Source organism: Ammospiza caudacuta, chromosome 11, assembly GCF_027887145.1.
Source record: "Ammospiza caudacuta isolate bAmmCau1 chromosome 11, bAmmCau1.pri, whole genome shotgun sequence".
Classification (NCBI taxonomy): Eukaryota; Metazoa; Chordata; class Aves; order Passeriformes; family Passerellidae; genus Ammospiza; species Ammospiza caudacuta.
Genome location: NC_080603.1, coordinates 11,064,414 through 11,134,491, shown reverse-complemented (window position 1 = coordinate 11,134,491; position 70,078 = coordinate 11,064,414). Strand labels below are relative to the sequence as shown.

Sequence of the window (70,078 nt, the reverse complement as noted above, 5' to 3'; positions counted from 1 at the left end):
TAACAGTGTCTTAGAACAAGCCTAGTGATCACAAAAAGAGACCAGCAAGGTTCTGTGCATCTTGAATACAGTGTATGGATACTGGGCTCTGACTCTCTGTCTTTGATGTTGGGTAATTATTTATTTCTATGCAGACTGGACTCTCAATGCTGCTGAACTGGAATTCAGTTGTCCTGTGTTGCTCTGCAAGTGTGAACAGACCACTCCTGAAAGGTGAGGGAGATCTGTGGTGTTTGGTGGCTGTCTCACACTGGTTCTACACAGGTGTGAAAAGCTGGGGTCAGACTTGCTGTATTTGAAACAGGCTTAATAAAAATGTCTTTGTTTTGCCTCTGAAAGGAAATAATATCCAGTAGGCAGTTCTCTGTTCTTGATGACAGTGAACACTCAGTACAAATGATGTAATATTAGATTGCTCAACACTTAACATGGAGAAAAAGCTTATAAAAATTGGATATGTGAAGATTTATTGAGAGAAACCATGGCAAGCTACCAGGTTGACAGAAATAGCCACCCTAAGAAAGCAAAGTCCAGAGCACCTCTGGGGCCAGGGCTGTCCAGACAGTGAGATAGTGAGAAATGGTTTCTCTAGAAGCACAGGGAATTGGAGTGCTCTTGGAAGAATTGGATGGATGAGACATGCTGGTGCTCTGAGCTCTCTCAAAGCTACTTTAGGCCTAATACCCAGCCTTTCTCCTACAGGTTACTAAACCCTTGCTTTGAAATGTGCCATTTATTTAACACAAATGATTTTTCAGCCTGAACAAATACCACTCACAAGGGGCAGGCATCAAGGCACCAGGTAGGAACACTACCTTTGGTCCAGTGTATTAAACAAGTGGGAAATTCCTCAGAAAAGCTGAATTTACTTTACACAGCTCATTGCCATCTGGATTACCTTCCTAGACCTTCCTGATGATATGGTTGCCAAAAATAGGTTCCTCTGATGCCACAGGACATGAGAATGATAACATAAGGCCAGGGCAGCATAAGGTGTCTGACTCCTGTTGCTTCACACACCATGTGCCTCCTGCCCCTCCAGGCACAGTTAGAAGAACCCTGTGAGGGGGCTTATCTGCAGTTATTTGACCTGGGCAGATGTTTTACATGGCCCTCCCTGATCTCTGAACCACAGGCTGCACCAAATGAGCTGCAGATATTGGCTGCTTCATGGCATTGCTACCTGGGGAGGCACATCCACGTTCCACTGGAGAAATGCAGCTCTCAGTGTCAATTACCCAGGAACTCATGAAGGTAGAAATCCCAATTCATGTATTTATGATCCTTGGGTAAGTGGCTCTGCAGACAAGCTGAAATGAGCCATCATTCCTGGGGTGATCCTCTCTCCTCGAGCACTGACAGCTTTCCTGAGTGCTGCATCCCAAGGGAGGGCACTGGGGCTGCACATCAATCACTCCTGAAGGGCTGTCAGGCCTGATGGGGCAAGAGCAAGGCTGAGCCAAGGATGCTGCTGCCTGTGTGGGAGCTTTCTGACTGCACAGCTTATCCACTGGGCCCAAATGGTGCAACTGGAAAGCAAAGCAGCAAAATCCTCGCTGACAAAAGTGCATGGAGGCAAGCCAGGACTAGAGCAAAACAAAAGCTGCAAATAAAATATAGATCATCTCAGTTTGAAAAAAAAAAAGGATTCTTGTGTGGCCAGGGTAGTCCACACAGTGATGGGCACAGAGAAGGCTTGGGACTTTGGACATTGATTTATGTCCCCTCTTATGACACTGGAACACAGTGGGGAAGGCAGAACTGTCAATCCAGCACAACAAAAATAGAAAAAAGTCATGTTTTTCTTTTAGAAGGACGGGATGTGGGACAGCCTCTGGTTCACTGTGTCCTGTCTTGGTTAAAGGGTAGCTTTAATCTCTGGTCTGCTGGGCTGTGTGTGTTTGGGGTGAAAAGGTGCTGACCCAGGGAGGACCCTGAGAGAGACTTTGGTGCAGAGCTGAAGTTTTCTGAGACTGGTCCATGATCCCACCAGCTTCTATGTGGTTTCAGAGTGCAGACAGCACACACAGCCTGGAGACTGGAGCACACCCCAAGAACTGTTATATAGCTGTGGAAGTGGCAGCCACTCTCTGTGGAGCCACAGCAAGATGGATCACTGTGGTACCATCCTCTGTTCAAGGAGGGACACTCCTGGTGCTTGGGCCCCAGTCAGAGGTTCAGACCTGGGAGGGAAATGTGCCCCTCCAGAGCTGTCCAGCCTCACTCCATGATTTCAGTGTGCCTAATTAATTCCTAATTGCTGGGGAACCACTGGCTGGGGCAACTGTCCAGCCTTCTAGCTTCTGGCATGGTGAAAGGTGACCAGCCTGGGACAGGCTGAGCATCCTCCCTCCTTCCCTGGTGGTGCTAGGATCCATGATGGGGGCATCTGCTGCAGCCTCAGAAAGAGAAGGAGTCTGTGCTGGTGCAGCAGGGAAGGGACAGCAGAGACAATCTCTGTGTGGCAGGGGCTGGCCTCGGCCATCTGGACAGAGTTTGAGCTGGCACTGCCAGCCAAAGGGACAGAAATAAATGAGGTGGGTGGGAAGCTGTGGAGGATAACCACAGGGCAAGAGCATGGGCTGCATCTGTCCACAACACCCACACACCCTGGGAATGGCAGTGCTGAGCCTGGGAACACTGCAGCATCCTGTGTGTTCCCTGCTTCCTTTGTTTTTCCCTTGTGGGATCATCCCCTGTGAGCACTGACCTGAGCAGATGTAATGCATTTAAGCTTCAGTCCAGCTGTTTGTACTGAAGAAATATCTTTTGTGATTAAAGGTGCTCATTCTGTTTTTGGTAGTTGTAAACAAATTTTCTGAACCTTTCTGTTTCTCTGTTTTTTAAGAGTATCTGTCTCCCATAGTGCTGCTTGGTTTTACCTTTTAATTACACAAAACCAAACAAACCAATCCCTAAACAATATTGATATCATATGTTTTTATATATTGACCATGTATTATAATATATTAAACCTTTCTTACAGACTGACTGATAGTGGGTAGTTGGTCTTATAGTCTTAAAACACAGTAGAAACTAAACTTAAAGAATTATATTTGACCTCATCTTTTTTTTTTTTTTTTTTGTTACATACATACCACTCCTCTGAAGCAGACTGTCTTTGTACCTCAGAAAATGGAGACATTAATTCACAAATTAGTGTGGCATTACTAAAACAAACTCCACCCTCTTCTGAAAGAATGAGTTTGAATTGTGAACCATTCAGTCTACTTCTGCCTTCAGGAAATGAAACATCACAAACTTCAGAAACTTAAGAACTTGTTAGCTTGAACTCCATCTCTAAGAAGGGGACATGGGAAAGGATCTTTCCCATCAAGTCTTAAATTAATTCTTTAAGCTTTGAACCAGTTAATCCTGTCTTTATTATTGTTGTAGCACAAACTGACTCAATGGGATGTCTGGATTGAACCAGAGGCAAGAACCTCTCCTCCCAAGCAGAGAGGATTCCTGGGAGAAGCTCATGCTGGAATGCAGAGGGGAGTGGGCAAACCCAAGACACTGAGGCATCAAACACACCAGAAGTGGTGAGTGGAGAAATAAATAGGTGAAAATAGAAAAAGAATGTTTATCAATATGATGGTAGGTGCTTTATACATATGAAACTTTTATATCTATCTATCTATCTATCTATCTGTCTATCTATCTATCTATCTAATCTATCATCTATCAATGTAAAAAACCTCACCTTACCCAGAGTTGAGTTTTTAATTGCCAAGCCCTAGAGAGGTCACAAAAAAACCTGTCAGAAGGCACAGAAGATGAAGATCATTAGCATGATTAGAGTTCAAGTGCAGGCAGGAAAATAAAGAGACCAGAAATATCTTGCTAAGACATAACAAGGTTTTCAAAGCAAGCCTTGAAGGATGTTTGTTAGTGGAAAGGCAAGAAACCTTTTTTAGCCAGACACTTGTGTAAGTGTCTGGCTAAATAATGTGTAAGATGGCAGCCTGATCTGCCATCTTACACATTATTTTGAACACTACCAAAGCAAGATTTCCTGTGTGGCACCTCAGCTTGCAAACTCAGAAGCTGCGTTTGTTTTGGGAAGAGGCAGGCCAAGGTGAGATGCTGAGGTTTGGCTGGGGTGTCAGCTCTGGCAGCCCTGTGATGGGGAAGATTGTGCCAACAGAGAGTGGAAGTGCCACGCCTGGGGCAAGCCTTGGTGCACAAATGCAGCCAGGTTGGCAGCAGGGGAGGTTTGCATGGTGCCCTGGTGCTGTTGGGCTTCCTTCTTGCCCCGGGGGCCAGTGATTACAGGCTGCAGCTGCTAATTACCCAGAGGGCGGCTCAAGCCATGGGGAATCACAGCCATGGTATTTCTCTGGGCTCTCTGTCCCTCAGGTGCTCACTGCTGCCTGAGCAGGCCCATGGCTTGCTGTCCCCAGCAGGCTGTTGCATCCAAGCAGGTTGGAATCAAAACCCTGAACGTTGTTTGTCTCTACAGGCCTCTGAAAGAGAACAAGAATCAAAATTGATTTCATATTCTTGGCCTGAATGTCAGAACTAATCCTCTGAGGATACAATGTACTCGTTAGACCCAAAAGCCACTTGAATGGGTGCGTAAAACACAACAAAGCCACCCCAAACCAAAAACCTGAATGCCTAATCTGTAAATCTCTGGAGAGAATATTAGCTTTTTATTGTTTCCCTATCAATAAAATGCAGGAAGTAGTCTAAATGCCTCACCTCTACAACTTCCCATTATTTATCATATCAAATGTCCTTTCTTCCAGGCTTTTTGGTTCACTCCTGCAGATAGATTATGCAGACATGTTCAGCATATGGAGCAGAACAGATCCAAACTCTGTTCAATCAAATGCAAAGTGCCTTCATGTGCTGCTGCTTCAGTGTGAGGTCCCAGAGAAGGCAATGCATTGAAGTGTATTATGAACTGAGAGCATGAAAACACCCAGGTAGTCTTGGAAAAATGGTTAATCAGTAAGTATTCACTGGAGTTGGCAGGCAAGCACATTTTACAAATGCTTGTTTCATAAATATTTATTTTAAGAATTGAATTTGGGGAGTTTTTAGACAAAAGAAGCCATAAAACAGTGAAGAGAAACTTCAAGATTGAAATTCTTATGTGTGTGATTTTTTTTTTTCTTTATATTTCTTATCATTTCTTTTCTTCTTTTTCAAAGAACTGAAGAAACTAAAATCTACAAAAACCAGTGTCAGGCAGAACACAGAGCCAGCACCAGGTACCCAGAAGAATGAGTCAGTAATAGAGAAACCTACAGCTTGTAACCAAAATGCCTGGAGCTGTTTGCACTAAGTTATCTTGAATAAACTATGTGTTGTGTATTTCCTGAAGAGCATGACCAAAAACTCACTGAGACGGTGGATCTCCAAGTAGGTTATGGCTAAAAGCCTGACTAATCCTTTTGGTGCATGTCCAAAAGGATGTTTGTTTGTTTTTACTCATTTCGTACTCATGAAAAAAAAAACCAAAACCAACAACCCAGTGAACTTAAGTGGGGTTTACAATACAGGATTCATTTTTCATTTGTTAGAGAGCATTTCCTCTAGACTGTAGACAGATTGTTTCCTGGCAGAGAAGATCTGTATTGATGTGGTCAAGATTTAAAATTTAGCAATGAACTTCCTCTACTGGGGATGTTCTGAATTTCTTCAGTGCAGTGAATCATTCTGGTGGTGGAACCAAACTCAACTTCCTTATGTTGAATGGCAAAAGAACAACAAAAACTTTCCCAAATTTGAAAATATCACTGAAAAAGAATAAAAGCACAATTGTCTTCAGCCATTATGGGCTGCCCTAATTTGATTCACATGGGAAAATGCTTTGTTAATGGCTTTCTTCCTTTACTCTTCATTGGCAACAAACCAGACCAAACCAAACCCTTTTCTTTGTTCTTTTCCTTTCTGCATTGCCTTTCCATCTGGTTTTAGAAGAAGCTGGTCCTGTGGGCTAGCAAGGATTTTGAAGTACAAGAGATCTGGGGTCATTTCTGCAGACATCCACAACAGCCATGGACTGACCACATCCATTACTGTGCTGTAAAATGGGAATATTCCACTTTACCTCAGGAGGCTGTTGCTAGAAAATCTATTTATTGCTGTAAGATGTCCAGCTGGTATTAAATAATACCACAGGACTATTTAAGGCAAATATATAGTTTGTATTTTTCCTTACAAGTGTGTGCTGTGTAGAGTTTAAGCTAATAAGTCTCAATGATGATTTATGATGAGGAATTCACTCTTAAGAGGAACAAATTTAAATAGATTTAAATACATACACGTAATAGAAATATGTGCAGCCTCCCAGAACTCTTTGAAATATAAATGTGAGAATTCCTTTAGGTACAGTGCTGGAAGCCTTCACGTCAGACCATATTGCCAGGTGCCAGGCAGAAGGAGCCAGCCAGACTCGCTGATTTATGCAGCTTTCTGCTGGAGGACCCAAAGACTGCAACCCTCCACTGCTCTCAGCTGTGGGGCAGGAGGTGGGATGAGCTCCATTAATGCCTCCTTCAGCTTTTAAACTCAACTAGAAGGTTTATTCCCGTGTGCTCTGGACCTACAGTCTTTTGTCTGCTTTTCTATACCAGCTTCCCCATGTTTGATATTCATTTTATTCCCTTCCTTAGGGTATTATTTACAACTGAAGAGCAGAATGTTATAGGCTGAGCTGACAGAGCACTAAATATAGCAAAAGCAGGGCAGTTCCCCACTCTAATCATCTCCTTCTGCTTTTATGTAGATAGTAAATGATGGGCCACAGAGGGAATTGCCATTTGTCTCTAGGAAATACATGTCAAAGGAGTTTAAGCTCTGCATCCTGCCCACACGGGGAAGTTAATTTAGGCTTGACGCAGCAGCGCTGGCTTTTCCTAGCACTGAGCAGTTGCAGATGAGCTCTTTAGTCCTTCAGCTGAGTGCCATAGAGACTGAGGTTTTGAATAGGGTACTTACAATGGCAAATGGCACCATTTCTAGCCTGAAGGAACAGGCAAATTTCAGCCAAATCCCGGTGCCATTCATTCACATCAGCGCCCTGGCCGTCTGTCTGTCCCGGCCTTGGGAAGCAGCCCTGCCTCGGCCGAGGCTGGGCTCTGCCCCACAGGACCAGGGCCAGCCTGAGGCTGCTATTGGCTTTGTTTGTGCGTTGGACTCGTTCCCCTGACTTGCCTCCCCTGAGCCAGCTCACTTGCCTGTGCTTTTTTCCCTGTGCCAAGTCTGCTTTGCTGCCTCCTTTCAAGGTCTGGAGCTGTTCTGCTGCCTGCTCTTTTAACAGCTGTCCAAGTGCGCAGGAAGAGTCGAACCAACACTAAAACCTGGCCAGCTCTGCTCACTTGGGTCCTACAACCTAAACACAGTGCACTGAAGTTTAAGCAGCAGCCTCGCTGATGGGGCTTAGCCCTAAATCCACACAAATCCAAGGTAATCTGGAAGCAGCTCAGGCTGCTGCTTTAATATCAGCCTGAGACGGGGGCTGAAGGAGCTGGGAGATGTGTGCGTGCCTTGACAAAGAAAGTTTGTGATCTAAAGGTTTCAAAATCTGCATAATGAAAGCTGCCAGAAAGTTTAGTGCAGCAGTTCTGCTTTTCCCCGTGCAGAGCTGCAGGGCACAGGTTAAGGCTCAGCTCCAAGAAGAGTGAGGTATTGCAATGCAAAGGAGCAGAGGAGATGCTGAGTACGAGGATATCAGTTAAACTTTCTGACCAGCCTAAGGGTTCTTCAAGTATTTTATCCACTGGCTGACTAATGTAAAATACAAAAGTATTCTGCCTGGCAAGCCAGGCGCAGAACTGCAGTCTCCACCCTCCCAAAGGATGATTTAAATATGAAGCTACAATGCCGTGGTCTTCCTTTCTTTCTGCCCGCTTAAATGCATTTTCAATTCTTTAATGCAAAGTAGGAAGGCACCAAAATCTCTCTTTCTCCAGAAAAGCCTCAGTTAGGGTAGACAGAGACTTCTCTAGGGAATACCAGCAACTCTCCTCCTGCCTTCACTGGAATTAAAATCACACTCCCTGTGCTCTCAGTGACCACCTAACCCTGAGGCACAGCAAGAACGGGGTGCTACCTCCTCCCTAGCTGTGAGCTGAGCACAGCACCAGGTCCTGTCGTGTTTTTTACCTAGGCAGTGTCAGCAGTGACCAGAGTCACCAGTGAGCCAAATCACCAGCCTGATTGTGCAGGAGTGTGGGCAAGAGCAGAAGCTCAGGCTCAGTCCCCCAAGGAATATGAGCTCTTCATGGTCCACTGTGGATTTAGATTCTTTGTGAAGTCACCATTCAGAAGCATTCTCTTTTACCCTCATGAATGTACAAAATACAGATGATTATAGGGGTCTATAAAACCCAAAAACTGGACACACTGTTTACTTCAGTAATTATTTGCTCATTACAGGGAAAGCATTTCCGAGTTGCTCCTCCTGAGGTGCTAAGGTCACCTGCTTTGGTGATTGTGCTGTAAGCCTGCTGTGTCCCAAGGCACCAATACTTCCCAGTTAAAACACTGCAGAAGAACACAATGAAAGCCAATAAAAAATCCTCCAATTCCAAAGCATTGTTGGTGGAAATGTTTCCTTATTTCTGACACCAGTGAAGGCAGCCTGCTAGTTTGCAGGGTGAAACAGAGCACAAACTTTTTAATTGTCAATCCCAAATTCACATAAATGATTTAGGGCCAAATATTCCTCTTATTTACACCAGTGTAAATTTAGGGAAATTTCATCCAACTTAATGTACTGCCAGGTGGTGGATTTTGCCTCAGATCTCATTATTTTTGGGGTTTTATTTATATTCAGCCACTGTGTGTATACACAGATACAAAGCAGTAATTTTTGCCAGCAAGAAGAGAGTGGAGTTTGCTATATAAATCGGTATTTCTCAGTCAATATGTTGCAACCCCTGAAGGGGTTATAAAAACCATCTGGGGGCTTGTAAAAAACTGAAAATTTTATAACAATCTAAAGCAAAGAAAATGTCATTTCTTCTACTCTCCATAGAGCAGCACCATTCTCTTGGCAACCTGTCAAAACCATACATGAAACAATAAATTCTTTAGGCTTATCACTTTTACCTTTTTTTTTTCTTTAGCTTTATAAAACATGGATGAGAACTGGGAAGTTTCTTTTTTCCCCCCTTTTATGTAGGATTTCCTATCTGAACTGCTTGAGAAATGTTGCTTTCAAATTTTTGGCCTCAAAAGGCAGTAAATTTCTTTAGGGGCCTCTGCCTTGGTCTTCTCCTAACCTGCTTGTTAAAACTACAGCCTATTTTGTCAAGCTTAGGCTTGTTTGTGTTGGAGCCAGTTTTTCTATTTCACTGTGACTTTCTGCCTGTCAGTTTCCTCTTTCAGCCTAAATCACACTGGGAAACATCAACATTTCCCTTTGTGGGAAGAGATGTTTTGCATCAAGTGGAAAAAATGGATGAGATTTCCTGTATCCTCATTAGCAGTGTAGTGTACAGCTTGAAATCTGCCCTTTCTAAGGTGAGATACCATCTGAAGAACCTCTCTGCTTTTAAGTATAGCCTCACAGCACATACAGCTTGTCAGTGAATTTTGCTTTCATGTACGCATCTTTCATCTCCGTGCATAGGTACTTATCTATGAAATTAATTCTAGTAGCAACCAAGTGTGTCCCACCTAAAGGAATCAGAGGATAAATTCAGAAAAAAAGGCTCATTGTTGGTTTTTTCCCCTACGAGGATGAGACGCCTCACACAAGGCCTGGGCAGGCAGCAGAGCTGGTGGGGCTCTGAGACCCTGAGTGGGGTAGGGGAGAAAGGAGGGGATGGCAGTGCTCCCCTTTTGGCAGCTGTTTGCTTGGGTGGGCAAATCTCAGGCAGCTTCACCTCAAACTCCTCTTGACTTCGGCTATTTTTGCCCGATTTCCACAAATTATTTCTTTGTTGGTGCAAAGTACTTAGCAGGTATGGTGCCTCGTTCTTTCCAAAAAGCCTGACTTGTTAACTGTTTAGTGGGCACGAATTTGATCACTTAAACCACTTGCTGAGGAGAAGGAAGAGTGCCCTCTTGCCTGGGTGGGAGGTGGTTGCCCACAGGAACTGAATGGGCTGTGGGCGATGTGGCAACCACCAAGGGGAGGAACTGCACTTCTGCCTCTACTCTTCAGCTCCAGCTTCACTGGGCTGGAACGGTGCTGTCCAAACTGGGTGGAATCAAAACTTGGACAATTTCATGTAATTTTCATTTGCTTGGAACATGACTCGCTTTTCCCTGTCCCATTTCTACTGAAGACAGACTCCAAAGTCTGCACATGAGGAGGATGGGCTCAGATCCAAGAGGAGGGCATTTGGGGGCTTGGCTGTTGGCTTAGGTCTGTCTTCAGGCTGTCAGACTAGAATGAGGATTCCTGCTCCAAGTTGTGAGTTCAGCTAGCTAGTCAGGGTCTGGCTCTTCAGCTACCTTTCCATGTGCCAGATTGTACCAAAATGCTAAAATCATTCAGTGGTATTTTCCCATGTGGTTTTCATGATGCTGCGTGGTTGGGCAAGGGATCTGACATGGTCTAAACAGCTTTCTGCCTTCATGCCTGAGAGAAAATGGATACCCAAAGGTTGTCTCTGCTAATATGAAAAAATATGCAAAAAGTGGCTGTTGGGTATTTTTGTGGGTTTTTTGGTTTCTTAATTAATCTCCATTCTCAATTCAGAAATGGATCTCAGTAGAAATGATGGTATGAAACATTTTGGGAAAGGAAGCTAGATTTTAATTAAAATTTTAAAATCAAGCTGGTTAGTAAATAGCCTACCAAATGTCCACCTCAGCTGGTGGAGAAACCATTCCTGGACAGCCCAGCCTTCTGGCACCAGCACCTTATCTTGGCCTAATTCCCTGTGCTCTAGCTGAGGCTGAGCTCCTTGCCTCTGAGCACTGCCTCGCTGTGCCACCTCTCTCATCCATGTTTCCATCATTTCTGTTCTGCCCAGGCACAGGGCCCTGCACTGAGAGAGCCACCTGGATGGACACAAGGCTCTCCACCATAAAGACCAGCAGCAGCTGCCACCAAGGCTGATCCAGCTCGTGCCAGGAGATGGGTTGATTTTTTATCCAGAGAAGTCCAAATCCTGAGGGAAGAAATGTGGTTTATTGCATACTTATCCTGTTTCTTCAAAGCTGAACTGTGCCATGCATGAAAATTTGTTTGGAAACAGGGATCAGAAACAATGACTTAACAAGGCAGTGCTGTGTAACAAAGTGCTGTCCACTGCCGCACAACACGCTGCCGGTTTTCCTGAAGTTGTCAGCACTACTGGTTTTGCACAAAGAGTGGAAATTCCTTCTGGTACTTTGTCAGTCAAGGAGTCCAGGGCTGTCAGTCAGTGTTACGGTTAACATGTGTTTTCCCAGGTTTACACTTCTGTCCTGCCGCACCGCTATGTGCCTGTGCTGCTACACTGAAGCAGCAACCACTGCCCTCCCTCCGATCCCTCCCGCTGCTCGTGCAGATTAAACCCAGGGCCATACAAGGGATGGGGGTCCCAGGCTGAGCCATTTCCTCACCCCTTGGTGAGGACGTGGGAGCACACGGGGAGGAACCCCTTGGCCCAAACCCTCCAAGCTCCCAGCACGGCACTGCCGGGAAGGGGCCGCATGGAGCTGGCCTCGGCGGTCCCTGTCCCCTCACCACCCCCGCGGTGTCCTGCCGGGCCGAGCCGAACCCCGTGGGCACCTCCACCGGTGCCCGAGCTCCCCCTTGTCCCCGGCAGGGCCGGCCTGCGGGGCTGTGTGACACGGAGCTGAGGCCGGGCCGGGGCCGGGCTCGCCCCCCGCGCCGCTCCGGCTCTGCCCTGGGCGGGCCCGCGGCGCGGGGCGAGGGGCGGGCGGGCGGGCGGGGCGGCCCGGGCCCTATAAATGGCGGGCGGCGCCGCCGCGCTCCGGCCGAGCGGCGCGGGGCGAGGGGCAGCGGCGGCCGGGCGGCGGCGGAGAGCGGCGGGCGAGGTGAGCGGGGCCGCCCAGCGCCGTGCGGGCACAGCCGGAGGAGCGCCTGGGGGCGGGAGGGGCGCGGGGCACCGGGCGGGGGAACGGGATACCCGAAGTTTGACTGCTGACAGCGCGGAGGCCGCGGGGGTCGCTCCGGCGGCTCCTCGGTGTGCGCTCCTGTTACCTGCTCGCACAAGTTTCCCAGCGCCGGGTGCGTGGGCGCTGTGCCGGGAGCGGGGCTTCGGGCGCGCCGAGTTTCTCCCAAGATAAGGCGCTGGCTTTGTGCGAGCAGCGAGGGATTTTGCCCCGAAAGAAGCGGGTTTGGGGCTGGCAGCCCGCGGGTAGCGGCACCGTTTCGCTCCCGGGTGCGGGAGAGGCGGCACTTCCCGGGCACCGGCTGCGCTGCGAGCGCTCGGGAACTGCAAGTTGCTCGCTTGCGTTCGTGTCCCTTGTCTGCCGTGGGAGAGAGCTTGCTGCTGTTGTGCTAAATAAAAGTAATAAATCATAATCCGGGTAGTGACTGAAATTTTCTTGGCTTTCCGAATGGCAGAGTAACGGGGGAGGAACATTTTCGGCCATTGCCCTTTGGGGAGGAACGAGTGGTATTGTGATACTGTAACAGGATTTAGGGCTGATAGCATCCCGCTGTGTGCTGGAGTGGGGAGCTGGTTAACCAAAACTCTGACCTCGGCTCACTTTGGAGTGATACGGGAGCTGCTTCGTGTGTCGCGTCCTGGGAGGATTTGGAAATGCAGAGTCCTTTGTCTCTTGGTGAAAATGGTGCTTGATATTTTGGCTCAGTACTGTGCGATGTTGGAGGATCTTAACAGAAAAATACCTTTGGAGAAACCATTGTAGTAACAAATAGGTGTTAAAATGTCAAATTTCCCATAAAACTAGGGAATATCTGTTTATGGGTTAGAGGCCTTTGATTTATTTCTCTCCCACTTTCTCATGCCTGTGTATGATTCTGAACGTGGTTTGGCTTTTGTGGTTGTAATCGCATTCTTGGGCAACTTCCTGAAAGAGAAACCTGGTAGAATGACTTTTTTTTTTTCACTGCACTGAAAAATGACCTCTTGTTCCTTCACTTTCTCTGGTGTGAGCATTTAGTAATGTCTTGTCCCCAGCTTGCCGCAGGAATTCATTAGAAACCTGATTTTGTAGGGGCTATTCACGAAATGTACGTAGGTGTAAGCAGCTGTGCTGCTGTGTAGCTTCGGAGAAACTGCAGACATCCTCGAGGAAAGTGAAAAGCAGCTGCATGCCTGCTGAGTGCTCAGATGAGCCCTTGGAGTGTGAGGGGAAGAGCAGTGCAAATAAAAAGGCAGAATTATTAAGTAGATTAATTCAGCTGCATATAAGATGTACTAGGTTGGAGATCTAGCATTTTGTGGGGTGTGATTAAACTCACGAGAATAGCAGCTGTTTGGCACGGGAGCAAACTTTGAGTGATGAATGCTAGTCCACGGCTTTTTACAATTACAGACAAGTTGTATGTCAGGCAACCTATAAGCAAATTGTGTCAAGTGCTTGAGATGCTGGAAGGCAGCTTCTGTGGGCATTGCTGTTTTATGCCCTCCCCAGGTATGAGGATGGTGGAAGAACTCCTCTCTGCTCTGATTGGTGATATGGCCATCACTATAGTCACACATACATTTATATCTATATATAGCTCCATGCATCTCATGTGGGAGGCAATTGAAACTCATGTCAGAACAAAAAAGAAAACAGAAACCCGCAGTGGGTTTTGTCTCAAGGTGTATACAGAAGTGTTGGAGCTTCTGTTTGGTGTTGTCATTGACAACCAGGAGAATAGCACGTCTTAGTGGCATGTGGAGACTTTTAGCCTGAGTGTCTAAATCACACAGGCAGAAATGTGTTCCCAACCTAGAGTTTCTTACCAGCATCTGCTAGGCAGAAAAATGTCAACAGGGAGCCCAGCAAGTTGCACCAGGTATTTTTGGAATAGGTTGAAGTGAATGTGTCTGTATAAATAGTGAAAAATAAGCACCTCGCCTTGCTGCTAGGAATTACAGTGGAGATGCAAGTAAATTTCAGTATCCACAGCAAGGGATCAGCTCAGAGGGAGCTCTGGGTAGAGATTTGTGGTGGTGGGCACAGCATCTCCCTGGCTCATGCAGCTGGTTGTGGCTTTTGGTTCTTGATAGGAACTGCTGTGCTCATTCTTGAAAAAGCTGAGGCTTGGTGGAAGGCTTTTTTGGAAGCTGGGGTTAGGGGTTGTCCGGGCTGCTTGAATTGCTTAATCACAAGCATGCATGAAAGAGCATGCTTTTGTAATACTGATTATGGGGAAATTAATTCTGATCATCAAAACGTTTCCAGTCAACTTGGTTTGTTAACTGAATTCTGCGATTCTCTGGGGTCCAAGGTTTTATACATGAGAAGACAGGAAAAAGATGGATAACCATCACTAATCTGTAAAGTGTTGCTAGATACAGTCATCTTTACATGCCTCTGAGCATCTTCCCAGTCACCTGTGACATAGCTAATGAACCAAGCTTTACAGCAAAGTGCTGGCCTGTAAGAACCATGTCATTCTGTGCACCTCTACTAGCCATAAACATCTTCTGAATAAGTGCAGTGATACAAGGAATTGCCTCTTTTTGGTAGTGGTAGCATGGAGGAGTCAGTCATCTACATATGATTTTAAAGATTTAGTGTAAATGTAAAGATTCAGTGTAAGTTAGGGAAGTATGAAAATATAAGAAGGTGTTTATTATTATTAAAGTAGGTAGCTTCTTTGTGTAAAAACTGGACAGCTGAATATGTGCAACCATGTGTGTGTTCAGGTGTCCCCTCTGTGATGGTTAAAGTGGTGGGAGGAGAGCAATAAGAGGTGGTAGCGTTCTGCAGCTGGAGCCACACAAACGTTTAGGCTGGCATGTTGTGGGGGAAAAAAGCTGTCCTGTGTTCTGCTTGTTTTCCTCTCACTTTAGGGAGAGACTCTAGTTCATACTTGACTTCTGTCAGCAGAGCTGAGATCTCTGCTGAAGTGAGAGCCAGCAATGATGGACTGGAAAAGTATGGGGCAATTTTAGTGGCAATGCTAGTGTAAGCTGTAGGTTCTTAAGCTGTTTATCATGGCCTTGAAATACACTTAAATGCTAACTGAACTGCTTTCTAAAGCTGTTAGCACCTCTCCTTGAGCAGTGTCTGTGGAAAGCATGCATTTTGGCAGCTGCTGTGTCTTTTCTGTGGTCTGGTATTTACCTGTAATGGTCAGAAAGGTGGTTTTTCCCCTTATTTTCAAGCTGAAATCAAAAGGTGCCTTATGCTGGGGCCCAATTATATGCCACAAAGCAGTTTAAGTATGAAAGCACATTCATCTTATGGAATTATCTCCCCTTGGAGAAAATATCAGTTTTGCTGACCATGTTAATGTGGTGCAAAGTGTGGGCTTCAGGCTGTCTGCTGTTGGCATCAGGGCTTTGGAAACAGCAGCCTGAAATTCTCCTCAGTGTTGTGGGACTGTGGAAGGGATCAGGACTGATGGCCAGTGAGTGCTGAGCTGCAGAAGCCTGTTCAAGGCTGTGTATTTGTGGTGGCCTTGGCGAGCAGGTAGGTTGGTTTGTGAGAAATAGGAGTTACCAACAGACTGTAAGCTGCAGGAGCAAATCCCCCTGGAATCTCCAGAAGCACTAGTGAGAAATGATTGTACATTCTACCTCCCTTCGTTTGGCTGATGTACAGGGGATATGAATTCATGTTCATCAGCTATGTAGTTTTGACCAAGCCTGTTTTTATATTAAATGCTTTCTGTATTATTTAACAGCTCTCTCTTTAAGCTTCTGTTCTCACAGAAGGACATGTTGAGGTATTTAGTGATGTTTCTCACTGCTTCTGAGATGGTTCTGTCATCTGGTGGGAGCTGTAAGCTTCTGCTTGCCCACAGCTGAACGAGGTTTCAGGTTTTTTGTTTGACTAGGACAGGGACAGTTTCCCATTGGCTCTGACAGGTTACAGGTACAAACCCAAGTGGAGAACTGAACATGACTAGTTTTCTCTCCTCCATTCTGTTGTCCTATAACTTTACATCCCTAAGCAATCTAAGAACTGCCATGTAGAAGTTGGTGCATTATCCCTATGTCTGCATCTTGCTACACCCCCTCCTCTCCCAGAAGGAGCAGTTCTTGTGTCTTTCCCAGCAGTTAAACAAGCTGAGGCCTCCAGCTGCTCTGGCAGCTCGCTTGGAGAGGTTGCTTTCCCAGCTAATTGCCTACTTCCTCTGCAGAGGTTTGTCATCTGCCTTACAGAAATAGTGATGGACTCCGTGGAGCCTCAGCCAGCACAGCTCACAGCCCAGCCCACAAACTCTCAGGCTGAACTGAATCAGACAGTTTAATATGCAGGTCATGACCTGCTCTTGGAGAGTTCTTGTGCATAGTTCATACTCTGTTGTCCCTTGTTTTACTATGGAAATTTAAGTCTTGCCTTCCCAGAAATCTCTAGTAAAGCCAGGGGGGTCAGTCAGAAGTGAGGTCAGTTTAACAAAAAGACTGTTTTCTTAAATACAGCTCTTTAAATAGCTGGTAATTCTCTTATTGACTGGTTAATGTGAGTCTTCCTGCAGATAACTGAGGAGGTGTCTACCTGAGCATATGGATGAGGTTCCCAGCACAAAGTTTCATTCCTGCATCCTTACAGCACCCGGGACTTCCCATGCTCTTGTGGTTGGCTGGTTCTGCTTCTGGAGCTTCCTGGGGGAAAAGATGGATACAAGTAAATGTCTGTGCTGTGAAATATGAATGTCCTTATCCTTTTTGAGTAACCTCCAAGCTAGGGCTGGAATGGCTGAGAAGAGGCCACTAAAAACTAGTATCTCCTGTGAGCTTAGGTCTGTTTCAGTGATGCTGTCCTGGATACAGAAAACCAGTATACATTTTTCATCTTAAACGTTAATAACCTGGCTACCTTACACTTTAAGGGTTATATTTGTCAGCTAGTTTTTCAGATAAGGTTTCTAAATTAGCTTGCAAATAGGAAGTGGTTGATTGCTAATGTTGTACAGTGTGATTAATAAATAAATAAAAGGCTAGTCACCTATTACTCTGATTTCCAGCCACAAGTGCAGTAAATGGTTGGAACAGCATTCCTGATCTCTCCAAGTAATTTGTCACTTGGTAGCATTCCCATGTACAAATGCTTAAAGTATCATGTTTTGGCTATCAATGAGCTTGTGTAAGTGCAAGTTTTTATGAATGTCATTGTTATGAACAGAGAATACTGGAGTTCCAATCCGTTTTTATAGTGAAACAACTGTATTGACTGTATGTACTTTTAGACTAACTGCCAACACTGTACTGCTGTAGTCTTTCCTCTTGAAGGAGGAGGGGTAAGTAAAAACTTGAAATACTGCACATGGATTATTTGAAGTGAGGCTTCTTAAAGTCCTCTTGAGAGAATGTCTCCCCATCTTCTGTTACCATTTGGGCATCTCTAAACCCAGTTGGCTTTTGTTAGATGTTGTATGGCTGATAGATGCTGCCACCTCTCTCAGCTTCCCAGGATAATAAAAATGTAAATAATGAAAAATAGTATGGCTCCATAGAAAGCCTAATTTTCAGTTATGCTGTAAACCCTGACTGAACCATAGAGTGTGGGGTGATGGGAATTGGGCTTTGTAGCATTGTTTAGTAGGAAATATAAGTATCTCTTTTGCAGAGTAACCTAAACCTCAAAATTATGGAATCTGGAGGCCAACAGTCATCTCTCTTCTACTCTGCAACAACTCACATGCCTTTTCAAAGCTCTGAAGTATTAACTATTGGCTTGAGGACTAATTCTACACCTTTAGTTTTCTTTATTTCTTACACTATTTTGGTTTTTTTTTTTTCCTTTGTTTGTCAGTTCTTTAAGCCCAAGTGTTAGAGAAAATTTATGAAAGTGTTATGAAAATTTACCTGAGAAGAGGAGAACCAGATTTGTTTGCCCTGCAGGGATGTAGTGGTGTGAGTCTTGCTATCAGATGACACTAAGATACTTGTACTAAGTGAAAATGAATAAGGGTACTGAGTTTCCCTTTAATATTTTTTTAAGGAGGAAAAGATGGTAAAATCCTAAAGCAGAGGTGGGACTTAGGGTGGAGGTGATGGTGAGGTACCTGGTAAGACACCAGCCATTGTTAGTCCAGCACCTTGTAGACTATTTACCATAGATCTGTACTTACACAGCCCATTGCTAAGGAATTAATACCCTGCACCTCATTAATGGGAGCTTGCAATGCTGCAGGCTTGCCTTTGGCTCCTAACAAGCCTGTGGTTGCATAGAGAGCATTGCCAATGCACAATAAATGTGGGAACTGGGGTTCCATGAGGCCTTTCTTGCACTAAAAAACTAAAACTGGGGGCTTGAGTTTAGGCAGATGCTCTGGTTGTCAAACCCCATTCCCTCCCCTGGGGTGAGCCCAGAGAAGGGGGCACAGCCTCCCCAGCGTGCTGTGGAGCACTGCTGTGCTCCCCTTTGGGGAAACTGCTTCTGCAGCGTTAGTCGGGATGAGCTGACTGTCCCATGCTCGTTTCTTCATTATGTTAAAATACCCACACTGCACAAAGAACTTGAGATCAACCAAACCACTTCTTTAATAAGGGGACACCAGTAAACTACCAACATAATTCTGTTTAATCTTTCTGATGCTGTAAGGCTTGATACTAGGTCTTGGAGAATTCTGTGGAAACTACTTTAAATACAGGAATAAATAATACCTAGAAACTTTAGCAATTGTAGTTGAGCTTACAGTAGCAAGAGAACACATAAAATTTGAGACTGGTGGTAGAATTGTGCAGTACCATAGTAGTCTCTATAAGCCCCCTGCCCTGTCAGCTGTATTTGCTTCTTGAAGCAGAGCTAAATTTGGCTGTTTAATTCATGTATAAATGAGGGATGGAAGTAAAAGCAAATGGTACATAAAAGCCTATCTATGTTCTTGAAACTCTCAATAGTGCCTCTGTAGTTGTTGTACAGTCACAACCCAGTGGTGAAGGAAAACCCTGGTCAGCTTTGCATGATGTGAAATTGATCTTTGTAATTAACTACCATAAACCACCACCAAATGCTGTACAAGATGGATAGATACTGGTGAGAAAAATTAGTCTGGCTTGTGAGCTGGAGACCCCAGTCATGAGGTTACAGACAGTTTGAAATGGAGCTGGTCTCTGCACTTCATGTTTAACAGAAACTCCCAGAAAATGGGGGTGGTCAGGACTCTTGATAAAGAAGCACTGAACTCCAGCTTCCTGCTCATGGGGGAGCAGTGCTTGGACAAAGAGATGGTTCCTGTGTGGGACCAGCTGGTTTCACAAGCTGGTGCTCTGCAGGGAAATTCCCACTTGGCAGGGGAGGTTGTTTGGACACAGCTGAACAGGCTTTCCAGAATGCACTAAAAACCTGAGAGGGATAGGAATAGAAGAGAGAGGATTAAGGTTGGGAGAGGAAATATTCAGAACCAATGCCATGCTTTTGGCATTCATGTGCAATGCTGGCTGTTGTGCCTGATGTCAGACCAATGTCTTAAGATATAAAATTTTTTCTTTAAAAAACCCATCACTTCCAGCTTATCTCTGTGTACAAGTTATGTTTATATCTTGTTGACAGTAACTTACTCCTCTTCAGAGCAATGTGAGTACTGAGCTGTTTAAAACCCTGCAATCATCCTTTCTTGGAAATGCTCTGCATATACTAAACTTTCCAGGTATTGAGTAATAATAGAAGGAGTTGTTAGATGAAAAGGAAGCACCAACATTCAGGAAGATGAAACATTTCCCAGATCTGTCATGTGGAAGAAGCCAGAACTTCAGCAGGCTGAACTCAGGTTCAGGGTGAGGAGAGGATATTGAAGCTGAAGGCTTTGGTATGTAGGAGGCGTAGGCAGAAGGGGAGTCAGGAGCACCTGTGAGGGGCAGGGAAGCCCACCGGGGGTCTGGAGTGCTTTACCATGCTGCTAAACCCATCAGCTGGAAAACAAGACCCAGCACATGACCTTTCCTCTGCAGCAGAGTGGTCTCCTTGCTTGGGAGAAACAATTGCTGTGTGCTCAGCCAGCTCCTTTAATGACTGTTAACAAGTTTGTTTGAGTATTTATTCAGTCCTGCTGGAGAGAATTGGTTAAATGCCTGAAGTGAGGCTGCTTTCTTTCAGCTCATATGTCAATTGAAATAAGACTTAAATTAGTAGCCCAGATGACAGTGGCATGGAAACATCAACATCTCAGACTTGGAGAGGTCCCTGAATGTTTGTTCCAGGCTGGCCTTCTCTGGTCACAGAGGCTGCCCAGTGCCTGCCACGTGGGCTCAGGGGCTCTGAGGGTTTTGGGCTTACTACAGTGAGACCAGCAATGCTGTGAGACTGCTCCTCAGTTTTAGTCCCTTTAGCTCTGCTTGCTGCTCTTTGGTTTCAGCTATTCACAGAAGTGCAGTCTGGTGTCTAAGCTTCCTTGTGTTTCTTGTATCTTTAAAAAAAACCACAGAATCAATCTTGCAACTGCAAGAAGGAGTTTTGGATATATTACTGTTGAAGTCAGGCTTCAAAATAAACACTTAGAGGTGTCTCATAGTGCAGTAATTACAGATATCTGAAAATCTATGTACAGTTGATTATTTCATCCTCAATCCACTGCAAAGTGTTCTTTAGCCTCTCTGGGGCAGGCCTTTTCTCCAACTTAGATATTAAATATAGGCATTTTTTCAGATCATGTTTTTGCCTCTGATCTTGAACCAAACCAATTTCTGTTCTTCCTCTTGGGAAGATTGCAGCAGCTTAGTTTGGCTCTCTGAAAATGAAGTTTTTCCTAAGCTAGTTTTCTGCTGTAGGAGGATCTTCATTGTTAGCAGTATTTTGTGCCTGGGGCTGAAGATTTACTTTTCCCTGCTCCACCAAATGCTTTTCTAGACACAGATTAAACAGCCTGTATTAATATAACTTTGCTTTTGTAACAAGCATTCTATAAATGTAGGCTGAAAGCATCATGTCCTCTTTGTTGATATAATTACTTCGATAATAATTTCATCTAAAAAATTTAAACTAGGTACTATGATGGTGATATGAATAGTGGAGCCTAGTGAGAGTTGAGTGTCCTGCCCAATACATCTGAGAGTCAGTGTTTGCAACACCAGCATGAAGCTGAGCTCATCCCAGGGTTGAGCGCCTGAAGAGTTTCCATCATCTGCCATGGAACAGCAGAGAACTATCAGGACATGCTGCTGTGTTCCTCCTCTGCCTTCCCCAGAGCTCTGTGCCTGACTGGAATAGTTGTCTAAACATTCCTTTGTGGCTTAGGCTAGGCTCTAGCCTAGCAGTTGGAGTTACAGCTGGTACTTCAGTGTGCTGTACAGACTTGGGGTGGTGCTGCCCTGTGAGGCAGGGGGAGCTGAGTTCTGGGTGTGCTTGCTGTGGAGATGGCGTCTCTCATATAAAGGAATGTGTGCCACTGCTCTGTCCTGCTCAGAAACTGTAGCATTAGGGTTAAGGGCTGGATTTGCATAACAAATGGCAATGTATGATAACACTGGCTCCGTTTCTTTGGGTTAGTGACAGCATTGCCATTGCGTGTTGAGAAGTGTAAATTGTGGATGTTGTCCTTCCTGTAAGTGCTCAGTCTAAAAAGTGGGCAGCCTACCCTACAGAGGGACTTTTTTTTTGATCCAGCATCTTTCAAAAGCCCACATTTATGTAAATGAATTCGCCTATACACTTTCCTCCTCCTCAGTTTAACTTCATAAAAAATATAAAGGTCATAGGCAAAGAAATGCCTAGCCTGTATTTTTGTTTGGTTTTCTGAAGCATTAGATTCAGATCTAACTATCACTAAGTTTTTTAGCTTCAGTGCTATGAAAGCTTGTTGAAAGCTTGTTGATATTCTGTATAGCAGGTCAGCTGTTTTCCATCCCACACATCATGCATCCTTTTGGGTTTCTTCTCCCAGCACTGTGCTTAAGCTGTTTCTTTCAGGATATGCAAATGCACTTCTTGGTACTGGACTGCATAGAAGTTGATTTCACTGAAATCCATGATGGAAACTTCAATTGCAGGGATGCCACTTCTTCTCAAAGATCCAGTTGTCGTCCCAGTTACCTGGTTAAGTTACACAGTGGCCAGAGCAGGGCCAGGCCAAGAAGTGACTGCTCTATAACTAGTGATGAAAAGTGGTTTTACTATTTTTCCATGCTCAGAGCACTGCATGACTATTTCACTTATTGAATAGGTATTTGCTAGAGATTGTGCTCCAAAACAGAGACCAACCCATCTTTATGGTGTGTCAGGAGGGAGAGGTTAGGCAAATATGGAGAATTCTGGAGAAACCAGATGTGGGAGGTGATCAGTTGAAACAGAAAAAAGCCCAAAATTCTGCAGCAGTGGCCTTGTGAGCAGAGTTGGGTTGTTTTGACAAAGCTTCACATGTTATGGGGAAAACACAAGGCTGTCACCCTGAGTCTGTCAGGGGCTGTCATCAGTGAAGTAGAAAACTTGGAGCCTTGCAATATATTCTAGGAAAGTCAAGGAGAGAAGTGTCTGACTTCAGTTAGGTTTGTGCAGATGAAGTACCTAAAAGACAAAGAAACATTGTTTTATTTGATTTCAAAGTGTCACTGCTGTCTCTGCCCTCATAGTATGCTTCTTGCCATATAATGTATCAAGGGTAGATTGCCCTCAAGACAGCCCAGTGTCCTGTGGTTTGCTGTCAGGATCCGGTGGAGCTGCCTTGGTCAAAGCCCGGTTTTCAGATGGCAGCTCAAACTGTGCTCTGTGATTATCTGGTACTGTCTCTGTCCATCACTGTGTGGGACAGGCTGTATTGCACCAAATGTGCTGTTGCTTGCTTCAAAGTGCCTCCAGTAAGACTTTGTAATAATTTTAGGGCCTTGAAGTTTCTTTTTGCCAAGATACTAGGTTGAGTTATAAATCTGCTTATTATTGGGATTAAGAATTTGTTTAAACTACCCCTTGGGTTTCCAGGTTTGGGAGAAGAGATGGCCACCAAACCACCAAAGAAAACCCTAAAAGCCAGCCCTAAATGAAGCTTTTCATAGAGTGCCTCCTGCAAGGCAGCAGTGCCATCAGTGTGGAGCTGCTGCCTGTGAGAGAAGGGATTGTTGCCCTTAAGAACAAAACTAAAGGTTTCAAGTGGTTTGTGTTAGCATCAAACAACACTGAAGAATGTTCCTTAACGATTTTAATTTATTTTGAAAAGTGCAAGTTTACTTTCCCTGTCAGGCTGTTGGCTCTCCCCCATGACATTTTCTTGCTGTAGCTGGTGATGAGGGGTGCAAGACAAACGTAGGAGTGACTCATGTAACCTGCCTCAGGGGGTGCAAACCCAATCCTGACCTGCCTCAGGGGGTGCAAACCCAATCCATGGTGCTTGGGTTTTGTTCCTGCTGGTCTCAGCTGCAGCAAGCCCAGTCCAGCCTAAATTTTGGACTAAGCTCGAGTAGTTGCAGCAGATGGTGATATGAAGCTCCTTTGGAAGGAATTGTGCTTTAGTGACCTCAGAACTGCTTGGGGGATTAGTAGGTTTATGGAGAAGACTTAATTATTGGGTGGGCCCTTACCCCAATTTGTAGTACAGCATTTTCACTTTTTCTTGCATAACTTAAATCAGCAAGTTCCTCTGGTCAGAAGTATGCTAAAGTTGGGTTTGGGGGAGAAAGATGTATAAACTCCTGCATTATTGCATTTTCAGCATTTGCTTTATTCTGCAACGACAAACTGCGACAAAGCCAACTTCGTCCCCTCAAACAGTGTAGAAGAAAGTGGAAATGCTGTATTTGTCGCTTTCAAGTGTTTTAGCACAGTTAAAGTACGTGCTATTAAAAGATGATTAAACAAATCTGTGCAAACACCAGCTGGTTTTCTGCTAGTGCAGTGCTGCAGCACGGTTTGAACTCGCAGCGTAGGTAGGCTGGCGGTGGCACAGCTCCTTGGGCTGTGTGGGAGGAGGCTGGCAGTGACAGGGCTGTGCCTCTGCTGGGCCCCAGCACCCTGGGGTGCTGCACCCAGAGCAGCAGGGGTGCCAGCTGGCTGCACCGGGGGCTGCAGGGCAGCACAGACCTGGTGCTGCATTTGTCGTGCAAATAACGCTTCATTCGGTTGTACACCTTCTGCAGCCTTGCTTCTCAAGTCAGTGAGGAACAGGCTCCTGGCTGGTCTGGAAATGGAAGTCAGGGCTGTGAACTGTGTAAATGAAATGTCTTAATGTTGTGAACAGGGAACATAATTTAAGGAGATTGGAGATTATTGTATGTATTTTTCTCTAAGTATCTCTTTGCCCTAAAAAAAGGCTTGAATGCGGTTTCATGAGGAGGAAATACAGCACAGCAGCTGCAGCGCTCGGTGTTTGACATTTGGGTTTGGCTGTCTCTAATCAGTTGCTGATAGGTCCTGAAGAAAATGTTGATGCTGCTTGTGCTTCAGCTCTTTGGAGCTCATGGATAATAATGCTGAGTTCTGTCAGGTGTTAGACCTGCAGATGAAGGTGCACCTGTTTTGAATATTAACTTCATTCTGTATACATTAGGTGCTCTGTGTTCTTAAATGGAGAAGTACAGGTTGAAATCCAAGTTCAACATTTGCATTTTAAAATCCAAAATTTTCTTCTACGTTCCTGTTATTGAGAATGCCAATTATGCAGCTATCTTTTATTGTTCTAGGCAGGTGTAAATTCCCACAGCAGAAGGTCTGTTTGCATATGTATATATGCTTCTGTTCACTGTAGAAAATGATCTATGAGGTGTACTGTGCATCACATACTAGTGGGTGAGGACCATACCACACTCTCAGCACTCGTTTACCATAAAGGGCAATCTAAATGGAATGCCAAGGCTCATTTAACTGAGACACAAAACTGCCTCAACTAGGGTGTTGTGGGAGATGGTCTTCTAACTTGGTGGCTTTTGTCCTTTATATAGGCACTGGTATCTAGCTATTATCATTGCACCTGGAAACCCCTAGACCTAAAATCCTGGTAGAGCTAAGTGAAACACAGTGAGTTGTGTGAGTCCCATTGCCAGAGCTCTGAATGGTGTGTGGCACATGTACAAGACTTGCCTGCTCTTTAGATGAATAAGAATTTATGTTAAAAATGCTGTTCTTGTGAAAGCTGACTTAACTCCCCCCTCTTGTTTTCTTACAGGTATCTCCAACCAGGAATCATGAACTGGCATTTTTCACTCCTCTTTGTTCTTGGGACTTTAATGTCTGTATGTTCCCAGTTCAGTTTTTATCCTCTGGAGGAGCTTAGCTCTGATGTTGGAATCCAGGTCTTCAATCAAATAGTGAAAGCTAAGCCTCAGGACAATGTTGTTGTTTCTCCTCACGGGATTGCATCTGTCCTGGGAGTGCTGCAGCTGGGAGCTGATGGCAAGACAAAGAAGCAGCTGACAACTGTGATGAGATACAGTGTAAATGGTCAGTGATCCTAAGGTGGTTTTGGGTGTGTTTTGTCAGACTCTTCATGATGTATGAGATGGCTTTCAAAGTGTGGTAGATTGCATCATGCACCAATTAACTCTGTTTACCAAAGCACAGAATGGACATGCTTGAGGTTAATTGGCAATTTGAGCATGGGTATGTACATATACCCAAACTGGCTTATAAGCAGCTTGGTTAATGACTTCAGGGCCCTGGCTAGAACTGCCTTTGTCCTTGCCAAATTGGTGTTCCAGAACAGGGTGGATGGTGGTCCAGTGCTAGCTCTGAGTAAGAAGGTGGCAGTGCTCCATTTCAGGCTGTGCTGAACAACCTTTAATGTGCCACTCCTTAGATAACAGGGCAAGAGGATATTTCTTGGCACCTCACTGAAAGCAGTGCAAACTAACCATACCATCGACACTTTCACTTTGCTCTTCAGTTTTGTTCACGTGTTTCTGCTGTCAGAATCCCTGTATGTGTAGTTCTTGTAGTGTCCTCTTCTTGAAACAGCCATTTCTGCTTGCCTGTGCCTGACACTGCATGCATCTGTGTTCGTATTCCTCTGCCAATGTCTGCCCCTCCAGAGGGAGTAGGCTGAAGATCCTTACTGCTTTAATTTGCATGCTATTTTTGTGAGTGTTTGCCAGCAAGACTTAACATCTTAGTGCCAGCATTCTGCCTTACTTCCAAGAATAGAAAACCCTCCAGGAGGTAAGTGCACATTTAAATCTTGAGCAGTATTGTCATATAACATGTTGTCATATAACATGTTGTCCTGTCTTCATTTGCTTTGCTGTTTTGGTCCTGGATTTGAAGTGCAACAAAATTATTTGACACCTTAACATCTAAATGATGTAGATGGAAATCCCTTCATGGGATAATCAGCTCTAGGAACATTTGAATGCTTGAAATCTAAGTACTTGCAAAAATGTTGAAGTATTATATCAACTGGTTTTATCCGGCCTTCAGAATTCCTAATCCTTACTGTGAGACACAGAGGTTCTCAAACACCTTAGAAGGTAGCCACTGCCTGGTTAGAGGCTTGGTATGGGATGCTGCCTCTGTCCTTGCACAGGTTCCCCCTGCTCTTGTTCATGACTACCTTAAAGTCCTTTGGCAACTGCAGCAAGTGCTTCTTTGGAAAGGTATTAGTTGAAAAGAATTTAATTTGTCTTTAGCTGTCTTTTAATGCAATTTAGCAGCTGGAAGCAAAGAGGAGAGCCAGCACCATGAGACCAGCCAGCTCTCCCCGGACCACCAGCAAGTGCTCCGTGGGCCACCAGTGGTCCACAGAATACAGTTTGAGAACCTCTGTTATGGTATGTTCTCCAAAAGAATTTGCCCATAGTATTGGAGAGTGAACATGTAGAAATTCATACCAGTGGTGCTGTTAAAGCATTCATGATACATGAAACAGCAAAGCCATCTGAGGTTTTTTCTTACATGCAGCTAAAAGAATAACTCTGAACTAATTTATTCCTTTCACATCTCTTCTTTGTCTACATAAGAAAGTAGTCAGGAAATGTTTCTGCCTAAATTGTATTGGGAAACAGAGGGAACCCTTTAATAACAGCCACCCAAGGCTGCTGTTTGATACAGTGGTTGAGCATGGAGTTGCCTGCCTGGCAGTGGCTTCCCTGTATAGAAAGGCACTCATTGATGGGTGTAACACGGGAGAACTGGGTATGGTGAGCATAGCAGTTCTTCTGTGCTGCCATCTGCTTTCCCTCACACACAGTGAAGGAGCTAGCAAGCACTCTGTACAATCTGCTCTGGGTCCTGAGGATCTTGACTAAGCACTGGAACCTACTACTTTCCCTTTTCCTGTTTTTAGAAGCAAACTCATGTGTTAACTCCTGCTTGTAGCTGATTTAGGCCAGGACTTAGTCGTTAAGGAAACTAAGACTCAACCTGGAAGTTTATTATAAAACTCTTGACAGCTTCCTTTATTCTCCAGTAAATGGAAAGGAAGTAAAGAAAATATTTTAATTTTTGTTTTACATTCTGAGGCTCAAGACCGTTTGTTATGCAAATCCTGCAAAACTCTGAGTGAGTAGGCTGACCCTTTGACTTTCTTTGTCATCACAGAACTGACAATTGACCTGGCTTATATGATGTGAAATATTTTTTGAACAGTTTGTTCTGTGGAAGAGCGTCATTTGTAGCTCTACACTAATATTTGAACCTCAGTGTAACCTCAACCACTGTCTGTAACATTCTGAGCAGACAGTTCAAGGTGCAGCAGGCACCATAGTGGAGTTCATGTTTTTGCTGGGAATCAGCAGATGAGACCTCAGAAATGGATATTTTGGAAATCCCTTCAGAATGCTTGCTTTGACCTTCCTTTTTTAGTCCAACACTTAATGTCTGACTTTTCACGTCATTAATAGTTGCATATAAAGTAACTGTTGGTTTATCATGTTATTCTAAATTAAACTTGCTGTTTTTTCCAACTAGGAGTTGGTAAAGCCTTAAAGAAGATAAACAGGCTGATAGTCTCAAAAAAGAATAAAGACATTGTAACAATTGCTAATGCAGTGTTTGCAAAGAGTGGCTTTAAAATGGAAGTGCCTTTTGTTACAAGGAACAAAGAGGTGTTTCAGTGCAGTGTCAAGAGTGTGGACTTCGAGGACCCAAATGCAGCTTGTGATTCCATCAACCAATGGGTGAAAAATGAAACAAGGGGTGAGTATTGGGGAGTGCCTTTGTGCATGGCAGGGTGGTGTCTGAGACCTCCAGTTTAGATGGAAATACTGGAGAAAGATATTGGGAGGTGGAGAAAGCTCTGTTCTGCAGCTCAAAGCTGTCCTTTAGCTGGCATTAGTGTGATGCTTTAGAGCTGGTTGGTCAGGAAGCAGCAGTCTTGTTGCCCAGCAGATGTGCCTGTGTGGTGGCCTGGAGGGATGTGTTTGGGGTGTGTGTCCATCCCATCCATGGGATCAGAGCAGCTTTTGCTCTTCTTTGCACTCATGTACCTGGTGAGAAATCCAAGCACAGTTATCTTGGGTCCATGCTTTCTCTCAAACATAGATGCTTTCAGGCAGCTCAGATGTTTTACTCAGTAAATCAGGCTCACAGGAAGCTAAAGGGCAGTTCAGCTTTTGCTCTGACTGCCCTAAACTGTCCTAAGATATGACCCTGTTCTCCTGTTCTTAGGACTCACATTTAGTGGAGGATTCTTAACTAACACTGCCTTGACAGAACTCCTCATGCTTCAAGCCTCTTGAACGGATTGTAAAGCTTATAGACACTAAAGCCAGAGATCACATTTTGCAGCATGTTCCCAGTCTAGGGGAATTATGTGTTTGGTACCTTCTGGAGCTAAACCCAGTCTCTCCTGGATGTGAGGAGTGTGTTAATGATGTTGGATGTGGTATTTGTCAAATGAGGCTGTCAAATTCTTTCTCGACCACATCACCAGTTTTGCATAGCAATGTTGCAAGCAGTGTGTGAATGGGGAGGTATTTCAGCTGAAACTATTCCATGCAGTCTTAGATCTGCTTACATGCTGGAAAAGGTAGAGCCTTGTTAGTTGTTAAAACATCAGGCTATCAGTTAGCAGGATATATTTATTTCTGGTTATCCCAAAAGTTTATTTTTGACAAAGAATAGCACTGATTTTATGAGTTTAAAATATTGTCCCTGAGGAGCTGGCACACTCACAGGTCAAGGGGTCTAAAGTAACGTGTGTCAGGTTCTTCAGAAACAGCAAATGCTCAATAATTCCTTTCTTTCTTCTAGGTATGATTGATCAGGTTGTAGCTCCAGATGATATTGAAGGCAGTTTGACCAGACTGGTGTTAGTGAATGCTGTGTATTTCAAGGGCTTATGGAAATCACGATTTCGACCTGAAAATACCAAGAAGCGCCCGTTTTATGGAGCTGATGGGAAGACCTACCAAGTTCCCATGCTGTCCCAGCTGTCCATCTTCCGCTGTGGTAAGCCCAGGGACTCCCACTGCCACCAGCAAAGGGTAGAATTTGCTCTTTCCAGGAGCTTGCTGTGCATTTAATGGTGCTGTTCTTGTAGCTGATATAGATGGATTGTTACAGAGGTGTCTCCTGCTGCTGAGGCATGGGCCAGGTACTTAACAGTTGCCTTAAGGTTGGATGCTCTGTCAAGTATTGCCTTATCCTTTGCCTTCAAAAGGGAAAGTCTGAAGTACCTAAATTGAGAAATTCGCATTTTGCTGTAAGAAAGAAAAGTACATGTTTATAAACGCTGAAAATAAAGAATAAAGAAAACTGCCAACAGGTAGAATGGTAGGAGGCTTACCTGGTGGTGAGAGAAAGATTGGAGTTTCAGTTTATATTTTACTGCAGATAGAGAAATGGGACTTGCACAGTCTGCAGTCCTGTGGGAGCCAGAGGAGCTGGGTTAGAATGTTGGCTGTATCTCCCGAGGTGTGAAACTGCTCTTCAGATTGAGTCACAAGTGAAAAGAAGTTCAGCAGGTTCTGCCAGACTTGCATCAGAGACTCTCAGAGCTGACACCAGCAGCTTGATGAGACTGACAATGCACTTCAGAGCTGCAGTTTGCAGCCTTATGGGGATTTTAGTGGTCAAAGTAGAATGGATGCTCTGATTAAAAACTTGTGTTGCATCCTTGTAAGAAGTGCTGCCTGGAACTTACTTCATGTTTGCTAGATACACTCTGAGAAATAGGCCTGAGAATACAGCTTGCTATAAATCTAAAAGCAAGACACGCTGTGCTTTTAAATGCCTATTTGTGCTGTCAGTGGTGCTCAATTATTATTAGTAGACTTGATGTTAAAGTAAACAACTGTGACTCTGTCCCAGACCTGTACATTAGAGCAGATGTAATGCAATACTTTAACTGCTGAAAGTGTGAGTATATACTGCAGTATATACTAATTTTGGAGTTTCAAATGGGTTCTATGACTAAAGGTGGGGTTTAGCAAGACTATTATCTTGAAGGCTTTTGACTTCTGATGCTGGTTATAATATCCATTATGTTGGCCTATGTTTAAGGTAGAGAAACTATTAAGGCTAGAAAGACTGCTGAGTTACTCATTTCCTGAGGACTCAAATGAGGTATTTTTTATCTCTAGGTTTCCTAACACAGGGCTTCTATTTTATCCATGCTTGGAATGGAATCTTAAACTTTAAATATCTTAAGTCTCTTCAGTCCCATCTGCTGACTGAAGCTGAGCTCCCCTCCTGTTCAGTTTGCCTCAGTAATGATAGCAGCAAATCAGGAAAGCAGCATTTACCTGCTGGACAGTTTGCCTTGTGTGACTGTCCTGGAGCTGACTTCTGTAGCCAGTGTTAGATGTGTAGGATCCAGCCTGAGAACCACTGCCATAATAAATGGAATAGTGAAACTGCCAACTTTGGCATGATTCTTGCAAAACAGAGGTGCAATACTGCCAGTTAGGTAGCAATAGGAGTTTAGAGCAGCTTTCATGGCGCTGGCAACAAGATTAAATTTGTAATGAAGCTGTTGATTTTCAGCTTGGACTGTCAAGTACAGATTTAGATGAAGAAAGGGGAAAGACAATAAGGTCTTGTTGCTATCCTAAAACCTTGTCTGAAATACTGTCTGTAGTTAAACTGACAAATTTTAACTTGAAACTACTATAAAAAGCATTTGCTTTCCAGCCAAATGCCAGAAATCCCACAGTAAGCAAAGGGAGCTTGGAGGAGGAGAGGGTTGCTCAAAGGCAGTCTTGCTGTAACTTGGATGTGCTATCTCCCTCCATCTCATTTAATTGGCCTCTTGCACTGCCTCAAAGTGGCTGCTTTCCACTATCTTGCAAGACTTCAGATTGCTTCCTAATCAGATCCTTATTAAGCAAGAAAATTAAGCAAATGCAACAGACTAATTCAGACAGGAACCAAAAGGTCTTGCAATAACTCTTGGAGGAAGAAGCTTGTCTGCAAAATCTCTTCAGTTTGGAAGGATAGTCTGCTACTATTCCTTGCTTTATTTTTATTCTCAGTTGGTTCTGGTACAGCTGAGATCTGGAGCAGAGATCCATTTAATTCACTGACCTGGTCACTTCTAGTATAGCTGCCTTGCTGCTCTGGGCTGGTGAGATTTGTCTGGGAAGCAGTGTGTATGTTAAATGAGTATTTGCTCCATGGTGTCATCCTGTCTGTGTTTTATGGCATACCAGCATCCACACAGAGCCCATGCCTTTTGAAGGGCTGCCCAGCAGGAAGCCTGGGACTTTAGAGCTGGTTTTGAGGTGTGGGCAAAGCTTTCCTGACAGACTCTTCTAGCAGCCGTTGTGTTAAGGTAGAGATTTAAAACTATAATGGCTGTGGCTCACTAGTTTGGGTTCGTTTGTTTCTATTATTTTAGGCACTACAAGTACCCCAAATGAGCTGTGGTACAACATCATTGAGCTGCCCTACCACGGGGAGATGATCAGCATGTTGATTGCACTGCCCACTGAAAGCACAACACCGCTCTCTGCTATCATCCCCCACATCAGCACCAAAACAATAGGAAGCTGGATGACAACCATGGTAGCAAAAAGGGTGCAGGTTATTTTACCAAAGTAAGTACTTACACAATCCATTCCTTCTTCTGGAAGTGTTTGGGGGGTTATTTATATGTATCTCATCAGATATAAGAGAAGGAATACTGAAGGTGACTTTCCTGCATAATACCTGATGCATTCTATTTTTGTTCCAACCAGATTTACAGCAGAAGCAGAAACAGACTTAAAGGAACCTCTGCAAGCACTTGGTATTACAGATATGTTTGACCAGTCAAAGGCAAACTTTGCAAAAATAGCAAGTAAGGGTTTTTTTTTTTGTTTTGTTTTAATTCATGGTGGTCCTTCATAGTTGCTAGCTCTGAATAAAGTGCTGCTTTACCAGTGCAGTTGTCTGCTTTCTCTTGGCCAAGTGTTGCCATGACATTGGAGCTGGTTTTATGTTGTAGCCAGCCAGGCATGACTGCTTGCTTCTGTTCAACATTGCAGTGGCTTTTTTCCTCCCTCATCTTACATTACAGCAGTAAATCATGCTGGTCAGCTGCTTAAGATTTGATATTGCAACCTGGGGGTCTCAGGCATTGTCTGAAATCTTTGGCAGGGCTTAAACAATACCATACCTTAATCTGTAGTAAATACTGAAGCTGCAATGTGTAACAGCTACGTGTGTAGTGACTTGAGCTGTAAGAAAGCATGTGTGAAAAACATTCACACTTTAAGCAACTCAGAGCTGTAAATATTAGTATCTGAAAATGGGGTGTAAACACTTTTGAACTCCTGGCTGTAAAATGTCATCTTTTTTCTCTTCTGCTTTCATTAAAATCCTGATTAGCTTCTATAGAACTGTCTAACAAAAAAGCTTACCTTGTGCTGGCTTAATTTGAAAACAAATGCCTGTCTTTCCTTGAAAGCAAGGTGTGTTGCTAAGTGCTTTTTTTTCCCCTGACACTGAGACACATGGGAGTGTAACTTAAATTCAGATAGCAAAATTTTTCAGGTTTTTTAAAATTAAAGCTAAAAATGCATGTAAGCACTTATAACTTAAACCATCAATAAGGAAACTTAGGAAATGGGGAGGAACAAGGAGTAAGATAGGTTATTCCATACTTTTGTAATTATTCACTTAGTGACTGTATTCAAAGGTATTGTTCTGGGCTGCAGCTTTGGGATTCCAGCAAGACTGTAGCAGCTTTTAGCATTCTGGGCCATGCTGACAGAGCTGCTTAGCTACACAGCACTCCAGGATTCTCTCAGTGAGTTTTACTGAAGGTGCTCTTCTCCTTGGGTCTTTCAGGAACAGAAGGTCTTCATGTATCTAACGTTCTCCAAAAGACAAAAATTGAAGTTAGTGAAGATGGAACCAAAGCTTCTGCAGCAACAAGTAAGCAATTGTACTGATAACTGTCAGACTTGGGCAAACTCCATTAGAAGGCTTTGGCACTAGGCAAAGAGCTCACCTGGAGATCACTGCAGCAGTATGCTCAGAGTTGGATCAGTAATGGGTTTTATGTGATTTCTCAGTCAAATCTCAACTTGCCAATGTTGATCACTGTAAGAATATTGACAGGCTTACTTCTAGGGAAGTGTCTTCCCATAGCTTAGACTTTATATCAGCCCACTGATAGCATGTTCTGGCTATCCAGGTTACGAAGAGGAGTAAGCTACTGCAAACCTTTGGGTGACAACCCAAGACTTCCAGCTCTGTGTGGGTCTTGTCTTTTTAAATGCTTCCTGTAAGAATATCATGTGACCTGTGTGGCTTTAAATGTCCAAGTTAGTTTGTTTTAGGCATTTGTCTGCATCTATTCAAGATGCAGATATGTGTAGACATATATACACACATGCATATATATATCCATCTACAAAGAAACTTTACTTTGATAGAGTATGTAATGCATTATGGTGCTTGATTTGTCTCACTCTAAACCTTTTTTTTTTTTCTTTCAAGCTGCAATTTTAATAGCCAGGTCATCCCCTCCTTGGTTCATAGTAGACAGACCATTTGTATTTTTCATCCGGCACAATCCTACAGGTAAGCAGCATCTGTAAGTTCTTTTGGCTTAGAAGTTGAGTATCAGCTATGTAATAGTGCCAAAGTCTGAAGCTACTGAATAACTATTATAAAAATGTACTTGCAGGGGGTTTTTTGCCCTTAATTTTATATTATCTTATTGGGAATACAACTTGAAGCAGGGAAAGAAATCCATTTTGGCTGTCAAGGTAACAGAAACAAGTCTGGCAGGTTTGTGGGTATAAAAGAAGAGTAATAGTCATAGTTCCCCTGAGTGCAGAGGAAACAGCTCTTTACTGGTGGCGAGTTGCTGAACAGGACCCAGCTTTCTGGCCAGTCAGACAGTGAGGGCCAAGGCAGAATAGGGGGTTGGGGATTTGGGGTGCTGCTCCAGCCTGCCCTGAATATGAGTGTTCCAATGTAATGCTCACAGCTCCTTTGCAGCATGGGCTGAGTCTCCCAGAGCAGAGTTGCCCTTCTTGCAGTGACCTGTATGATCAATATGTCAGTCAGTGGGGAACAAGGTGCTGCTGCCAGCACTGGGGAAGAGCAGGCTGCTGGCAGCCAGCCCCATGCCCAGGCTCCACAGAGCATCAACAGGGCTGTGTGTCTCTAGAAATAGGAGCTGGCCACCTATCCAAACATGCACTTCCCTGGCTCACAGACCTCAGGGAGGCTGGACTAGACTGGCAAGGTGGCTTGGCTGTGCTCTGTGGCCTTAAAGCTTTCATGGAAAAGTTGAACTCTATTTACAGATGATGGTAATCCTTGTTTTTGTTTCATCCCTCAGGTACAATCTTGTTTATGGGACAAATAAACAAACCTTGAATGTGGAAAAGACTTTCTTCAAGAAGTAAACAGGCACACCCCTGTTCTGTTAAATATTTTGTACACTACTCTTTGACTTCACTCAAGAACTAGTTTTAACCACTGACTAGGTTTTGAAACAGGAGTCGACATAGTTCTGGCTTTGTGGGGAAAATACAGATTGAAAACTACAGTATCTCTTCAAAATGTCTAAAAGATTCTCTAAACTACTGAATGGTTACCTATGCTAGCAGCTTCTGAGCTTTTTCTGTATCTACTAAGAATTTTATGTATGGCTTTTTGTGAGAGGATTTTAACAAAGAATGATAAATGTTTCTATTAATGTTGGTTTCTTCTTGTGTGTGGAAAAGGTCTAATTTTGTAGATACCACCTATCAAGATTACTTTTGGTTCTTGAGTATCTTGGTACCTGGATATTCTTGGTAGAAATAGAATAAAAGTTCTAGCAGTTTTTATATAGTGCATGTATCACTGAGAGTTTTAAAACTAATGTGGTGTTCAATACACATCGCATTGTCCTGTCTCATTGTAATGTAAACTTGTCATTGCTAGTATACACTTTCTATTGGATTTAAATTTTATATTTGTTTTTGTACAAAGGAAAAAAATAAAACTGCATTATGAACAGTCAGTGTTGTGGATTGTGGATGTGCTCAGGGATATTGGCGTCCAGAGCCCTGTGTAATTTGTTTGAGATTTAAGAAGAGTGAAAGGAGGGAGATCTTCTGTGAGACCTTTTTGTTGTGTGTAGGGAGGTGTTGATTGGGATTTTTGTGATGGGGTTTGTTTGCTTGTTTGGATTTTTACTTGTTTTAGTCTCTCCTTCTGATGACCTTTTTTGAAGTTGTTCTGCTGTGGATGAATTATCCATAGGTTTGGTATCTGAAGAGAATTCTATTTTGGTATGCCCAAGTTACTGCTGAAAACTGCCCCATGAGGATGTCTCAGTGCACCTTTGGCCTCTTTCCTCCTGTTCCCTTGGTGCAGTTTATATGCACATGGGCATCTCTTCATGCCCCTTGCAGGACTCTCCTGAGTGCCAAACTCTTTCCAAAAGATAAGCAGCAAATCCCTTTGGCTTGTCACAGATGGTTCTTTGTTGTGCTGCTTCTGTGGCAACCGAGGGACTGGGGTGGGTGAGGGAAATCTTTGGCAGCTCTGAAGGGCACGCTCAGGGAGAAGAGGCTGCTGGTCTCAGGGAGAAATTCCTGCAGACTCAGCCCTGGTGGAAGTAGGTGACTGCAACATGTGTCCATAAAGCGTGTTGAGCCTCTTGGTCAGGTAAGAAAACAAGATGAAGAGAAAATGCTTCCAGCTGAAAACACCTGAATGTGTTGTGCATAGTCAGTCCTAACCCAGTCCAAACCCCAGGCTGAGAGCTCATAACATGCTGCCAGATATTGAACCAATCTGCTAGCATCCCTTTTTCTGCTTGAGTTGAACACTGCAATCATCAAGAAGAATAAATCTGTGGGTGATTTATGGGATGTGTTAGCTGCCTACCACCCAATCCATGTAAGCTGGGGAAGGGATGCTCGTGCTTTGTCCTGAGGGCTGGGTCTGCAATAGGGGAGTGGAGAAACTTAGCATGGCCTTGTTGTCTTCCTGTCTTGTTGAAGAGAAAGTGAACCCTGCAGTGGGGAATGAAAAAAAGATACACTCAAAAGCAACAACCAGAAAATAAGTATGGAGATCATGTAACTAAAGATTCCAGTGCTGAGCAGACCTCTCCTGGCCAACCCAACCACATCTGCCTTCAGTTCCTTGCATCTCGTGGAGGTAAGGAGCACAAGTAACAACAGAATAGTTACTGGGCTGTAAACAATTACAGTGACATTTGCATTAGTTTATCTTGCATCTGTTTTGAATATGGTTTGTCCTGTAAGAATAGAGAAATGTTGCCTCACAGAAACTACATAGCCAGGACCTAAGGTGGACTTAATTCACACACAAATTGTATTTTTTTGACTACTGGGGTGCAAGACGTCATCTTTGGGCTCTGGAGTGGTGCAGGATTGTATTTCAGAGTAACAGCTGCTATTTTAATATCAAAATAAAATTGCAATATGAAAATTAATTTTCCAGTTACTTCTATTTAATGTTTGTGTTAAGAATTCAAATATTTCAGGGTTGGCATTGAAACTGAACTCCCACAGGACTTACACACAGCAGCAGTGTCTGCTCTGGGCAGCAAACATTTGGGATTAGGTTTGGGCAAGAAAAAAAATGCAGTGACATAAGCTTTCAGGTTTGCTTTAGCACAGTTTCTGTGTAAACAACTTTCAGTCCCTTCTGTTAGTCCTGAAATAACTTGTAAAATAAGATGATTGCTTTAGAGCACGAACAGCGAGTAACTGGGTATTTTGTTTTTTTCCCCAAAAGTGGACAGTGAAGAGGGTGACTTGGCAAAGGTGAACAGGATTTTTTAGCCTGCTGGAGCCAGGACTACCTGGCCAAGCTGAGCAAACTGAGGGGGAATACTACACGTTACAGCTACTCCTGGTGAGCCTCAGTCTTCTGCAGTACGCGGGTGAATTATGTCACCACTCAGAAGAAGGGGAGTTCAGCTCTGCCACTTCTAGGCAGCACTCTTTTCCTTTTTTCAATGCTGGAAAAGTTAAAATGCAGGTTTGAACGTAGATGCTGGTGGTATTTGCCTATGAACTGGGTAGAGAAGCTTGGGGTGAAAGGAAATGAGTTAAAAGCCTTGGAAGGTGGGAGTCAGGTTAGCTGCTAAAAACTTCCTCTTCAGTAGTGCTGTAAAACCACTGCTCTTCCATCCTGGGAGCTGAATAATATCAAATTTCCAGTCCTGCTTGACAGGGTAATGAGTTCAGTGTGATGTTTTTGCATTAAGGCAGAGTTTAATGTAGTCTATTAACCCTTAGTGTAGCAGTGTGTTAGCTGCTCTTGGAAGGCTTTGGGCAATCTGATTGCAGTCGGTAGAGGTGGCATGTTAATTGTTTCACAGTCACCTTTGTCTCTAGGACTGTCAGGTCCAAGGTGAATGCTCACACTGCTTGGTTCAGCCTACTCCTCCTTTACTCCCAGCTGCTTCACACTTGATCTTCGTCAGCCTGGCAAAACTGAGCTGGTTTTGGGCCCCTGAGTCGTTCAATGTTTGAGGGTAGGAGAGCTGGGATGGAACCATCCTCAAGGAAGAACAGAGACATGAATGTGAGAAGCTTAACTTATCATAGTAATGGATGGGTAACTTCAAACAGGATTGCAGAATTGCTGCCCAGATGGTCTCATTGTCTGCTGTTCCTGGCTGCTCTCCACAGACACCTCAGTTTCTCAGTCTTTAAAAGCACAGATAACACATCCTTTGTAAACCTTTCTGAGGTGGAAAGCCCTGAGAGACTGATTGCTCTTCAGACTGAGACTGAAACCCTGGCAGGAAATGACTGGAAAATGCTTGCGATTACAGTTGCTTTAGCCTAGAGAATAAGTAGAGAGAGAGTTTGGTAGACCTTGCCATGCATTTTCTGAGCCAGGAACATAATGAAGAAAGTAGTTAGTCATGAAGTAATTAACAGGTAAAATAGCAGGCTATTAATCTGCCAAACCATGTCTTAACTTTGTTTTTCTAACTTGAGAGAGCTCTAAAAAGGCTGATTTTCTTTTACGACTTCCACATTTCATTAACATTGTTGATTTCAAATCCTGTTTGCTGGACAGAGTGGAGAGTGTAGGGAAGGGCCAGTTCCTCAGCACATGTACAGGGACAACTGCAGTTCACCCTTTGGCATCACAGCACATTCCCTGCTGGCAGCCTTCTTCTGACAGCAACCTCTCCCTTAAAAACATGGCTGCATTGCCTCCCAGCAGCAACGTGGCATAATAAAGATGAAAATGAGCAAGAAGTTGAAATATCTCTTTTGTAAGCAACATTTTAAAAACTCTCCCTCGTATTTCAAAGAAACTAAAACCCAAAGAGCTTATCCCCACCAGTTTAAACTGTATGCATTTATTAGTAGTAATAATATCAATACCTGCAGTGGCTGAAACTTGTCTAACATTAATAATTTCCATTGTTATGTGGTGTGAGGAAGCTGTGATGTTGTTGTATTGGATGAGACACCCAGGAGGAGACCAGCTCCTATCAAAGGCTGTAGGGGACCCTAAAGGTGGAAGCTGCAGTTGCCCTCCTCCCCAAGAGGGTGGTGCTGGTGCCAGAGTGCATTCTCCCTGCTCTGTTTCTGGGCTTGCTGCTATGGCCAGGTGGGCGCTGCTCACTCGCTAGGTGACACTCTGCTGTGCTGCTGCTGCAGTAGTGATGGCTGTGTATTGCCAGCTCACAGCAGGATGGCAGCTCAGTGCTCTGCTGTCCTCTCTTTTCTTCAGATCGTGCTCAAGTTCCCAGGAATGCTAATTTTTGCTTTCAAGATCCTGGTGAGGATAATTCGTACAGACTGGAAGAAATATTGGGCCCTGTCTGGGATGCATGTGCTGTGCATGGTGCATTAACACAGTGTCATTTCTATTCCAACGTGCTGCCAATGCACAATCAACCCTGATGAGAGGATTATCTTCCCCAAGCCTTTTGGTAAGTCCATGGCATCTCCCCTGAATGCTGGATCCGGGCTCCTAATGCACCACATTCCCTGTAATTAAGTGTATAAGCTCCTGAAGGGTGTTTGTGCAATAGAGGGAGTGAATCAGATGATTTTTCTTTGGGGCACTGAGCACCTGGAGCCGGTGGCCATCAGTTAATTACACTGGCTGTGAGCCACCCTGTCCTAGACAGAAGGGCTGGGTTTGTCTCCTTGGATCACAGGCAGCATTTGTTCCACGTCCAGACTAATGCGTGTGGGCTGGTTTGGGATCGGAACAGGTGGTGGACAAGGGGAAAGGCAGGGATGTATTTTCTGCTGTATCTGACCAACCTGGGCTGTTCTCCCTTCCTGAAAGGGCTGAGGTGAGGACACTGCAGTTGGCCTGTTCAAGGCTCTGCTGGCAGCTGCGTTCCTATGGGAAGCACAGCCCTGTGTCCCCTTTGTCCCTTCTTGCCCCAGGACCCAGCTGGCTGCTGGCTGTATCCAGTGGCAATGGGGCACTGTCAGTCCCTCTGAGAAGCAGTGGGACTGCTCCACTTTGGGCTTAAAAAGCACCCAAACCAAAACAACAACAACAAAATCATCACCCAAAGAAAAGCCCCCAAACCCCACTAAATCCATTCTGAGGCAAAATTATGGCATTTGAACAGTTTTGTTCTGGGGTTTTTGTTTGGGGGGGGGGGGGGGGGTTTGTTTTGTTTTTTGGTGTGTTTTTTTTTTTTTTTTTTGGTTTTTTTTTTTTTTTTTTTTTTCCTCCTGTTGCTAGCTCTTAACAGTGTCCTGTAAGCACCATGGCCAAGCAGAGGGGCTGAACAGGTGACTTCCCTGCCTGGCTGCCTCTGCACAAGGCAGTGATTTGGCAGGAGGTTCCTCATGTCCTCCGGTCCCCATATCCCCCTGTTCTATACCATACTTCCCCATGTTCCCTTCTCCCCCTGTCCCCATATCCTCCTGCCTCCCTGTCTCACTCTCCCCAGACCCCCTGTCCCCATTACCCCATATCTTCTTGTCCCTCTCTCCCTGCCCCGTATCTTCCTGTCCTTGCCCCCATAACCCCCTGTCCTCATATCCCTCTATCCCCACATCCCACTGTCCTTGTCACCCTCTTCCCATCTCCCACTGTCTCCATCTTCCCTTATGTCCATATCCTGCTGTCCCCATCCCCACCTCCCTTCATCCACTCGTCCCTCTCTCCCACTCTCCTCCTTCCCCACATCTTCCTGTCCTCATGTCCCTCTATCCCCCATGTCCTCGATCCTCCTGTCCCTATATCCTTCCTGCACCCCCATTTCCTCTGTACCCCTTTCCCCACATCCTCCTGTCCTCATGTCCCTCTATCCCCCATATCCTCGATCCTCCTGTCCCTATATCCCGCCGTCCCTATATTCCCGCTGTCCCCCTATCCCCCTATTCCCTGTTCCGGCGGATCCGTCCCTCAGGCGCGGGCCCGGCGCGGCCGCAGCGCCCCCTGGCGGCCCGGCGCGCACAGCGCAGCCCGGTGCCGGTCGCTCAGCCGCTGCCGGTCCCTCACGGGGGGCGCGATGGGGCCCCGGTGCAAGAGCAGGAAAACACCAGGGATCAGCACATCCCCCGCTCCTGCGGGACGAGTGTCCCCAGCCACGAGCCGGAGGAGCTGGTAGAAGGATGTACCCCCAAGCCAAAACACCACCATGCGTCCCTAGCCAAGGTCAGCAGGATGATGAGTAGCAGATGATGAAGCCAGAGGGAATGTCTCATGTGATAAGAAAGGAAGGTTAAAAACAGCTCGTAACCACTAGTCATCAAAAAAAGTGTTTGGATAGTACTTCTTGAAAACATTTCCCTGTGGATGTGCAATCCTAGAGCTGCATATTCGTTCAGAATCCCTGCTGTGAAGCCTCTGTATCTGGAGAACACCATCTTCCCCTCTTTGGGCAGAGAGCCAAACTCACCTTTGACAACTGGCAGGAGCTAAGCAGGTCAGGCTAAAAAACAGAGAAATAAGTGCATACAAGACTGAATAACCAGAGCATTGGGCAACAAAGTGCCTTTTGGTGTCTGCTTGGATCACAAATTATCATTCTGACTACAGATATGTCCACTGGGCCAAGCACTGCATTGCTATTCACAAGCACAGGGAAACCTTGCACAGAAAACATGGTCAAGGCCTGAAACACTGTGTTTGAAGGATTTTAGATCCAGCTATGCCACATATTTTGCTTAAGTGGTCATTGCCTGTTGTCTTGACTGGGATGATTTGTTAGGCCAGACCTGGACTAATACTTTGTCCTCAGTGACCAATTCATTCTGGAAATATAAAGGAAAAATAAGGAAGCAGGGGAAAAAACTGAGGCAAAACAAAGTCTATTTAACCACATGTATCTTTGAAGCTTCAAGCTGGACCCATTCTTCCTGTGCCTGTTTCCTTTGCTATATAGCCAATCTCCCTTACTGGCTTTCTCAGCTACAAAATTCCTCTCTTGGGACAGATCAGAGGAAAGACAATTGCTGTCTCTGCTGCCGTCCCCCAGAGTCCTGGGGAAGCCTCGTTCACCCTCCCTGACTGCAGGTGTGTGACACGGTCTGTGACAGCTTATCAAATGATACAATCCCCAGCACCCTGCTCCAGGAGGTTTGTCTGCACCTCATCTTGGAGCTCATATCTTTGGGCTCAGCTCTGTCTGGGCATTTTCAGTTAAGCCCAGTGTGTGCTGGCTATATCCAAATGCTGGTGTTTAGATATAAGACTAAAAACCAAGCACCGAGGGGAGGAATTCTGCTGTTGGTTACCCAGCTACGTGGCCAACATTCCCATGCAGTGAACACAGAGAAAATAGCAGCACAAGCCAGCTGCTTAAGAAGTTATAGGATGAAGGATTACAGCTGCTTTAACAGACAGAAAGGAGCTAATGTATTTCCTGTGACTACACGTCCTGCCTGAGCCCATATCCCTCCGTTATATCCCACAGGGGAGCAGCCTTTCCTTTGCCGCCTTGCGGTGGCTGCATGCCAGCGGGGACGGGCAGCGACGGGGCTCCTTCAGCAGGGGTCACGGCGGCGACTTTTCCTGGTCAGAGCCCACAGGAGAGGCACAGAAACGCGTGTTTGAGCCCGGGGACACCGGAGGGGACACGACCCGCCCCGGGCAGGCGGCGGGAGCCCCCACAGCCGGATTGATTCCTCCGCTCTTCCATGAACTACGGCCCGGTGCCCCTCTATTCCAGGGAGTACGGCTGGCGGCCCGCCCCGCCGTGACGGCAGCGGCGCGCGTGGGCTGCGCCGCTACTCGGGACTCCGCGGCGGGGCGGGCGGCGCCGCTGCGCGCAGCCGTGCGGGCCATGGCCGCCGAGATCCACTCGCGGCCGCAGAGCCGCCGGCCCGTGCTGCTCAGCAAGGTCGAGGGCCACCAGGACGCCGTGAGCGCCGCGCTCCTCATCCCCAAGGAGGACGGCGTCATCACGGCCGGCGAGGACAGGTGACCCGGGGCCCGCTCCCCGCCGGGCAGGGCCGGGCCGCGGGGCTGGGCTGGGAGCCGGGGCAGCGGGGGCTGCTCACGGGAATGCGGGTGCGCGCTGTGCCTTTGCCGGGAGGTGCAGGGACTCCGTGCCTGCCGCCGTGAGGAGACCCGCGGAGCCGCGGTGCCGGGGAGGAAGATGCTCTCAGCTGTGAGGGAGGATCGGCTCGGCCCGGTGCGGGACGCGGGCTGACACTTTCCCAGCGGCGGGGAGAGGCTGCCGTGCTCCGTGCGCCCTGTCCTGCCCCTGCGGAGCCCCTGCCCCTGTGTGTGAGTGGGTCCTGCTGAGCTCAGGAGCAGAACCAGCAGTCAGGGAGTGTGTTTGCCTCGGCCTTCCGCTCTGCTGGCTGAAGCGCTTGCAGGGTGTCGCTGCCTCCCCTGCCCGTCGGGAGAGTTGGAGCTTCCCGAGCTGCTCCTGAGGAACGAGCCCATAATAGTGGCTCGGTGTGCGGGTCCCAAAGCCGCTTCCCTCCGGCTGAAGCCGCTCAGGGAGTGAGTTGGCAGATCCGAGGGGAGAGGGGGTGATGAGCTGCTGTGCACGGCGCTTTCTGCTTGGAAGGGAAGGTGTCTTCGCAGTCTAGCCCTGGTTCTCGGCGCTGGCTCGTCTGCCACAGAAGCTGTAATGTCGGTAAACAGTTATTCAGATGAAAGGAAAGTGGAAATGAGGAAGCAGGTAGTACCGAGGTTTGTGGCCAGGAGAGTGGTGAGGAATCTGCACTGTTTATGACAGATGGAATTTCACCTGTGCCATGTGCAAAGTGATGTTTAAATGTGAAGAGGGATGGGAGATGCTTTTTAGGAAACTGTGGCTCCATTTGAAGCAACGGTGAACTTTTAAACGTACAGAAGTGCATTCTTTGAGGTGTAGCTTGGTGCAGGGATAATTTTACTGTTATACCATAAAACTTTTAAAACTAAATTTGCATTAATATTTGCATGAATTTTTGTTTGAAAAGCTTGACCTTGTGAGATATAGGAGGGTATGAGTGCTGAAAATCAGCAGAGCAGCAGTGTTATCTGAATTGGGTTTTCTGGCATTTATTTTTAGGTCAAAAAGTGCAAACAGATCACGTGTCTAGTTGGTCTGTGTCATCCCTTCTTCTGGAGATGGCTTTGTGCAGTATGTGTTGGATAACAGCTTTTGGATGGGAATGGGCAGCTTCCTTTCATTGCAGTCACTTAGGTGTGATTGTTTGTGTTTGTGTTCAGTTTGCTTTGATGAGCTTTCTGAAAGAGACAAAAGGAAATTATGATTTTTAAGACTCCATATCAGGGTTCAGCATTCACATTTTCATGGTAGAGGTTTGCCTGTGGGCAGACAGTGCCAGCGTTTAAACTCAAGGTCTAATGCCAAAGGTTAAGCAGTCTGCCTGCTTAGACTGCTGATAAGAGCCAAGGATGGAGCTGCATTTTATATGGGCACGTTTTGATGTCACATACACACCTGTGCAAGCAGGGAGAGGCCACCACCCACCTCTGGTGTGTGTAATTTCCAAGTGGGTCTGTGGAATTGTGGCTGAGTTTGTGTCACCCACCTTACTGTGAGAAATTAAATCTTTAAACTTTCAGAAACCTGTATTTTCTCTAATCTGGGATACCTCCCACAGTTCATCAGAGCTTTCACCTGCAGTTCAGCATGTTGTCAAACAGTGCTCCCCGGTTTGCTCGCTGCAGGTGGGGTGTAGGTGTTAATACTGCCTGACTGCTAATGCTGCTGGCAGCAGAGTGCAGAGTACAAGGAGCACAAGAGCTGCTGTGTGTACTGAGAGCAGGGCTGAAGTATTTTTTATTGCATCTTAATGCAGCTAAGGCTGTCAAGTATTTCATAATAACCAGTCAGAGGAATGTGTTTACAAGTTGGGTAGTGAGGAAAACATTGGTGCACAAACATTCCCTGGGAATGCTGTAGATTATTTCTCATTAGAGCTACTCATTGTAGTTCTTCCTATCTTAAATTATATTTCTTAGAATGAAATGTAATGGTTTTATTTTTTCAGAGGATACAAAATATTTCATAGTCGATCTGTGAATGCCAACCAAATTCTACTATTTTTTTTTAAGTTTTAAAGAGGAAAAAAGAATACCTGCAGGAGACAGAGAGTTAATTTTCCCAATGGGATTTTTCAGCAGGACACTTGCCATCTGGGAAGCTTTCTCAGAACTTATCTAGAGAGGATGATTAACTCTGTGTCCCTGTTGGCATCTTGTCTGACCCTGGCTGCAAGACAATGTTGGGAATTGTTGCAGTGTCTCAGCACACAGACAGCTCAGGCAGGAGGAGTGTTTCCCAGCTGCAGCTGGGAGTGCTGGGGGATGATCAGCTGTGTACAAGACCCTAAATGCAAAATGAAGGTTGTGTATTCACTACAGGCTCACAGGAGCTCTGGAGTCACTGGCACATTTCAGTGCTGCTGTTTGGTGACCATCACTAGCTGCTTAAAGTACAGCATCAGCTTTTGTAAGATTTTTGCTAATGAAACTTATGTATTGGTCAAAATATGGTTTAGTTTTAACAGAAATTTGATTAAAACTATCAGCTGTGTCTTTGAGCTTCCATTGCACTGTGATTAAACCAGATTCCTAACCTGTTTTGGGAACAAGTTTGATAACAGTATAAATATTTTTGATTTAAGCTACCAGAAAGAGGCAGTGTTCTGTCCTTGCTAGGAAAACAGCTGCCAGTGGTTGATTTTGGTAGGGAAGCAGTTGGTGGTGGTTTGAAGGAGTTGGGAAGATGCAGTGCTGGGAGCAGGGCCGGTGTAGGTGTGTGGTAACCTGCAGCAGTGGTGGTACTGTAACAGGGTTGGATTTGGCTGTTGGTGTTCCATCATCCTCCCTGCCCTGGCTTTCAGAGGGCAGCTGGTGGAGCAGGAGCACAAACACTGCTGGAACACAGCATTGTCTGCTCTCAAACCCCAGGCTTTTTCTCCAGCACTGTTGGGTGCTTGCTCACTCTCTAAATGAAACAATGATTGAGAACAATAAAAACTCTTAGAAATTGGTAAACGCAGTCAGTGTTGCTTGAAGATGGCTTTTAAGTGTCTTTCTTTATATTACATTAAAAATCTTGTGCCAAAACCCCTTTGAGTTGTGCTTCTATAAATGTGCATGCTGCCCTAATGAAAGCAGCTTCTGATTCAGTACTGAATGATAGGGAAGTTTGGAGGTAATTTCTAATATTTTTTAAAAATGTTTTGCTTCCTCCTGCCACTCTCAGAGACATGAGTCTAGAATTTTAAAATCTCTCTCTGGGTGCTTCTTTATGAGTTTCAGCATTTTTACATCCTTGCTGAGACTGCTGTCAAACAACCCTGTGTCTTTCTAGGCCCTTAGCAGGGAATGCTCAAGGAGAAGTGAGTGGTAGCCAGCTCTTCTCAGGTACTGAGCCCAGGATTCTTCATTAAATAAAGACCAAGTTTTGAGGAAAGTGCTACAGACTCTAAGGCAGTTGTCATAACAAAGACATAACAATGAGTGGTTGAAGGAGATTGTGGGAGCAGCATTACTGGAGGGCTTCTCTAGTCCTTTAAGAACTGGTATTTCACAAATTAATTTGTCCCAACATAAGGAGATGCATGACAAAACCAGGTCTGTAGGAGGGAGAAGTGGCATTTTGGCAGAGGTCACTTGCTGACTACTGTGAAATGATCTCTTCAAATTTTGCTCAGTCAGAGCTTTATATAATTAGATATAAAGCTGTCTGACAGCTTATCTTTGCAAGCATGAGGCGAGCAGAGTATAAATCTTACTTAAACCAAAATAAGAAGCTTTCAGAAGTTAATTTTGCTAACTCTTGCAGCTATTTGCTTAGGCTCTCAACTCACTGAGGGGCTGTACCATTGATGATCAACACAGAAGTTACACTCCCATTAAATAATTTCTTAGAAAAAACAAATCTTTGCTCCCTTTATTCTAGTTCAGTACAGTTAACCACAATACTGAGAGAAAGCTAAGTCTGCTTTTGAAAAATCAGCAATGCATGACTTATCATGTAAATTTTAAAAATAAAAGATGATTACATGGCTTTGCCTAGAAGTGAAGAATTGAATTAGTAAGGATGGAAGCCACCATCTGAAATGTTCAGAACAGTTTGAGTATGATGGAGCTGCTTTAAAAAGCAAGTTAAAAAGCTGATAAAGGTGCTAACCTGTGCTATTAGGCTGGCATCATTAGAATAATTTGAAAACATTGTTTTTCCCATATTCTGTTACCAAGAAATAGCAACTGCTCTTCTGAAGTGGTGACTGACACAAGGTAGGCTGTTGATTATTGTAGAGAGGAAGTGATAGCTTTTGAGAGACAGTCTTCATGCAAAATATTTAGTGACTAATAATTACTAGACTAATGTACATATGCCCCTAAACTGGTCAAAAAGTAACTTGGTTTAAAAGCTGAAAATTATGGTTTTGGGGCAGTGTATGCTCACCTGTATTGCTTTCAAGTTTTCAAAAAGTAGTTCATTAAGGGTGGGCATTGTCTGCTTTGTTTTTGAGCGGTCTTTTAAAGAAAAACCTTTAAATGGATTGCAAAATTAGAATGCTGCTGTTGTCTCTTGAGCAGTAAAACTTCTGAAAAGTTCTTGTGGTTGTGGTGCAAGACACTGGTCCCCTTCTGTGCTCTTTTTGTAAAACTTTTTACTGTTGATCCTCCACGATGTCTAACTAATCACTCCCCTAGTATTTTTCTAGAGAATTCTAAATGCCAGAACTTTCATTAGCTGACAGTAAATAGAACAGCGCACCTCAGGGAAGCCTCTTGACAGTGTTTCCAGGTACATTATTTACAGATCATTTAGGAACGAGGAAGTTGGATTTAAACAGTAACAAAAAGGCAAACAATAGTTTGGAGGTGAAATTTCAAGAGGACGTAACCTTAACACTGCCTACATGTGTGCTCTTAATTTCTTAATGTAGAATCCCTTCAATGTGTCTGTTGTAGGAATGTTTTTAATTGACAATAGCTTTCCACTTCCTTGCTGATACTCTCACATCCCTCCTCCCAGGATTTGACAGCCAGCAGAGTAGTATAATGCTAAATGTTCACAAGACCAACTGTCCTTTCCTTCCAGGAGATGATTCTGGAAGGTTGCAAACCGAAGCCAATTTTATAAAGGATCTTGGCCTGCTGCCCAAGTCATCTTGTCAGCTTTTCAGTTAACGTTTGACTGGCTCATCAATCCTGATCATATTTAGGGCAGAGAAGCAGTGCAAACCATCAACCACTAGTGTTGCTTGTCCTTTGCATGTCTACATGAGGGATTAGAGGAAATAATACTGAGTTAGATATGCTGTCCTCTAATTATTCATATTTGGGGATGAAGATGTCAGTAGTGTGCTGGTCTAGAAGATGAGGTGCTTCTGTTATTAATATTCAGTATCTGGCTTGCTGAAGGGTGAGTTACACAGAGATGCTGTAAAAATTTAAAAGTTTGGACTTCCATAAGAAATTATTTGCAATTTTTTTAAAAATATATCAGACACTTAATCTGCTATAAACAAACTGTGGTTTGCTCTGCCAGAGATAGAAAGTTTCTGCAGTTTAAATTTGACTTATATCAACCAGAGCCAAGAAGGAGGTAAAGGGCTGCAATTTGTAGCAATTTCTGAGGTGAGCTGAAATAGTATTTCCATTTCATGCTATTGAAACTCCACGTATAAATAGTTTTGAAGAAAGCTTTTCCAAATCCAGGGGTGCCTATGCTTAGTGTCAGTGTTCTTGTTCTGTTAGAGCAGTATTTGAGTGCTGTTATTTCTGTTATGTTGTTCCTCTGTTATATTTGAGTAGCACAAAAGCTGAGGGCAGTGGAGCTGAGCCATCAGTAATGCAGTGGCTCAGATGTAGGGGATGGTGCACTTACAGCTGCTTCTCCCTCTCTTCCCGTGGCACAGGACAATCCGAGTATGGCTGAAGAGGGACAGTGGGCAGTACTGGCCCAGCATCTACCACACCATGGCCTGTAAGTACAATATGGGTGTTGTCAGTGGTGGCCACACATAGTATGGGCTTTGTACCTGTGCTGTGTGTAGGAACACCTCCTTCTTATTTCCTCAAGGGCTGGATCCCCTCAATGATCTTGATTTTGGGAGCTTTGCAGCAAATCTAGCTCAGACTTTGATTTAAAACTAGCTGCATGGTGGATGAGATCTGTGGCAGTGTTCTGTCAGAACCACACCCTTCACCAGGTGAATCCTTGTGGATCTGCAGCTGGAGGTGCCTGAAATGATGGCAGATAACTTGTCTGCCAGTTAAGTGAGCTTTTCCAACCACTAGCTGACAGCTGAGATGTAAGAATACTCTCAGCTGTCTAAGCTGTGCATTTTTTTCTTTCAGGGCTGCATTTGAGATAATTTTAGTGAGCTCAAGTTCTTAGGTGTAACCAGCTATTACTGTTAGCTCAGCTTTCAGCCTGTGTAAAATTCCTCTTGCTGAGTTGCACCTTGTGGCAGGACATCATGTTTGCATATGGTTCCTGTTGGTGTATCTGAGTTACAGTAGTTGTGTTCCTGTCCTCAGCTTCACACGTGGGAATTGAACTGTCATTCCAAGGGATGTTAGCTAGGCAGACTAGTTTCTATCAAACTATTTAAACAGCTTTTGTCCTGAGTGAAAGAATTGGCTTTTATTAAAGTCATGTGTATCCTAATACCTCTATTTAAATACTGTGATATACTTGTTTTGTTTTTTGACAGCACCATGTTCTGCCATGGCTTATCATCATGACAGCAGACGGATTTTTGTTGGCCAGGATAATGGAGCTATCATGGTAAGTTGTTGTGACTTTTCTTCTGAATGTAGGTTAGAATTGCTCAGATTGTCCATGTGTTGCTGGCAGCTGATAGTCTGTTTTCTTTCCATTCATTTTGGAATGCAGCTACTGCTAAGTGGCTGAGCTTCTTGGCAGCTCAGCTGAGATGTATGTGGGATCTGCAAAGCAAAGGTTCTTCTGGCTAGATGTGAGCCAGGTAGCCTCAAGAAGGCCTTGAGCTATTTGTGCAGCAGTGGGCCCACAGAATTTCACTTCACCAAGGAAATGTTTTGAGGGCAGTACAGTAAGCTGGGCAGAGTGCCATGGTGGTTCTCTGACAGGGGTTGTGAACTGCAGCTGGTATGGATCTGTCTGTATCCTGCCATGCACACATCTCTGGATTTGCTTGCTGCACATCTTTTTATGATGTAGAAATTTCAACACTAGCTCTAAAATAAGAGGCTGGGTTCATCTCTCTTCTTGCTGGGAATTCTTTCTTCTCTCTTTGTATATTCTTGCTGTAGTTGCTGTCCCTGTCTTGGAGAGCATACACTTGGCAGAACAGAAACTGGGTTTTATTCTTCCCCCCCTTGGTAAAGGAGGGAAATCTTGTGACGCTCGGATTCTTTAGTGGTTTCCTTTCTCTATGAAAATAAGGTCAAATTAATAACTGCCCCATAAGGAGCCAGGGTACTGCATGAGTGTCATAAAGAGTGATTTTACAGATAACTGCTACAGATGAATAGCCTACACAGAACTGCAGAGAATTCTAGTGATAACTACTGGAAATTTCAAGTTGAGACTTCTAAAATTTCTTTAAGTCTAATGGATTAAATAGAGAACACTGTCACTTAAACCTGTCCTTTGTGGAGTCACAAACATGCAAATCTTAAGTACTACAAGATAGTTTTGTTTGCTCCTGCTGGGGAAACTGAGATCTTATCTCTTTCTATAACCTTCCTTCAGTAAACTCAGTTCTGAAAGGATGTTCCCTGTTGAAAATGCAGTTCACTTAAAACCTTAATTTACAGTTGGTATTTCAGTGTGCTTTGCTCCAGCCTGAGAAGCTGCCTGTTTTTTGTGGGATATACTGCTGCTATGCAAATTTCAGTCTATGAGGTTGCTGCTCCTTTTTGGGTATCAGTGTTGCTTTATGCCACTGTGGTATCTTCTAACAATTTCCCTTTGCTTTTAGGAGTTTCACATTTCTGAGGACTTCAATAAGATGAACTTTGTGAAAACCTATCCAGGTAAAGAGTTAACTATCTACACTAACATTTGTGTAAAGGGAAGGTATCCATAATAAGGAAACTGGGCACAGTCACACATGAATCAAATCCAGATTTGCTTTAACTCTGACTGACCTTATAGTTGGCAACTTAGTTGGGGGATAACTGCCATAAGAAGAGTGTTCTGTCAGACAGCTGAGTACAAGTTGTAGTCATGAACATTTAGGTTCACTACATCATTAGCCTGCAATGTAATGAGCCAGAACTAGTGAGCCTGGATTTTGCTCTTCAGCTGCAGTAGTTGTACTACATGAGTGTTGGTGTAAGAGCTTTATAAAGGTGATTTTGATATTTGCAGTTTCTCTCCTTACTTCTTGTAATCAATGTGCTTTGTGACTCCTAGCTCAAGGTAAGAGTCTGTACCTTCTCTGTCATCTTAGGAGAGCAACAGGGATGAAAAAGAGCAAATTTTTTCCAATAGGTGGGAAACAGGGTTTGTGGGATTGTTCTAATATTTATAGAGATACTAATTTCAGCATTTGTCTACATTTCATCCTTTAGAGAAATACAAAACTCCATTGTTGGTTAAAATTGGAATATTAAGTTGAAAGACCTGAAGGAAGCTCTTAAAGGCTGCAGATTATGTAGCAAAACAAAGTGCAGATTGTCTTGTGACTCCCTGACACTGATAGAAGCAATGTTCTTGCTTGGGAGAAAAAGACCTTGTTCTTAAAGCAACAAAACCTCCCTTTCTCCTAAGGGAGATGATTTGACAATTCAGTCAAGGGAAGTGCTTGCATCTTGGGGGGCAGGGGAGGCTTCTTTCTAAAGCATGTGTAACTTCTTGCTTAGTGGCAGCATTCTCAACAAAGCTGGGTGGGATTTGGTTTATGTGGCAGGAGGCAGTTTGAATGCCATGGACTATATATCCTTTTAGGTGCTTAGAAATATGAATGTCAGCATAGCTCTCTGGGGTTAGGAAAAGATGGGTTTAGTAAAGCAATTCAAGTTTTTAGATGTGTTGCATTACTGCCCAGAAGTCCTGAGCTAACTAGAGGAGGCTGAGGGTTTGCTTGTTCCTTTACCTTGGGTATCTGGACTGAACTCAGCTTCTCTCTCTCTCTCTGGGGAAAGGTTTACATCACCTGAGTGATGGGTTTGGTTCACTTGAGCTATTCAGAAGGCAAATCCTAAACAGAACTATGGGAACCTTTTCATTCAGCCAAGATGCAAGTATAATATAATGGTGAAAGATCTCCCTGGGGCATTGCCTAGATATCATCTTCAACCTCTGTCTGTCTGAATTAGAATGGAAGTACACAGCACTTTGATTTTGGGGAGAAAATAGCCAGAATCTTTTTCTTGTTGCAGCTCACCAGAATCGAGTGTCTGCCATTACTTTCTGCCTGGCATCAGAGTGGCTTATCAGCACAGGTCATGACAAGTGTATCAGCTGGATGTGCACCAGGAGTGGGAGCATGCTGGGGAGACATTACTTCACCTCTTGGGCCTCATGTCTGCAGTATCCTTTAAAAATGATTGCTACCCTGGAAATGGAAGAGTACTTTGTTCCTTTACCTCAATTCGTTCCCAACTTTCCGTGTATAACAACTACAGTGACATCTTTTTGCAAGTCTGCTAACTCTTATTCTCATTAGAAGTTTCATACCTTTATTTCTGTTAGTGGTTATTAGATAGCAGAAGAGACCTTGAGCTGCAGAAATCCCAGTCTGTACTAGTTCCTAATTTTGAGGTGTCTGTCATTAGCATCTTGTGGCAGTGACAGTACCTACAGCCTGGCCCATAGACTTCCTGGGCCAGTCACTTTGTTCAACAGATGCCAGTGTGTCTTTGAGTCCTTCTAGGGCATAAACCATCATGAAACCCCTTTGGACTGCTTTAATTTTTCTGTCTTTGTTCACGTTAATATTTTCTATCTTTAAGCTACCAAAACTTTATTCACCAGTAGTAATTTGTCTGTGTACAATTTGTTTTCTGTAAACTATATTTAACTGCAGCATTTGCAGCTTAGACACCCTGTCTATTCAGCTGTAAGTACTTCAGGGCATTCTTTACCCTATGTAAAAGACTTACAAACCCAGTAGCTTGAAAGGTAGTTCACATATCAAAGTTTTTGAAAGCAAACTAAACTAAACTAAAACTGTTTTTTTAGCACTTGTTAATGGTGGCAGTTTAGATGTGGCCAGACAGTAATTGAAGGCAATTGGTTGCTGTAGGAGGTTTGATGGCAATAATGCTTTAGAAGTAGCAAGATTGAAAAACTGAAACACATCAACATCCTCTATTGCAAACGTGAAGCCCTCTCTAGAGTGGCTGTATACCTGTGTCCTGGTAAGAAGCTGGAGGAAAACTCAGTTGCCAGCTGCATGTCTGTCCTTCTGAGGTCTCCCATCTGTGCAGACCCTGCCTTACTGGCTGAAAAACTGCCAGGTGTGTACTGTTGTACTGCTGCTCTTTTTTAGAGTCCAGGGGAATTGTGTCCCACAAAACATTCCATGTGCAGCTCACCTCAGCTAAATGCAGCACAGAACTGGTTAAAGCTGGTGTGTGTATTGGAGACCAGCTCACAGCAGTCTGGGGAACAGTCTGAGCCTCACTGAATTCAGTGGCTTCTATAGCTAATGCTGTTGCAAATAATGGCACAGTTTATTATTAAAATGGAGAAAAGAATATGACCTTTTATATCAATAAAAAATCAATTTCCACTGAAGACCTTGACATTTGAAAATCCATTTTAATTTATCTGCCTTTGGATTTGTGTTAGGAAGAACCAGCTTGCTGGTGTGTGTACCAGGTGCTTGGCCTCCCCATCAGGAGGTTCCTTAGAACATTGTTTGTTAGTGATCCTGTGTGTAAGCTTCTGAAAAACACAGCAGAGTGCCTATTCTTTACTGGATTAGTGGGGATAAGGCAAGCCTGAACTTCAAGATGAAGAAAGGATCACATGTTCAGGGAGTTAGAGGATTTGTTGAAAGCAAATTGTTTATCTCATGATCCTGAAGGCTTAAGAGACTTTGGAATGTCATCAGATGGCAGAGCCTCTGCATTTTCACTTAGAGTGGTGGGCTTTTGGTAAACTATCTTCTTAAAGTTACCCTCTCTTGGATACCAGAGGCTGCTTTTCTAGCTGCTGCTTGTGTTTTTGTGTGGTTCAAGGAGGACACCTAAATTTATATGCAGCTCTTGGGTTATGTGGTGTCAGCTACATGGGTCTTTCCTAGCTCTTATTTATATTCTGAATAACAAAAGTCTTCTAAAAGCAGAAAATTATCTAGTTCCATTGACTTGCCACACTTTGGTTTCTGGAGTTCATAGTTGCATTGTGGCAAAAACCGAGTATCAGAGCTGTTGTGAGGAGTAATGCTTTTTCCCAAGGTGCCACCTTGTTAATGGATCAGTGTGGCTTTTATCTCATTGCTAACTGACAGAATCCTTGCTGAAATTAGGTCAGTTTTCAATACCACACTCAAGGACCTGCACTGGTAAACTGGGAAGTCCAGAGAACAGGACAAGAAATGGGACAGCCTCACCTTGGCAGTAGCCAGAACATTGGGAGTGTACTTCCACTGTAAGGCGAACTCGTTGTGGAGGGTCAGCATCCTTGTATCTTGGTTTTCCTCTCCTGGGGATATCAACTACAACCATGCTAGAAAACAAAAGATTTATTGGAAAAGGTAGTAGGTAAGAGTGAATGCAGCCCAGTGTCCAGTGAGATGCTCCTAATGGTTGCAGAGAGCTCTGCACTGCAACAAGTAGCCTGATGAGTTTTGGCATCTTGTAAACAGCCATGAATGTGTTCTGTAAATAGCTGCTAGAAATGGCCTGAAGCTACTTGGCTTGTCTTAAACTAGGGCATGGATTATCTCATGGCTTTCTCCAGTAGCTTTCTAAAACTCTTCTCTTTTTTTCTATACAGTTTTACTTGCACATATCCCTATATGTTCAGGGACTTAAGAGTGTGATGAGAAGGAAGGAATTAAAAAGGTTTATTACAATCTCCAACCTCTTTAAAAGTAATTATGTAAATATTTCTCTGGCATATTAAAATGTTCTTTTCCAATTTTTTTGACTCTATAGCCGATTGTTTCAGTCATGTAAAATACTCTTTGAACAAATGAAGCTTCTCCTTGACTGGTGTTCAGATATGATCATGAAACTCAGCATGCATTTGTTGGTGATTATTCTGGACAGATCACTCTTCTGAAACTGGAGCAAAATACCTGTTCAGTTATCACAACCCTTAAAGGGCATGAAGGTAAAGTAACTCTTTGTCTTAAAGCCACTTGTCCCAGATACAGTACCTCTTTGTAAGTTGGGGTGAGATGTTCAATTGCATATCTGCCTCTTAAGGGTGATACTGGATGAAAAACCAGTCCAGGGTAGTGGTTATGATAAGCTGCTTGAAGCTGTACTTGACTTCCTGTTAAAGAGCAAACATTCTTGCTGAAGGCAAATCTTAGCCTTATAAATACTTACAGGTATTTTTATTGTAGCTGAAAATCAAAAGTAAAAATATGCATTGAGTTAAACACAAGTTATCCACTAGATGGCCACCTTTAAAAGCTTTAGTCTCAGCATTGGAGAAACTGCCGAGTCTAAGGCAAATGTCTCATCCTCTACAGTACAGCTGAAGTCCTTACATCAAATGAAGAATCAGGTGATCACTAACATGATACAAAACCACTGTCTGCTCCAATGAGTAAGGCAAGAATGCAAATTACCGAATAATGTGTAACTTAATAATATGCTGAGAAAAATAAACAAGAGAATGCCTTTTCCCATGTGATATTTGCAACTTTCAAATCAGCTGACAGTTTGCATGTGGGTAGGGATCAACTACTGGGTCATGAGTCTCTGACCCACTGGAAAAGGCTGTCTTGTTTAACAGCTGGAAATATAGAGTAGGCTTTGTTAAAGCTGGGTGGACTCCTGATCTACAGATGACTGTAAAATGATACAGCTGGTTTTGAATGCAGGAGGCAAGTTGAGATTTTCAAGTGATAAATGTCTCTTCTGCTTTCAAGGAGAATTTCAGATTGTTTTGGTTTAGAACAAAATAATTCTCTTGGCCCTAGAGATTCCATTGCCTCTCTATACTTTTGCACTGGTCTGTGTTCAAATGCAACTTCTTGGTAGATGTTACAGTTAGTCTGAAAGCTGTATGTCTGTGTGGCACTTCCTTGTTGTGTTCTGTCTCTTGAGTTGTGATGGGCTTCCAAGCACCAACTTCAGCAGTGCTGGCCACACAGCAGCCACCTTTGGCTCATATATTTTCAAATGGGGACTGTGATCCTTAAAACAAGAATTGAGCCACCATAAAAATTTACTTCAGGGGCAGAAACAGATTTTTCTTCAACTGGTATTGTACTATTTATTTCAACTTCTTTATTTTTTTAAGCAAATCAGATTATGTGTCACTTTTTTTCTCACCATATTTGTGTAATATTCTCGAGATCTAGTAACTCTGAACTTAAATGGCATCTAATTCTCCTTTGAGTGCAGTTGTGTTTGACAGATTTTAAAAGTCTGATTTAAAAGTCTTGTTTGCTTTCTAGCTCTTGCAAAGTGTGACTTCATAAGCAAGCAGTTGCTTTGCAGTTTAAATGGTTTCAGAGTTTGTTCTCAGCTTCCATGCATAACAGCCTGCTCTGTGCAGTGCTGAGATAATACTCAAAGTTAATGCCTTTTTGGTGCACATGCTATTTCCAAATGGGTCAGTCTGAAAACAGCATAGCCCCAAAGGAGGCAAAAAAAAAAAAAAATCTTGTGCTTCAGAGTATTGGGAAGAACTGATTTGGGCTCTAATTTCCATTCATCATCTTGGTTTTGGACTAACAAGGCTTTTGATGACAACTGAGCAATAGAAGGATTCTTTAAAGGGAAGGATTTCTGCAAGGAAATAAAATGTCCCAGCTTCACAACTGTAGGTGGCATGAGTAACAAAATTACTCCTTTAGTGTACTGGCTACGTTACCATGGGTATGGGTTAGCATAAGGCTGCTACTGTCAGATGACTCATTTCTTTCTATCCCTAATTCACAGTTGCACTGGGCCTTCTGAAATCTAGTTTTGTAATTTAGTCAGTAGTGGCAGATTTGCTAACAGCAGTGAAGTTCTCACTTTGTTTCTTAGTCCAGCTATTTTAGGGTGTTGTGGTTATGTGAGGTAGTAGCTTTAGCTGAGAGCACTGTGAGCTGTGCTGCAGCCACTGGCCAAGCACCTCACTGTGTTGTAGATCCTGGTTTCTGCGTGGCAGGTGCTGCTGCTTCTATCTTCCAAAGCTCATGTAGCAGCCTGGCAACTCTTAAAATCACCTTCCTAAATTCAAGGGGCACAACTCAGACTTTCTGGCTTATGCTATATCTGTCTTCTTAGGGACATCTGTTCTGTTGTCCAGTACTCCTTGCCCCTCTCTCAGGGCTGCACTTTGCTGTTGGATGTTTCCTTTGCCTTTAGGCTTTCAGTATGTTACTGGTGTAAGGCAGTACCTCAAGTTTCACTTAATTGCTCCAGGAGGGCATCACTGTGTTGGGGAGCCAGTCCCTTACATCTAACTGCAGAATGTTCTCTCCTAGGGAGCATTACTTCTCTGTGGTGGGATCCTGTCCAAAGGCTGCTCTTCTCAGGTGCCTCTGACCACAGCATTATCATGTGGGATATTGGTGGAAGGAAGGGGAGAACGCTGCTGCTCCAGGGACACCAGTATGTAATGGACTCTTATTTTTCATCCTGTAATGAACACACAGTCCCAGGAAGACTAAATAGTGTGGCAAGACATTTGAATCATTGTGAAAAATGGAGAAAATTACTCTTTGCAGAACCCTGAGTACTTTGAAGGGAAAGAAGGATAATCAGTACTAGGAAGGCCTTACTGATAAAGCTTTTTTCTTTTTCATGTTTAATATGTTCATTTTACCATGGTTTAGAAGTAACACAGAAATAGTTTATAGAAAAAGGTGGGCAGAAATCCTAAATCATCTGGTTTGGCCTTTATGTAAAAATTGCATGTGTCTGTATTGTAAATACTGCACTGAGTTACCTTTGAGAGGAGGGCTAGAACCTTTTATGTATAGTATAAGCATGTTCATATGTGCATATAAAATCAGCTTCAATATGTTCATGTTCTCTGTCTTTCTCTCAGTGATAACTGATAGGTGATAACTGATTGGCTAAATTACAGGGGTAGTCTCTTAACTTCAGAAAGTGTCATGTTTCCCCTCCTCTGAAGGCGGAAACTCAACTCTTGATTTTTAGACACCCAACACTTGCTGCCATTTTTAAATGTAGGGCTCTTATTCAGTCTGACAGGCAGTTCACCACAGAAGATATATTCTACTTAGAAATGCACTGGTAGTAGAGATTTTGTTTATATTTAAAGATATTTGTATAGTGTGTTCTCCTCTTGTCTAATTACATAGATGCCTCCATCCAGCTTTGATCAAGACTGATAGCTTTAGCTCTGTAACTCTTGTTAAATCTTGAAGGTTTAGTTTTATGGCTAAAGAATTAAACATAGAGCCTTGGTTACAAAAAAGTAACTGAAGTAACTGGAGGACTTCATACTGCTGTTACTGCTGCCTCATGTGTCCTGGTGAAGACTTGTAACAGCTAGGTTCTCTTCTGAGAAGCAGAATGACTTTTTAATGCAATTTAGATGTTGCAAAGCATTTTGATACTACTCATATTCTTTGGTTAAGTTCTCAGGGCAGACCTTTGTTTTGACATGACTTTCTTTAGAATTAAATTGTCTTATTGGTAAATGCATACTTTGCTTTGCACCTACAGCCTGACTTACTGTGATTTGTTAGCAAAAGTGGAACCTGCTGCTTAGTAGCACCTTGAAACAAATATTTCTCTTTATTTATTCAGTTGTTTCTGTTTTGACAAGTGGCTCTCCTTGCCAGCACAGAAGAGTATTTGCACATGCACTCTGAGTCAGTTGACCCTCAGTTCACCATCAGGGCTTACTGCCAGCAAATGTTAACATGGAACTGTACCTCTGGTATTCTGGTCAGGCCTGTAAGAACACCCTCAACATCCTGATGCTAGGGTAGTGCTCAGGTGACAGCATCTGTTCACTCATCCTCAGAGCTCTACTTAGTGGACTCAGCAAACTGAAAATCAGTTTTGGCCTTCCTCAGTAGCTTTATTTACAAGTAGGAATCAGGGTTTGCTGAGAAACCAAGCTTTGTTTAAATACCTGTGGGTAACTGGTGTGTGCTTTGTTGGCAGTGACAAGGTGCAGGCTATCTGCTACATCCAGCTGACACGGCAGCTGGTGTCCTGTTCAGCTGATGGGGGAATTGCTGTTTGGAACATGGATATCAGCAGAGAAGAGGTAACTTCATGTCATAGGTCAAAGATTTTTTCTTTCTCCTTTTCAGAGACTGCTGTGACTTTCCTTAGTCAGTTCTGCAGGCTGCTTTCCTCATGTTGTCTGACACTTTAAAGCTGAGTGTTATTATTGAAACCTGTTCTGTTCTAATGGCTGTCCCTGCTGCATTGTAGTAAATGGAAAAGAGCAGGAGATGGTTTGGACTGCCTAGAGTTTTATCTCTAAGAGACAACAGATTCACTGGAATGGCTGTGCTCTTTGCTTCTGGAACAGTCTAAAGCAATCAAACTCTTGCAGTAAAGAAACCAAAGGACTGTGCTTCAGTAGTCTTGAAATAAGTTCTCAATTTGTGTCAAAGCAGGTAAAGAAGTGAGAGGCAGATTTTGAGATGCAGTTCAGAAGGCAGAGGTTCAGTCCCCAGACAACATTTTTTTTAAAGTTCTCAGTACACAGCAGTTGACCCAGCCAAACACTTTCTTTCTGCATCAGTTCATATCCATGGTGGTGCAAGTGAGAATGCTCTGGTTTTCTTACTGTTAGCCATGTAAGTGAATTGAAAAGAAAAAATGCTTTGTTGTTCCAGTTTTCCTCCTGCCAAGTTTCAGGGAGACCTCCTCATGAGATGTATAAAGTTGTATAGAATATACACGTTCAAATTCAAGTCCATGTACTAAAAATATTGTGCCTCTCTTTCTATCTCTTACAGGGATGTTCAGTTAAAGTATCTGAGAGAGCTGAAATGTGTAAAAGCTCTATTTTCATTTGGCCTAGTCCATTTACGGCAGGAAAAGTGTGTGGGTGGGAGAAGGGATGCTTAACGAAGATGGGGCAGGATGGAAAATGCAGATGAATTCCTAATTATTTCAAACTGCAATCCCATGAAAGTAGAAAAGATAGTTACTCACAGAATTTACTTCTGGACACCCCCTTTCTTAAAGGGGATTACTGCCTCATAGCTTCTGCAGTTTGGACTACACTGGTCCCTAAAAGCCATCCAGACAACCAGAGCAGCAGTCTTTGAATGCCTGCAGCAGGTTTAGTAACGTAGGTGTTTGAATGAGTTTTCTTATTAAGGCAGTAATATAAATATTCCTGGAAGCTTAAAAAGTGTAGAAGATGTGTAGATAACCAATAACTGTATTCTTGGGTTTGAAGTTTTTGTGTTAAACTTTCTTTGTACTATGCTCTAGGCAATTTATTGTTGTAATGTCCACAACTGAACCAGGGCATCTTTCCAAGTAAGACTTTACTTTGGGCTCTTAAACTTCCTTGAGTGTTGTGTGGGGGAAAACAATTCTGATTGCTTACATTTCCTGCTCTTTTCTAGGCTCCTCAATGGCTAGAAAGTGATTCCTGTCAGAAGTGTGAGCAACCTTTCTTCTGGAATATAAAGCAAATGTGGGACACAAAGACAATAGGGTTGAGACAGGTGAGATGGCTGGTTTCAGTGCTTAGCTGTACTTCAGCACTTGAGCAAAATGTAAACAGAACACCACTAAGGCTGGTAGATCTTTTCATCTCTTGGTATTTTTGCTGCTTTGAAGTGAGGTATATTGAGAAGTTACAGCTTCTCAGCACTGCTAAGACATTTCCAAATTCTGTGAAAGTGTTGCAACAAATTTCTGTCACAGGTCAAAGCAGGCTGTGGTAGTCATGCTCTGCTGGATTCCTCTGAATGTTCCCATGCTTTGGATTTATGGACAGCTAATCAAGTGTTGTGTAAAATGGCAAACAGTGCCCCATAACTGAGAATGTAGATGCTCATTCCAGTGAAGCACTAATGGCCCTGTTCTTACTGCACCAGAATGTTTTTAACTGGGGTCCTTGTTCAAGCCTCTTTTTCCCCTTCTCCCCGAAGGAGCTTGCCAGAGAAGAGGATAGACACAGAGTATGGAGATAAATCCATAAATGATCCAAGTGACTGCTCAGAACTCCAGAGATGTTGGTCTTTGGTTGAAAAAGCAGGGATTTCCTAGCAGGTTGCTTTCTAACAGGTTGCAAAACAGAAAATTTGTTGTTTTGGTTGTGCAGTGGACACTTTTATGGTGGTCAAGTGACTTGGTATAATGACTTGTTGATTTTCTTCTTCCTCCATGAAGCATCATTGCAGAAAATGTGGACAGGCAGTGTGTGGCAAGTGCAGCACCAAACGGTCGAGCTACCCAATCATGGGATTTGAGTTCCAGGTCCGTGTCTGTGATTCCTGTTATGAGTCCATCAAGGATGAAGAGTGAGTATGAGGGAGTAATAAGCTGTAGTAACACTGCTGGTGTGCAGAAACCCTTGGCCTTGCTCCACATCCACACACAGTGCTACACTGAGCTGACTCTCTGCTATTAGGCCTTGGGGACTGAAAGCACTGTGATGGCAGAGATGCCCCATCTGCCTCTGCTGGTGCATTTAGATCAGATCTGGAATTACAACATTTATATCCTTTTTTAGTTCTTCTTTTCCAGGAGCCCAGATCTAGACTTGAGATATATTTGTCTCAACATTTTAGTTTAGTTAAAAGCTATTGATTGCACTTAACATTGCTAAGTGGGGGCCAGGCAATGCATTTCAGCTGCCAGGATGTATATGCATTAGTTCATGTACACTTTTTAAAACTTTGGGAGTATTCTTCAGAGCTCAACATTATTTTCACCATTCAAGCAAATCAGGTTAAACATCATTTGCTGTCTTATTAAACCTGCCTTAGAAATGAAAGAACCCCTTTTCTTTTGGTATGAACAGAGTAATCAGATGTGAAAATTTTGTGAGTGTTTGGGATTTTTTGTTGTGTTATTGGATTTTTCATTATTGGGACTTTTTGTTTGCTTGGGGTTGGGTTGGGATTTTTTGAAAAGTAGGATGCTGTGCTCTAGTTGGCTTCTGTAGCCAGCAGGGGAAAAATGAACTTGACTTTGTTAACCAGGAATTAGAAGTATTTATTAATTCCATGTCTCACTTCTGCTCTAGTATTATTAACAGTCATGCTGCAGAAAATGTCACACCTATATAACTCCACAAGCAGTGGAGTTGTATGACTTGCTAATTTAATTCTGTCCCCTTTAATGTGGCACTGCAGCTCTTGGAATGGATTTATTAGTACTTAAGCAACCTAATTTTCTTTTAAGTTTATTTTGCACTGCTGTAATGATGCCATGAAGCTTCATCTGATGGCTGGCTTTCATTTCAATTGTTCTTGTGCAGCCGTACCTCCCTGGCAACCTTTCATGAAGGCAAACACAACATTTCACACATGTCCATGGACATCTCCAGAGGGCTAATGGTGACTTGTGGGAGCGACCGGATTGTGAAGGTATTGCTGCAACTCTTTCCTGCATTTCTAGGAGATATTTAATAGAGTTCATTTTTATGTATTCTTCCTTTCTTTCTGACATCTATTGCTACAAGTTATCTATTGTGTGAAGAAGGAATTGTATTTGCTAACTTGTTCTTCTGCAGCTGAATGAGGAAATGCCTTGTAACTCCACTATATGGAGTGCAGCTGTTGTGTCTCTGAGCAAACATAGCAGGCATGGGCAGCAGGAGAATCTGCCAGAGACACAGCCCTGAGGAAATGTGCAGGTTACTTTGCTCTGAGCTCCATGGCTTGGAGCATGGCCACTGAAAGCCCTTGTTATGGGACAGTGACATGGAGCTCAGACTGATACAGAGTCCTGCTGTGCCTGGGCTCTACATTCACCATGCTTGTCAGAACTGGGACTGTGCCATCCTGTTTGGCTCTAGGCATGTTTGTGACAAACTGCATAGCACTTGTTAAAAGAGACCTACACAGAAGTTCAAGACTCTTGAGCCCCAAATTTGGCTTTTGGTTTGTAAGGCTGCTGTAATTCTTTATGAGATTTTCCTCAAGCATAGGTTAAAAAGGAGTTGTTACCTTGTGTCCAGGGATATCTTTCTTTGCTTCTGTGCCTCTTGCAGAAGGAGCTGTGAGTCTGACACTGATGCTGTCTAATTCTCCACAATTCTCCTCCAGATCTGGGACATGACTCCAGTAGTTGGTTGCAGCCTTGCCACCGGGTTCTCTTCCCGCTGATCTCCTCCGTGGCAGGTTTATGCACCTTATGTACAGCAATATGCACCGAATGAATGGAACCCTCCTCAAGAATATTACTGCAAACACTGGTTGCTTGATTCTCCTCTTGCTGCTGTTCCAGGATGGACAGTCACCCTTGTAGAGCACAGCTTTTCTGTTGGGCTCCCCGGGATTCTCCGTGGTGCTGAAGCGCGGTTCCGCAGCCTCTCGGACTGACACAAATCTGCAATATGACACCTGGGTGGAAGGACCTGTTGTCTCTCAGTTTACATATGTAGTGTTAACAATGTGCTATCTCTGCTGATATATCTTGTACAGATACCTTGTAGCTAAAACATTACCAGAGTAAAATGAGTGTAGTAAATTCAATTTGTGCAAATAGTAAAATAACTTATTCTCTCGTCCAAAAAGCAGTTCTGTTGAAATGTTTCTGAGCAGTCACTGTCTAAATTGCCTCCAAAAGGTATCTTGGTTATTCCTATGGAAGGAGGAGATAGTTTCAAGTGGAAGGTAACTTCTTTCAGATGAGATAGTAAGAGAACCTTTGATCACACAAGATCTTTTATTGGCTTTCTTGTAGTGTTTGTCTTCAAGTTCAATTGTTAGTGAAATCACTTTTGTGGAACAGCTGTTCTGTGTAGGTAGCTGGTGAGTCTGCAAACAATCCTGGGCTTTTTATGTAGTGTTTTAGCATAGCTGATAAACTTCTGTAGTTATGAAAACGTGCAGCCCACCTACTCTAAAGACTGGCCACAGGTATGAGCCATGTACTCTGACAACTGTAATGTTGTTAGAATGGAAACCTAAACAAATCTGCCTTGTTACAAGGAACAGTTAAGAAAAAATGGCCAGCTAAATTTTAGAGATTTTCTGTGGAAAGGCTGATGTTCTTTAATGTTAGGGAACCTGTCTTTGCTAAAGTACAGCATAAATTCAAATACTGTCTTGATGTTGCTTCAAACAGATAAATACTGAGCAATAATTACTGAGGTACAGAACAGCTGCTTTTTTCCCTGCACCTAGGAGTGTTAATCCTGAGATACCTATATTGACCATTTCCTGTTTCAAAGCTGAGAAGTATGAAGAATAGCTGTGAGGCTTTTATGACTGTGCAGTTGGCACATAAAGGAAATAACTGGTGAGAGATACTGTCAGTAAACTGGTTTGTCAGTTGAGTGAATCTCCTATATTTGAATACTGTAAAGAAGAATTTATTTTGTAACTTTGGAAGTTAAGGTAATATGGCACAGAGTTTAAGCTTGGAGTGTCAAGATTTATCTGAAAACAAATGCAATATGTGTGAGGACAAAAAAAGGTAGGTCAGCTGGCCTGGAATAGGTGGTATTACACAATTATCAAAGGTAATGTGCTCTTTCTGGCAGAAGAGTTGAGGGTTAGACTGTCTTTACTTACAGCAACAATCAAGTGGTGCTATGAGTGTTAGTGAATTCAAGTCCTAGGTGTGTAACTTGACACTAATAATCTGCATTGGACCATGCTGTGGCTGAAATAGATTAAGATCATTAATACATGGTGATTCACTTGCATTTTAAGCCAAAAATCTGATAGTCTCCAAAGGGCATTAGAATCCAGAATATGATAGTTACTGTTACTTTGTCTGCTTTTCCATGGGCCTTCTCTGGAAGTTTTGTGAAGAGTTTTTATTTCCTGGCCTTATTGGGCCACTGAAGAATAAACAAAACCATCTTTTGTGGGGATCCCAAAACTTGTCTTGCCTTCAGTCCAGGATTTAGCACTTGTCACACCCATTTGATTCAACTCTGCCTACATGCTGTATAGCTTAGGTTTTTTGGGAAGGCTTATTTCTAAGATGTTGAGAGAAAGAACAGTTGCAGCTTTATGTTCTGAAGGCATTCACCCTTCTAAACCAGGAAGGGAAGTGTTGTGGGGTGAATAATCTCTGGAAAGTCTCTGCATTCACTTTCAGGTCCTCTCTGGTTCTGGAAGAGAATAGAAGCCTTCTCCCTCACAGCATGTAAGGCAGAACATGAATTACAGTGCTAGAATTGTTTAATATCCCACTGTAATAGGTTAGGAGGATCTAGGGTGTGAATTAAGGTGGGAGATTGATGTAGATGTGCAATGAGTACCATATTTTTCAACCCAGACATTGTGAAACCTATACTCATGATGCTGAGGTGTGACTCCTTTGCAGCTAGCACTCCAGAACTCAACTCTTTTAGTTCTGATTACTCAATGTGCCCCTGCTTAACACACTCCCTTCCCTGTGAATACTTCCTGTTTCTTTACATTATGTATTTGCCACTAGATAATATATTCTCTACTGCCTAAGGAATCTATTTTCTATAATTGATATACTTAAAGATTGTGTCAATTCAGATATAATGACAGTTATGGCCACTAAACCTTTAGTCTTTTAAGTATACTCTTGGTGTTGAATGAGTAATGCTCACAAACCACTAAAGAGAGAGTAGTTTTGTTTATAAACAGCTACTTGGAAGGCACTCATTCTCTCATCAAACTGAGCATACTTGGCTATGGCAGCTCAAGTGTGCAGTTACTGAGAAGCCTTGATTTGAAGCATTACAGATCTCGCTTGTGTAACCTCTTCCATTGGGGCAGGGAAGGGGAGCAAAGGGTACTAATATGTGTTAATTCTTTCCCAGTTGTATTTCTGTACCCTACATAGTTAAGAGAATCTAGATAAAACTGTCCTTTGCTCCTCCTTGTCTGTTTTTTAAATTTTGATTACATGTACAATAAAATATTTCTTGATATTCACTTAGTCTATTTGGATGATCCATCTTTTTTTTTCATCCTACGAAAACATGATGTGCATTTTGTGCTGTGGCTCTTCCTTTATATGCCCCATGTACAAATTGTAGAGAGAGCTACAATTCTGGGTTCTGGGAGAGCTTGTTGGGTGTGTTGTATTGGAACTGAATGAGCTGCAGCAGGGTCAAAGGCCCACAATGAACCAGTGAGCTGAGACATGAGCAACTGCTGTGTGATCCCAGTTGGGGATGTGTAACCTATCCTGTGTTCTGCTTGCCAGCTCATGCAGACATCATCTCTGCTTCATCTGGCTGCCCTTCAGAGCTCTGCAAAGGCTCTTACCTGCAGAGTACCACAGGATCCTTTCCTGAGATGCCTTGGACCTGTCTGAGGTGCCAAGGAAATGCTGATTTTGCTGGATGGGGTGAGGACAGCCTAAAATATATATACCGAGGACACAAACTGCAGCCACACAAGGTGGTTGCACTTGTGTCATGATACTTTCTCACAGGGAAAGGATGGAGATACACTGGAAAGCATCCTTATCCCTCACAGCTGCTCACAGGCTCAAATTCAGCACTGGCTAGCTGTGTAACACTAGGAATGTCTGAATGGTTGATTGATCAATGTTGGTTGATCAGTATGTTGTGTGGCTCACTGCTTCCTTGGGGTATTTGGGAGCCAGAGAGGGAATCTGGAAGGGTTTGACAAACTTGCCACCTTTGAATGAGGACTGAAGAGCCTGTGTGGTATATAATAATTTTGTAGAGTTGTTTGGTTTTTTTTTTAACATGGTATGTCTCATTTTGAACTGCTTAAACTTCTCACATTTCCAGTGAAAAGTGACTGGAAAAAATGAAGCTGTTGCTGATTTATAGTCAGAAAAGCCTGTTTAGTTGTCTGTGTAGATAATCTTATGTTTTGAATAAGGCATATGAACTTTAGTTAAAGTATCATATCATCAAAGAAGATGCTGGAAAATTGCAAATGGTGTACTTGTAGTCAAAGCACAAAAATAGATGTATTGGTTTTCTAACTGAGAATGCACAGTTGATCACTTCTCAAATTCCTGATATTGAAAACTTCATTTAAGTTTCAGATAGCTGTGCCAGGTCTTAGTACCTGTAGTGTTGACTTTACTCATTGAGGAGATTTAGAATACATCAGATGCAGGAAAAGGACAGATTTTAATGTTGATAAGATTTACTACTACAGTCAGAAGGAAGGCTCTCTAAGGTTTTTTATCTCTGTTGACCAAGTCCTCAGTGATGAGTAACCTGACTAACCGTGAAATGCCATGATCAAATGCTACAGAAAATGATGAATTTCTGCCAGCCTAACATTTAAAAACTGATTTTGTCATCAATGAACTATCTTACAGGAAGTTTCAATGTGGCCTTCATTCACAAAAGGCAAGGATCAAGATCTCTTAAGTGACTGCTATCAAGTGATCCTATAAAGCTTTTTGCCCCTTTGGAAGATGTAAGGCCATGGGCTCTAGGCAGCTGTGTAGTCTGCTCAACTTTTAATATGCAAAAGTTAATTGTTGAACAGACTCAAAGACAGCATTACTTATTTTATCACTCTGGCAATGGAAGTACCAAAATAATATCAGTAATAAAATCTATACAGTTTTTTTCATAAAATTAAATATCAAATCATAAAGTGAAATATATGGGGTAATTAGAAATTCTTATTTCTGCTTCTAAGCATGACCCTTTTCCCCCCAACATATCAGCAGCTCTGAGTTGCTGTAGCTACCTGCTATCTGACTTACATTTGTACTCAGGGTCTCTGACAAGTTTTAGTTCATAATCTGGTCACACAAAGAAGTAGAAGCATATTCTTTTACTTACTCTTGATGTAGTATATTAATTTTGGTGGGACTGACTGGTTTGTCTGCAGAAAATTTGGTACATTCATTCCTAAATTGCTTTGTATCACAAAGATGATATGGGTTGTGGAGGTACATGTTTTTCTCCTCTTTACCTTGTTTATAGAGAAATGCACATTAGGGTTTAAATTGCTCCTGGCTTTGCTACTTTAGCTGTCTTTCAAGTAAAGATTCTGTGCCTTGCAGGATCTATACTGAGTCTCCTTTCTGAAGCCTATTTTCAGCTGCTCTCAAGTTCTACATGTGTATATCTGTCAAAATTCTGAGTTTTCACGAGCTCAAGTGCACCTGTGCAGCTGATCAAGGGTGGGCACTGCTTGCCTGTACTCCTTGATGGCATTGTTGCTGAGCCATGGCTGGCTGTCAGTTCTGGTGCTGTCCTTGGCCTTTTCTCTGTTCTCATTCATTTCTCTTTCTTTCTTCTTTAGTATATGGCTCCTTCTCCAGGTTTCCTCCACAGCAGCACATCCATGTTGGAGTCTGGCTCCCTGAGACAGGTGACAGCAGCTCTTGAAGCACAACTGCCCTGCTCACCAGAGCCTCCTGATCTCTCTTGCAGTGCTTGAGTGAAGGATGGCTGAGGCAGCAGACATGGAAGGTGAGTGTGGTTTAGAAAACCAACCCACTTCCTTACCCTCAGTTACAACACTCCGTCCCATTAGGCACCCACAGCAGTGCAGCCATAACTTGGTGACTGGCAGGAAGGTGTGGAACAGAACTGTCAATAGTCAGAGTTTGGGGAATGTCAGGGTGATTTCTGCAAGGATAGAGAATTGTACGTGTCTAAATGGTATTTGTGGGACACTCAATTTAAAACTTGAACTCACAGGCATTAACTGAAAAAGAGAAACAAGGCTGTAAATTGTGTTCATTACAGTCCTTTTATGGAGAAGAAATGCTGGGAATATCAACATGCTCACCGGCAATGAGAGGTTCTTTAGTCCTCCTACTCCAAAGCAGTGGTTCCCTGTTTATGGTATGAATACACCAACTGAGCACTCAGCTGTTTCAGGAGCACGGGAGCCTGAATGGGTTTTGATTTTAAAACCAGGATGGAAGGAGGAAAACCATGAAAGAAACTGAGTGAAGGTGTACAGGACAAAGAACTGACTGGCAGTGTGGTTAAGGCATGCAGAGCTGTGATTTGGGGAGATAAGGAAGGGTGCTCTTGCTGTAATAGCTGTTAATCCAGCTGAACACAAGAGGGCTACAAGAACAAGTTTTCTCTGGATTGAAAAAATTCTCGATGGAGCTTTGGTAATGCCTGTCTACCTTTGGCCTGCTTTTAATTTTATACAGCTGGGAAATGAAATAAAATGCTACTTGACACTCTTTAAATGCTTGTGTACACCTGTCACTTCAGGCTATAATTATTTGGATTGCTATTTTTAACACTTTTCTAATACTTTATAAATGTTGGGACTACTTACTGAACATGTGGCTGCTGATAAGGTACCAACATCTATGGCACAGGTACATGATTTGGTGTGTGCTCTATTGATATGAGTACTTTGTTCTGTACTTAAATTGTGGAGAATCCAGATTTTGTGAGCAAATAAAGAAAAAGAAACATAGGAAAAGCAGTCTGGAAAAGTACAAATGCTGCCTAGTAACCAAGTGCAAGTGTTAGGTTGCTTCTCTATTGATCCAAAGTGCAATTAAAAACAACCTCCTGCAGCTGAATTTAAATTGGGCTTTTAAAGTTTTTTTCTTTCCCCCACAGATCTAGTATCAAGTGGTTAAAAACCTGCACAGCAGGTCTCCTATAAAATCACCAAGTGGAGTGTTCATCAGCCTCAACTGCTTGGTTTGCACAGGGCAGCTTACCTGAGGGAGTCTGTGAGCTCAGTTCAGGTGCTGAAAAACAACACCAAAGCATCTGCTGGCTAGAATCAGAATAAGTGTTCAGTGCTCTGTCTCATTTATTGTGGTACTCAGTGTCAGTGAAAAGGCTTCTTCCTGCAGTAAAAGGCTGGTTTGGATATTTTTCAGAAGGAAAGCTTGTGCAGTTTTGTTAGAAGGAGAACATTAGATTTTGTTCATTCCCTACCATTCTTGAGACAGTAGTTTGTGTCTCCTAATTGAAGCTGACAGGATTTGTTCCTCTTCAAATGCACAGGAAAATAACTTCCCAATTAATTGTAAATAACTGCTGAATTTATTGGTTCAGTATTAGCTTCTGAAGTGCACAAAGCTTGCAGAGATTAGGAGGACCCAAGACAAAGCCTGTTACAGATTTAGGCATCTGACATTTTAGCAATGACTTCTTTTCACATAAAAAGTGCCCAGAGCCACCAAAACTGCTACTTAGGAGCTAGGAAAGTTTTTCATC

General features: G+C 43.6%; 2 protein-coding genes across 2 annotated transcripts; both read left to right on the top strand.

Annotated features, from left to right (window-relative positions):
- The first annotated feature begins 11,906 nt into the window (after positions 1-11,906).
- SERPINE2 (serpin family E member 2) lies at positions 11,907-35,302 on the top strand. The gene is made up of 9 exons (XM_058812101.1): positions 11,907-11,958; positions 25,088-25,362; positions 27,823-28,050; positions 29,107-29,304; positions 31,694-31,892; positions 32,034-32,134; positions 33,127-33,213; positions 33,781-33,864; positions 34,634-35,302. The coding sequence occupies exons 2-9, from the start codon at positions 25,107-25,109 to the stop codon at positions 34,669-34,671; spliced, it is 1,191 nt and encodes a 396-aa protein (XP_058668084.1). The 5' UTR covers positions 11,907-11,958; positions 25,088-25,106; the 3' UTR covers positions 34,672-35,302.
- A 7,207-nt stretch (positions 35,303-42,509) lies between these two features.
- Positions 42,510-65,858, top strand: WDFY1 (WD repeat and FYVE domain containing 1). Its single transcript, XM_058811846.1, has 12 exons — positions 42,510-42,684; positions 48,612-48,679; positions 49,413-49,486; positions 50,664-50,718; positions 52,069-52,219; positions 54,861-54,973; positions 57,294-57,420; positions 58,951-59,056; positions 60,381-60,482; positions 61,153-61,283; positions 62,246-62,354; positions 63,036-65,858. The coding sequence occupies exons 1-12, from the start codon at positions 42,548-42,550 to the stop codon at positions 63,093-63,095; spliced, it is 1,233 nt and encodes a 410-aa protein (XP_058667829.1). The 5' UTR covers positions 42,510-42,547; the 3' UTR covers positions 63,096-65,858.
- Positions 65,859-70,078: the final 4,220 nt, after the last annotated feature.

Excerpts from the sequence above, each read along its gene's own strand:
- WDFY1 (XM_058811846.1), top strand. The coding sequence starts at position 42,548 with ATGGCCGCCGAGATCCACTCGCGGCCGCAGAGCCGCCGGCCCGTGCTG. Across the intron at positions 42,685-48,611 it reads ATCACGGCCGGCGAGGACAG|GACAATCCGAGTATGGCTGA; the intron begins GTGACCCGGGGC and ends CCCGTGGCACAG. Across the intron at positions 59,057-60,380 it reads TGGATATCAGCAGAGAAGAG|GCTCCTCAATGGCTAGAAAG; the intron begins GTAACTTCATGT and ends GCTCTTTTCTAG.
- SERPINE2 (XM_058812101.1), top strand. The coding sequence starts at position 25,107 with ATGAACTGGCATTTTTCACTCCTCTTTGTTCTTGGGACTTTAATGTCT. Across the intron at positions 31,893-32,033 it reads GTGCAGGTTATTTTACCAAA|ATTTACAGCAGAAGCAGAAA; the intron begins GTAAGTACTTAC and ends TGTTCCAACCAG. Across the intron at positions 32,135-33,126 it reads AAACTTTGCAAAAATAGCAA|GAACAGAAGGTCTTCATGTA; the intron begins GTAAGGGTTTTT and ends TGGGTCTTTCAG.